This window comes from Zingiber officinale, chromosome 6B, assembly GCF_018446385.1.
Source record: "Zingiber officinale cultivar Zhangliang chromosome 6B, Zo_v1.1, whole genome shotgun sequence".
Lineage (NCBI taxonomy): Eukaryota > Viridiplantae > Streptophyta > Magnoliopsida > Zingiberales > Zingiberaceae > Zingiber > Zingiber officinale.
The window spans coordinates 74553620-74625708 of NC_055996.1; the positions used below are offsets into that span (position 1 = coordinate 74553620).

The 72089-nt window shown below is 37.8% G+C and overlaps 3 protein-coding genes across 6 annotated transcripts; all 3 read right to left on the reverse strand.

The window, feature by feature from the left end:
* Nucleotides 1–14257: 14257 nt before the first annotated feature.
* Nucleotides 14258–49262, reverse strand: LOC121992714. 4 transcript variants are annotated; one of them, XM_042547246.1, is made up of 15 exons: nt 49051–49262; nt 47919–48172; nt 47126–47583; nt 45792–46007; nt 44917–45691; nt 40391–40503; nt 39071–39279; nt 29422–29541; nt 23196–23324; nt 22985–23110; nt 18857–18912; nt 18671–18770; nt 16851–16968; nt 16494–16706; nt 14258–14607 (listed from the first exon to the last, which is right to left on the reverse strand). In XM_042547246.1, the coding sequence occupies exons 4-15, from the start codon at nt 45856–45858 to the stop codon at nt 14273–14275; spliced, it is 2361 nt and encodes a 786-aa protein (XP_042403180.1). In that variant the 5' UTR covers nt 45859–46007; nt 47126–47583; nt 47919–48172; nt 49051–49262; the 3' UTR covers nt 14258–14272. The 4 variants fall into 4 exon arrangements, with proteins under 4 accessions (XP_042403180.1, XP_042403181.1, XP_042403182.1 ...); XM_042547247.1 differs by lacking the exon at nt 47919–48172; XM_042547248.1 differs by lacking the exons at nt 47126–47583; nt 47919–48172 and having other exon boundaries at nt 45792–45961.
* A 662-nt stretch (nt 49263–49924) lies between these two features.
* Nucleotides 49925–52814, reverse strand: LOC121992716 (putative casein kinase II subunit beta-4). Its single transcript, XM_042547249.1, has 6 exons — nt 52687–52814; nt 52363–52600; nt 51991–52209; nt 50992–51101; nt 50750–50915; nt 49925–50270 (listed from the first exon to the last, which is right to left on the reverse strand). The coding sequence occupies exons 1-6, from the start codon at nt 52699–52701 to the stop codon at nt 50140–50142; spliced, it is 879 nt and encodes a 292-aa protein (XP_042403183.1). The 5' UTR covers nt 52702–52814; the 3' UTR covers nt 49925–50139.
* A 376-nt stretch (nt 52815–53190) lies between these two features.
* Nucleotides 53191–59170, reverse strand: LOC121992717 (calcineurin B-like protein 1). Its single transcript, XM_042547251.1, has 9 exons — nt 58979–59170; nt 58757–58908; nt 57345–57427; nt 56057–56116; nt 55101–55209; nt 54975–55027; nt 54041–54121; nt 53852–53964; nt 53191–53518 (listed from the first exon to the last, which is right to left on the reverse strand). Exons 2-9 carry the CDS (start codon nt 58833–58835, stop codon nt 53455–53457), a joined length of 642 nt encoding a protein of 213 aa, XP_042403185.1. The 5' UTR covers nt 58836–58908; nt 58979–59170; the 3' UTR covers nt 53191–53454.
* Nucleotides 59171–72089: the final 12919 nt, after the last annotated feature.

The window sequence follows — 72089 nt, forward strand, 5'->3', positions numbered from 1 at the left end:
TTGCTCCCATGGTTTTCCACGTGCATGTATTTAAACAACTATACTTGCTATCGCAAGTACAGAACATTATTTTTTATTTATTTATTATTATTATTATTTGAAAACCTTTGTTTTATTGCCACAACGTAAATTTGTAGGTGTTTATTGTTGAAACAAACAAACAACTCTTTGCTTCTTAACTTGTTGGTTTTAGCAAGTGTTTTTGGAGTTATGATATCATAATAGGATATTCAGATTGTCATTCAGATATTCACGGTTTGATCTTCAGTTATGATATATTTATAGAAATTTTTTTCCAAGTAAAGGACGCAACTAAAAGATGTTGAACTTCTGGACTGACTGTCGTATGTACTTTTCGATTTATCTTGATGATCGTTAAAATTTTAATAGGACCAGATCGATCATCCTAAGAATAGTTGAGATTATCATTTTTATTTACTCTTCCTTTGCCTCGACGTACATAAGTGGGTGGGAGGGAGGGTGGTTATTTAATAACGTGCACTTAATAGGTAAATTTGATGTGCTATGAGTGTGCCCTACTTGACAATTCGAATGTTAGGAACTAGTGTGCATTTCCTATTAGAATCGATATCCATTTAAGGTTGGAGGAGATTGAGACCGTCCCTAAAATAATTAAGAAATAAGGGTGAAATAAAATACCCTAAAATAGTGTGGCATCTATAGATTATTCATTAAATTTCTAGATTATTCATAATTGTATACCTAATGGATTTATGTTTTAACAAGATGCTTGGCATTCACATTTGAAGCTAAAACTATTACAAAGTTTAATATTACATGTGTAATTTCAAACCTATAATCTCCGAAAAATATGATTAGGTAAAATTAGGGAAACTAACAGACCAAATTTAAATAAATTGGTGGAGCTATACTGAAGAGTATTTGAAAATTTTAAAACTCTAGCGGATATTTTGAAAATGAATCGAACTCTGTAAGGTTAAATGAAAAGCTTTCTTAAATTTATCATCATTCTTTTTAATAAAGAAATAACCTCAGACAATGTTTATGCAAGAATTTATTAAGCTTCACATGATATGTTTCCAGACTTAAATTTTAAAAGTTCTAAACAAGTAAAATATTATATTTACAAGAGGAACGACTTAAATTTTGTTTACAAGAATTCATATGTAATTATACCTACTTTAATTAACTAGAACAGCAAGGACTGTATAACATAAATTTGCCATGCATTATTTCGAGGAACGACTGAGAAGGCAAAGGACAACGCTTATAACCTTCCTGTTCAAGGCCCTTTAATTAATTTCCTATATATATAATACTAATCTTGAGATGGAAAGTTCTATATTCTACCCCCTAAGTGAACCCACGTCAATTTTTATTGTTGGTGTTGGAAGCATCAGATAATCGAACTTGATTTTGATATTAACAATGATTCAAAGTTAAGATTTATTTATGATCTAACGAGCTTGACAAGACATGCAGGAAAGTCTTAATTGAGGCTAGGCAAAGAAGTCTTGATCGAATGGATTGGAAAAAGAAGTCCTGGTCAAGTAGATTGGGCAAAAAAATCTTAGTCAATAGGACTGGGTAAAGAAGTCATAGTCGAGTGGAGTAGACAAGGAAACCCTAGTCGAGTGGATTTGGCAAAAGTCTTGACAAATTGAGGGTGCTGAGTAGAAGTCCTAGGGGTCGAGGACATTAGGCGGAAAGCCCTGGGGGTCGTTGACATCAGGCAAAAGTCTAGACGGGTCAAGAACCATATGTCTAGTGGAAAGTCCCGAAAGTTAAGATCGGATGTTGAACAAAAGTCCAAATAGGTCTGGAGGATCGGATGTTTGGCAAATAAGTAATTTTTCCTGAGAGGAGTAGGTGAGAATGCGTTCCTCATTGAGGGAAAAATAGATATCGGTCCGACCTAGAATTTCAGTGAAATCCAAAGTCATGACCAAACAATCACGAGACTGCCAAATCTCTTAAGTCTTGATTTTATATTATGTTTATTGTGCTAACTCTGTGATATAGGAGTTAAAGCCTGGAATCAGTTGATCCAGATGCTAGGAAGGGATACAGGCACCTGGAATGGACCTAAGCACCCTAAATCTAGCTTGACGGTAGAATAAGGTGGCATCTTCTGATTGGCCGAAGTAGGTCAGCTAGAGAAGGGTAAATAATCTACAATTTAAAATTCAATTCTCTTTCTAACTAACTAGTAAGGACACACGAATATTTCTCAATATTAAAACACATAAAAATAAGGTAAGAGACTAGAGATTACTTGGTTTGTAACTAGATAACAATTAGTCCAAAAACTATATGAAAACTCCAATCAAAACTCCTTCGAGCAAAAGGGGAGCTGCCTCTTACAGAAGATGAAAAAAATGAATTGAGAATACAAATTCTAGAAATGAAATATAGAGTTTGTTGTCCAAACTTAGAGGATAAGACCTCTATTTATAGCCCTATGGTCGAGATAGTCATTTGCTAATATGGCATTTCTCGAGTGTCTAGAAGCAATTCAAGCGCCTAGACTCAGTCGAGTTGATTCACTTGGCAATGAGTTTCTGCCACGATCCTGAGCTTCTTGGGCGCCTGGAGTCTGCTGACATGCATTCCGTGATGATCCGCTTCGGCAACGGGTTTGTTGATGTGGTCGCCCTTCTTGAGTGCCTGGAATGGATCTAGACGCTTGGAATCCGGGCGCCTGAACACGATCCAGGCATTCAGAATGGTCAATCTTCCATTCGCTCGCTTGGGTGATGCTCCAGCCGTCTAGAACTGAGCTCACTTAAATCCAACTTCCACTTTCTCCTTGAGCATACTTTCTTCCTCGCTTTTCGTTCCTCGAATGCACCACATGAGTTCTTCTCGTTCACCGCTTTTCCACAGCTACTTGTCCCTCGAATGCACTAAGTCCATCAACTTCCTTTCCGTGTCATCCTTCTCGTTCATTGTGTCTTCCGCTCGATTTCTTGTGTTTGTAAGTTCCTGCACACTTAAACACAAGACATCAAATCCACAAGACATAGCTTAATTCGGTTGATCATATCAAATAAATCGGGGTACTTACAATATCCGTCTTTTTGATATGCATCAATCTTAGTTGAAAACAATTTAAAAACTATAAATTATGTAATTAAGTACAAGTAAACAATCAATCTCCCCCCTTAAATTAAACCCTATAATTTCTCTCTTTGATGACATAAAAAAAAGGGTAAATTAAAAAAAGACAAAAATTTGAAAATTTTTCGTAGGCATTTTCATCGATCATGCAATGTTGTTATAATTTTCAAAAATTATTTTGTAAATAAAATAATTTTTAAGAAGTAAACTGTATTTTTGATAAAAATAATTTAAAAATTATTTTTAAGTTTCATAAAATTCTTAAAATTTTTGTCAATAGATACATTTGGATCATGATGAAAAATTTCACGAAAAAAACTATTTTTCTTTCTAACAAAATAAATATTTTCCACAGAAATAGTTATTTTTTAAATAAAATGCTTAAAAATATTTTTTTAAAAACTTATTAATTTTTCTAAGCATTCAAAATTTAACCGTTAGTTTTGGAAAATCTAAACATTTTTAAAAAAATTATCGTCGAAAATTTTCAGTATTAAAATCTCATTTTTCTGTAAAAAAAAATACATAAAAAAATTATATAATGGTCGAATTTTACTAAATTTTTTCTAGCAGTGGAAAATATTATTTTTATTAAAAAAATTTAAACCGAATTAAAATCGAAGGTTTACAAAAATTTAATTTTATGAATGTATTTAATAATTCAACTAAACTAATTTTACTATACATATAAAATTAATTTAATAAGTTATAACAGATTTTAGAATTCAAAATAAATTTTTTTTTACTGGATTATTTAAATATTTTCATGAAATAACATTTTTTTACAATTTTTACAATTTGACCCTTATAATTTTTTAAATACCAATTTAATCCTCAACAATATCTAAATTTTGAACCTCGTAAAAAATTTAAATTTCAACATGCTAAATCTTTTTCTAATATTTCTACTACTTTTAAGTTTATATTTTGAACCTTAATTTTATCAAGGTCTACTTGTAAGCATGCATTTTGTTTCTTTATATCATTGTACTTATTCCTCATTTTGCATAGAGATGTACTTAACATTTTTATTACATCATATAATTTGTCATAGGGTAAGAATCATATCTCACTTAGCATCTTGGATTCATAAGTGAATGTTCCCCTTCATTGATATTGATCCTGTCTAAAATCTGAGATAACTGAACTACCGATGTGATGTGGTTGGAATGCTGACCAAGTCGTCATGCCTCGAAGGTGAAGGGTATGATGAACTGTCCTCTATGTTGACCAAGTCATCATAAGGTCTCCGGTCAACACTACCTATAGATAGGACCCGAGTTTCCCCGGTCCCTGATACCCGATGCTCGAGGCAGATCCCACAGATATATAAGGAGTGGGATAATAGTTAAATAATGAAATAAATGAAGAATAAGTAGAGTGGCATACCCTGGCCCAGGGGGCGCCCTCTGGTGGATCGATGAACTGGTCGGGACGCTGCTCGAGCTGTCGTGACCCGGAAGAGTAGATGAACGAGCCGGATGAGAAGCTTGGTCTGATTGTGCGCAGCCGAACGCAGTGGCGAAAGCTGGATGCGACATCGACACGCAGGCTGGGATATAAGGCCAGCACACAGGCCGAGACATAAAGCCGGCACGTAGGCCGGGATACGATATGGGCACATAGGTAGGGATATGATATCGGCATGAAGGCCGAAACACGACGACAGCTCAAGGGCTACAATGCTAGAACACAGCAATGGTGTGATGGCCAGACGGCTCGAATGCCGGAACACAGTGAAGGCGGAGCGCGATCAGTTCGAAACCCGCTACAACGAGGGCCCGGAGGCCTGATCCACATCGAAGACACACGATAGTGCGGACAGTCCAAAGGTGGCCTATGATGAGGCGGTAAGAGAGGCAATGCTACGACGTCTTGGAGGAGACCGTTGGTGGGCGGCTATTAATGCTAGAAAAGAGGGAGATGGAGGAGTGCTTGGCTGCCGGCGGCCCGGAGGGCGGTGGTTGCTGGAAGCAGCAGTGGGCGCCGGTGTGCCAAGGGAGAGGGAGACGAGAGGTGTGGTAGTAGTCAAACCTGCAGTGGGGACTGTAAGGTGGCTTGAGGTAGCAGCCGACGGAGGCCAACGCAATTGAGGCAGCGAAGGAGATGATGGTATCGACGCTCTTGAGGCTATGCAAGGGAGGCGGCTGCGTGATGAAGGTTGTGTCGAGTCCGTCCGATGGCAATGACAGCGTGATGAGGAGAAGGGGAGTGGTGGCCAGCGTCCTCGCGAAGGTGGCGTCGGCATGCCTGGTAGAGGCGTCGGCATGCCTGGTAGAGGCAGCGACTGGAGGCGTCTGCCGACGAGAGGAGAAGGAGAGAGGAGAGGAAGGGAGAAGTGGCTCACCGGAGACACGGGAGAAGGTGACGATGGCGACAGCGTGTGAGAGAGAGAGAGATCTGCATCCCCCCTCTTCTAGTGGCGACCGCACAAAGACACAGAAAAACCCCCTCTCCTCAACCGTGCTTCCTCCCTTCTCTTAAAGTCCTAAACAGTAATTTGACAAAAATACTCTCACCCTTCTCCCTAATTACCTTGGGCCCCCTTAATACATCCGTATCACAAGTCTACCCCTTAAATCTAATCGAATGAGGTGCAAGTTCGACAGACTAGACAGTCCATCGCCAAGGCTGAATCACTCCCGAGTACAGAGTCAGATCACTAGATTAGTCATGTAATGTTAAATTCCATATCTATGACGATGTCGATTGAGCAACAGAAATAATGTCGAGCAAGGTGACAAGAGAAATACCGATCGAACAATGATAGAAATGATGAGAGAGAAATAAAAAATAATACTGCACGAGTGTCGAATGAGCCAAGTGCCATCGAAGAAATGAGTGAGGCAAATGCTGACCAAACGACACGCTCCTGGCTGACTAGCGAGAAAAACAAGTTCCGAACAGATGCCAAGTAAACGATCGGGTGAATACCGAGCGATGTGGAATGGGCGAATACTGAGCAATCAGGCAACTGTCAAGTAGGCGACTGAATGGATGTGGAGAGGATGCAGAGTAAATGATTGGCCCGTCGCCGAGCGCATACAGATCTGGCGAATCGAACGAGCACATAGCTCATGAGATCAAAGGTGTACAAAAGTGAAAGTCGTGATCCGAGCGAGGATAGAACTCGAGAACTGAACGGGAGTGTAGTCTGTGAAATCAAAGGTGCATGAAAGCGAAAGTCATGAACCGATCGGGCGTAGATCTCCTGAGATACTCTGGTTCGAAACCCGTGGAGATAATCTTGTCCGAGACCCGTGGAGATAGCTCGACACCGAACGGGCGAGATAAGGGATCCGATAAACTAGTCCAAGACCAGTGAAGACCGCTTGACCTCGAACGGGGGAGATAAGGAATCTGATAAGTTGGTCCAAGACTAGTGAAGACCGCTCGACCCCGAACGGGAGAGATAAGAGATTCGATAAGCTGGTCTAAGACTAGTGAAGATTGCTCGACCCGAACGGGAGAGATAAGAGATTCAATAAGTTGGTCCAAGACTAGTGAAAACTGCTCGACCCCGAACGGGAGAGATAAGAGATCTAATAAGCTAGTCTAAGACTAGTGAAGATCCCTCGACCTCGAACGGGGGAGATAAGAGATCCGATAAGCTGGTCTAAGACCAGTGAAGATTGCTCAACTTCGGACGAGGGAGATAAGGATCCGATAAGCTGGTCCAAGACCAGTGAAGATCGCTCGACCCCGAATGGGCGACATGGGAGTCTCTAATGCTGAGATCGTAGCTCAAATATAACTCAAACCTGCCCGAGCGGCTCAAGAGTCTCTGGCTCAAGAGTTTATAGTCGCTGCTCGACTTTGATATTGAGCCTGTTGCTCAGATTTAACTTAAACTTGACCATTCGACTCAGGAGTCTATGACTCAAGAGTTTATAGTCAGTGCTCAACTGTTGATTGGCGCAGACAAGGGTTTACAGTCGCTGTTCGACTATTGATTGGCGTAGATAAGGGTTTATAGTCGTCACTCGATTGTTGATTGACGCAGACAAGGGTTTATAGTCACCGCTCGATTGTTGTATGACTTAGTCCCTCGACTCCCGAATGCCCGTGGAGTCGGAGAGATAGATAACATTGATCCCATAACTCCCAAATTTTCACAAAGTCAAGGAAAAAATAAATTGAGTCTCGACCGTCAAAGGGAGTGAAGCCCATAGCAATACTAGAGATTAGAGCCCGTAGCAATAGGAGGAAGCAAAGCTCCCCATGTGAAGGCCCTAGTCCCGGATCAGACACTAAGGTCGCTAGCCTATAATCAAAGATCGAGGTCCCTAGATTCAGATCAGGAAGATGTAGCATGAGTATCCAGTCGAGAAGTCGTGTCCCTAGTATCTGATTAGGGAGTTGTGCCTCTGGTGTCTAATCGGGGAGTTGTGCCTCTAGTGTCTAATCGGGGAGTTGTGCCTCTGGTGCCTAATCAGGGAGGTGTATCCTTAGTGTCTGACCTGGGAGTTATGTCCCTAGTGTTTGACTGGAGAGTTGTGTCCCTAGTGTCTAATCGGGGAGTCGTGCCCTTGGTATCTAATCGGGGAGCTGTGCCCCTGGTCTTTGATCATGGAGCTAGACTCTTGCTCTCTGATCGAGGAGTTGTAGCGGATCCTACAGCCAAAAGGAAAATATAATAAAAAAAAAATTGACATGCTGACCGGTTGAGGATCTGACTCGGTTCCTCGACTCTCGAATACCCGTAGAGTGAGGGAAGAATATAATATACTCGTCGAAATCCATCAGGATCATAATGATGGCAGAGTTTTCTGGCGTCATCCATCTTCATGTTTCAGATCAGGTAGAGTTCCCACAAACGGTGTCAATATGATCCTGTCAAGAATCTGAGATGACGGAACTACTAATGTGATGTGGATGGAATGCTGACCAAGTCGCCATGCCCCGGAGGTGGAGGGTATGATGAGCTGCACTCTATGTTAACCAAGTCATCATAAGGCCTCCGGTCAACACTACCTGTAGACAGGGCCCGGGTTTCCCTGGTCTCTGACACCCCGATGCTCGAGGCAGATCCCACGGATATATAAGGAGTGGGATAATAGTTAAATAATAAAATAAATGAAAAATAAGTACAATGACATACCTTGTCCCAAGGGGCACCCTATGGTGGATCGATGAGTTGGTCGAGATGTTACTTGAGCTATCATGACTCGAAAGAGTAGATGAACGAGCCAGATGACGAGTTGGGTCTGATGGCGCAGAGCAGGATACGGTGGCATGAAGCCAGATGTGACATTGACACGTAAATCGAGATATAAGGTCGGCACATAGGTCGAGACATAAAGCTGGCACGCAGGCCGAGATATGATATGGGCATGTAGGCCGGGATGTGATATCGGCACAAAGGCTAGAACATGACAACGGCTCGAGGGCTACAATGCTAGAACACAGCAACGATGTGAAGGCCAAATGGCTCGAACGCCGGAACACAGTAAAGGCAGAGCACGATCAGATCGAAGCCCACTAACAGCGAGGGCTCGGAGGCTCGATCCACATCGAAGGTGCACGACAGTCTCTCGGATACGCCACGGACGTCCTTCTCGTCCACTGGTGTACTCTTATGTAGCTCCTCATCTTTCGGATGCATTGAGCTCATCAACTCTCTTTCCGTGTCATCTTTCTCACTCGCTATGTCTTCCGTTGAACTTTTTGTATTCCTAAGTCCCTGCACAGTTAGACACAAGACATCAAATCGGCAGGACCTAATTTAACTCGGTTGACCACATCAAAACTAACCCGTGGTACTTACAGGATCAAGATAAGTTTTGATGGATAGAACTTCACCGAGATCACGTCATGTTAGCTTTGATTGAGGTGCCTAGAAGGTATCCAAGCGCCTAGAAAGACCTATAAAAGAAGGGTTTGACCAACACCTCAAAGACATCATCCATTACGACTTTCATACTCACGTGTTGCTCTGAAAACCACTCTATGGCACCAAAACGTTACTCCAATAACAACATCAAAAGTCTTACTCTTTCTTGTCGGTGTAATTATGTTTTTAATTCACTTGTTTATTCTTTTGTAATCATCGAATTTTTAGTGGATTATCTAACGAAAGCGATTAATGATCGCAGACCTTGAACTAGCAGTCGTCGGGTTATGAAATAAGTAAAAAAGAAACAGGTTAGTATTGTTCATTCTTATTTATGTTGCTATCTCTCGAGTTTTATGAAAATTGTGAAAAAGCGACGCATGCTATTCACCCCTCCTCCTCTAGTGCTTCTTTGATCCTATAGTTGCGAGCTAACTAATTTTGGGATGAACGGTTTGGTCTCATATTTCATTCACCAAGTGGATCTAGGAAGCGCAATGACTCCTGACATGACAATCCAGTATCACCAATAATTTAATTGTCATAGATGTGTCGTATGTGAGAATTAAATCATGATTGTTTGAGAATACATCTGGCTTCTTACCACCACACCAAGCCATGGAGAAATAATATGACCTTTATTTATTTATTTATTTATTTTGTAAGTTAGGTATCTATTTTTTCGAATCGACTAATTTTGAAGATGACCAACCCGATTCCTTGGAAATTTTACACTGACTACAAAAATAAATTGAAAAAATACTCATAGAGATTCATTCAATGGATTATTATTCTTAGACCAACTTTTTATGAGAGAGAAAAATCTCCTATCCTATGTCATACAAGATTTAAATCTTAAATCCTTAATTATCCATCGAATAATATCTTTGTGATCGTGAACTTAAACCCCTTACTTATATACACATAACCAAAATAATGCATTTAAATATTACATTAGTAATTTATTTTTTTTTAGAAATATTTATGTAATCTCTTTTTAACTTTTCTACACTAATATAATTATTTTGAGAATGATGATTTTTATGAATAACTAAGATGAATTTTAAATTAATATTTTCAATGTTTAGTAATTTAAGATTATAAATTTATCTTTTTTTAAAAAAAAACAATAAAATAGCGAAAGTGTTTTAAGAAATAAAATACCATACAAATTATTGTACAGATTATTTTTATAATTTTTTTGAATTAAGTAAATGATTAAAATGTATAAATATATTATTATTTTCACACAAGTATTGCATTCCATGAAACTTAAGTTTAAAATATAAAAATGTGAAAGAATTAGATCATTTCTGATCCGGTGGTAAAGTAGGACCCGGATGGTAAAGCAGTCAATGACACGTGAGAGTCAGAGTCAACACGGTCAGCATCCAGTGCCCGACCGGGCAGCCGGCGTACCTGCCCGAGCGACAGCCCAGCTCAACGCTGGGTTTCTGACGCTCAGGGGCTAAGCTGAATCCCCGCTCGGTCGGACGATAGACATTGCTCGACCACGCGCGGCAGGGCGGAAGCAGGATGAAGCATTAGGGGGCGAGCAGGCCTCCCACTCAGATCGGTCACTCCCTCAATAGTATGGGGGCTCGGCCGAGCAAACTCCCCGCTCAGCCTCGCAGACAACAAGAAGAGTAGGAGGGAATATCTTCTTCGGGGAAAGTGTCACCGACAAACGGCATGGTTGGCAGCATGGTCAGACAGAAAATCGTACGGTGGGAGTTTCCACTGTCACGTTAGGGATAGGCCCAGTCTGTTAAGGTATGGCGTTAGACGTGCTTTTCTGACACACTCATTGCAGGTATGCTTTGAGAAGCGTGCACATCTTGGTAAGCGTGTCGCGCCTTCAAGGAGCCCTATATAAGGACCCCCAGACTTCAACGGAGGTATGCACGATTCATCACTGTAGCTACAGTCTCGTCATTCTACTTCGATTCCTTGCTGCCGGAGGCTGACTTGAACGTCGGAGGGTCGTCGCCGGGAACCCCTTCCCGGCTCGGTCTTGTGCTTGCAGATTCTCGCCGAAGGTCTGCGTCACTCACAAGGCTATGCGGAGTCAACGAGAGCACCACGCTTCCAGCGACCGTCGACTCAGCACTCGGACAAGATCAAATTGGCGCCGTCTGTGGGAACGCACCTGAATCCGAGTCAAGAAGATGGAGGAAGCTAGATGCTCACACACCGTGACGCTCTCTCCAGAAGAACTCGACGTGCTCATCCAGGCGCGAGCGGCAAAAATAGTGGAGCAGCAGCAGAGGGCACAAGCCGAGCGGCTTGCGCAGTAGGCCACCTTGGCATCCAGTGGCCGAGCGACGTTGGAAGATCGACCCGAATAATTTTCTACTTGGGTGCAGAATAAAGGGCAGACCGGCACGCCAGGAGATGCACCACTCGCGCCAATTACCTTCCATCAGACCCTATTCTAGAATCCCTCCGAACTCGCGCAGGCCAACCAAGGATCGTCAGCCGATGAAGCGCCCGCGCGGGACGTCAAGAAGGGCAAGGTGCTTCGGACCGATTCTTCTCCCGAGCGGATCAATTGCCAGTTCTCAGAGGCGATTCTACAGGATCCGCTCCCGAGGCACTATGCCCCCCCTGGCGATTAGAGAATACAGTGGTGCGACTGACCCGGACGACCATCTCGGTAAGTTCGATAACGCCGCTACTCTCCATCAATACACTTACGGAGTTAAGTGCCGAGTCTTCCTCACTACCCTGTCCGGCTCGGCGCAACGATGGTTCCGGAGGTTGCCAGACGGATCGATTCGGAGTTTTAAGGACTTCCATATGGCATTCCTCCACCACTTTGCAAGCAGCAGGCGCTGCCAGAAGACTAGCGTCAGCCTGTTCTCTATGAAGCAGGGGCCCAGAGAAACTCTCCGAACCAACATCCAACGATTCAACCAGGAAGCCATGGACATCCCAACGGTTTCATCTGAGACCATGATGCACGCCTTCACCCAAGTGCTGGTCGATGGGGATTTCTTCCGTTCGTTCATCCGAAAGTCGCCTCGCGATTACAACCATATGCTGAAGAAGGCGAGCGAATATATCAACGTGGAGGAAGCACAAGCGGCCAGAAGGAAGGAGGCGCCGTCAGAACCATCCGCGCCGACCGAAAGGAGGCCACCTATGAGCCACCCGCCCCCTAGAGGGCCCCGAGCTGAGGGGGCCCAACAACATTACGAGGGCAAGCCGCACACCGTCCAACACGTGGCTGTCGAACGGCCTAGGCCGAAGGGAAAGATGTGGACGCCCATGTTCTGTACCTTCCACCAATCAGCCACCCACAACACACACGACTGCCGAGGAGTTCCCGCAGTCACTCAGCTGACCCCCAGAGGCAACCACCGTCGATCTCCTTCCCCCGACCGACGGTATAGGTAGTGCCACGCTGGGCGATGAGAGGGGGGCAGACATTCACCCGAGCAACAGTAGCATCAACCAAGAGAGGGCGAACGGGCCCGAGATTAGCTTCGGCCCGAGAGATCTTGAGGGAGTCGAAGTGCCGCACAACGACACCCTCATCATCATAGCGGTAATAGTCAATTACACTATTCACCGCATATTCATTGATACAGAAAGTTCGGTCAACATCATTTTCAAGAAGGCGTTCGATCAACTCCAGATTGACAGAACCGAGCTGTCGCCCATGACAACCCCACTGTACGGGTTTATCGGAAACGAAGTTTTGCCGGTCGGACAGACCAGACTAGCTATATCATTGGGGGAGGAGCCGCTCCGGAGGATGCGGACCACCAACTTTATCGTGGTAGACGCTCCATCTGCTTATAATGTGATCCTGGGGCGCCCCGCCCTCAATAAGTTTCGAGCGGTCGTCTCAACTTTCAGCCAGAAAGTGAAATTCCCCGTTGATGACCAGGTAGGAGAGGTCCGAGGGGACTAGCTAGCAGCTCGGCGTTGCTACGTGGAGATGGTGCGACCCAAATCCAAAGTCGCACGGAAGACCCCCCGGATCGAGGTAAACGCTATAACCGAGAAGCCTCCTACTTTAGTTTATGAAGAAAAAGAGGAGGTGCAGATTCATCCTTGCCGACCGGAGGCCACCACCTTCATAGCATCCAACCTGGAAGTGGAGCAGAAGAAAGAGCTCATCAAATGCCTTCAACAAAACCACGATGTCTTCGCATGGTCGACGCACGAACTGCCTGGCATTTCCCCAAGCGTAGCTCAACACAAGCTCCACGTCCGACCGGACGCCCGACCAGTGAAACAACAGAAGAGAGACTTCAGCACCGAGCAGAACTAGATTATCCGAGCGGAGGTGGAAAAGCTCCTTGAGACCGACCATATACGTTAGGTTCAGTTTCTAAGCTGGCTCGCAAATGTAGTACTCGTCTCCAAATCAAATAACAAATCAAGGGGTTAGGAGAAACAAAATCCTAAATCTACTAAGCATTAGAAACAGAAACAGCAGTTAGAACAGAAAAAACGTGAAAAGGGAGAACAGGATAGAGAAGGAGCGGACCTTGAAGGCGAGGAGGATCGGAAGAAGAGAAAGTAGCGTGCGAACTAATGAAGAAGAATCGGCCGGCGGAATCGCCTTTTGAGTGTTGAACTGAGAATAAATTTATTTATAGTTGGAAGGTTTCTCTTTTATCTTCTTCTTCTTCCTCTTCCGATCGCTTTCGGTTACCCTTTCTCGCCAGTCATTTCCTTAGAACCAATAACAATGTTTTTTTTTTATCAAGGATATAATTACTGTATCTCTATCTTCCTACTCATCATCCCACTCTTTCCATCAAAAAGTACTACTTAGTTTAATGAGTTTTCAATCATTAGGTGTGTGTTTTGACAAATAGTTAAGGAGAATCATGCTTCTTTTCTTTGCTGTTAAAATAAAAAGGAGAAGCGTCCTTAGAGTTCAATCACTTAATTATCTGAGGTCGTAGTCAAGTTTATGAAAATTGATTTTGAACTAATATTACCTCTATAGTTGACCTGTGAATTTATAATACAAGGTGTTCTGAATTTTGTTACTCCACAAAAACATTTTATGCATTTGTTAAACACTCCATGCAAAGATCAAGGTGATCCGAACCACTGGTCAAAGTCCCTAGGATACTCATAAACTTCATTGTCTCCCCAGTCTCTTAGAAGATAGAAAATTGAAGCAATGAATAGATAAAATAATCTTCTTGCAACAAAGAAGGCTACAATAAAAATCTATTACATCAACATAAATAGATCGAGAAACAGGTAATTTAATATCATATTAAAACAGTAATTCGTAGGCTAAGAATTTGAGCTGCAGTATGAGGAACATCATATAAGATTATAACTTCATCAGAAGCATTATATGAACTAGTCATACCTTGACATAATGGAGCCATTCACCGAAGCAACTTGAACATATTCTTCTCCAGTAGCAATATTTGACCAATCAAAATGAATTCTTCCACCACCCCCACCCCCACCACCAGCAGGTCCACCATTCCCACCAGCTACTGATAATGATGAATTTTCCTCCAGAATAAAAGCTTGCAGAAAGAGAAGTATTGTACCACCAGAACCACCACCAACGCCACCCATCATTGTTGCATTATAGTTCATTGATGATTCTCGATGGCTTTGACCATTCACTTGTAAAGAACCATGTATCTCTAATCTAAAAAGCGGCCAGTTGATGGAGCCCATAACTAAAATAAATAAAATGTATTAAAGACAAAAGCATTAAGAATAAAAATCTGATTAGTATGTATATGGATAATGAACACCAAGAGATCATTTCTTTATGTCTCAAAATCTGGGAACACTGAGGAACAATTAGTTCCAATTAGGTACTAAAACTAAGAACTACAATGCAGAAAATCCAGCAACATCCCATTTGTGTGAATGTAGAGGTGCTTGTTTAGCCATTTATTTTTTCATTAGGGAAAAATATATTACATGACAGGATAAGAAAATATGTATAATGGCTTTGAATTTGCATTTTAACAAAGGTATGAAATCTTGACCTAAACTAGGGATTCAGTCTGCAACTGGCTCAAGATGTGCCACCTATACTGAGTGTCGGAGTTGGAGAGTGTATGAAACACCAAAAGAGGAGAAGAGGTGGAGAGAAAGAAGAAGATTAGGTGCATTGTTGGTGATGAAGTGCGTGACGAACACAAAAGGAGAAGGGGGAAGGAGACAAGGAAGAACATTCGGTGCATCACCGAGTGTCCAAGGGTGTGTTGAGGGCCTAGAGATGAAGTTGCTAGTGAGGTTTGATGGAGGTCGCACCACCCACAAATGACTCACATAGACCTTGCGATGCTCTCAAAAGTCTCATGACTTCCCCTTTGATGCATAGTCATCATAAAAGGGTCAACTACCTAAATATTCCTTTCCCTTATCTTGCGTCTCTGGCATAAGACTTGCACCGACCTTGCAATGCTCAAGGAAGATTCACATGACGTTGTGGTGCTTGCAGCCAATTTGTGTGCCTCGGGGATCCCCTCGGGTGTGCTATCATCATGGAAGGTCACTACCTAAATATTTCGCCCATGTTGACCAACACACAATGATATTTGATACCATGATTTTAACTTGCAAACAATTTACTAGTTCATAATTATCCGAATTTGGTCTTGCAATCCCTAATAGAACATCACAGTAAGTCAATTGGAGAAAAGAGAAAACAGAAAAATGAAGTCCTTCATTTGCAAAGAAAGCAAAACATGAAAATTTAAGATCTATCCTACTATTATGCATGAAAAAAAATATATAACATGCAACAAATCGCTGTCTAATGATTCTCGTGTCTTCCTTGTGACCTATAATTCATGAAATGATCCTCGCTTATTGTGCAAGTGATTGCAATAACCAAGGATGCACTAAATAAGATAATTCAGAACCTACATTGCCAGAAATGAAATTATGGGATATCTAGACAATTGCTGTTATGTAACAGGGTATTGCGAAGGGTTGAGGTCTTGGTGTTAACCCGTCTAAGATGAAGACGAGATCAAAATCAGAGCCAACGCATCTATTTCATGCCAGCAGATGATTAAGTTCAGGCAATCTCAGCCAGGGGGCGTACATGAAGTCTGCATGTGTTCCCAATAGCATGGAAGGGTGGTCAACTGATTTGCGAAATCCTAAAAGGCAGCCATTGTGGAAGCCTTAGAAGATAGGAACAACAGGTATTTTTTTACTTAACATTCCTTTCCCTTATCTCAATATTCCTCCATCCACCAAGTCACCGTCAAAATGGCACCACATCATACCAATACATGGTGCATCTAGAACCAAATTGATCTCAATTCAACAAGTAGCCAAAATTGACACTAGAATGACACCAAAAACCTTAATTGTGACACTACCACAACATGGTCCTAGTGTCCCCATCGAGCCCTTTTGCTGACTAGTGACCATAGGAAGAGAACTAAATAGTTTATAGCTAGTAGCTTTAATAGTTCTTGCATGAATGTTTTAAAAACATATCAACAAGAGTCATTTGGCAAGGCAAACTTTGACAATAACATTGCACCAACACCAACAGAACACAAAGCTAAAAAATAATGTAATAAATAGAAGATACCTATCATTCCTCCTCCAGCCACATTTACTAGAGACTCACTCGATCCACTGCTTCCGCTTCCTAACTCACAAGGAAGATCTGCATCACCATATTTCCGCCCACCATCAATTAGCAAGCCATTATAAAATCCAGATCCACCCTTCCCTCCATGTCCAGCGCCACCTCCAGCTCCATATTTTAAGAACTTTCCCTTTCCAATTCCCTCTTTGCAACCTGGAGAAGAATTTAATGACAGAATGATATTAGAAAAAGAACAAACAGAAGAATTTAATTAGAGTGCGCTGGGAAGAAAAACAGCTAGGCAAAGTATTATAAATGTTTTTGGTAACACCTCCAAATATAAAAAGGTTACATCACCTAACTCTGAAGCGCTAATAATGCCTTCTGTATCAATTGTGACAGTCCTTGCTCGGTGAATATGAATGATACTACCACGAATAATGCCACTGACAGTAAGATCATCAACACGGCAGATCTAGAAAACAAAATAAACTGTAAATCACTAAATGAAAGGTATCCAAGCAATAGCATTACTTTCAATAAACTGCAATTTAACATAACGAGCAAAGTCTGGGGCAGATTATTGACCAACTACAATCATTAATAATAATTTAACATTCAAAGGTCCCGAAAGTTGCTTGATAATCATTTGCCTTCGGCAAGACCACTCACTACATATGCGATAAAACATATGCACTTTGTGGGAACCATGGAGAGACTGCTGCAGGTATTCCAGCAGCACTATAGAGGCGACGGCGCATCATGAAAGTGTGATACCTTGTTGTTTCATGTATGATTTATCTTTGTGGGAATGTCACAATAGATATCATTTTGAGAGTGATGTACCTGATGTTGATAGGAAGTTCCACAAACTACATACACATGTCTACGGATTTGTGGATCTCCATTGATTGTATGTCTGATTGTTTGTCATTTTGACATCAATATATATTTACCTTTCCCCAAAAGATAAAACATATGCACTTATCCTAAAGTGTGAATAACAAATACATGCAACTATGCCTATATTATTAGTACAAAAAAGAATCTTGTACAAGATTTTAGATATCTCTAGACCACTGGAAATGCCTTGCCAATTACACCACATCTACAGTATCACTTTGTATCTTGGCACTAATTAACAAATGTATCCATCATTCCAAGGCATATGGAATGCATGTTATATTCTTCTATTTTTTTAGTTTTATTTTGCTATCATAATGATCCAGTTCTTCACTTTTTGTCACTTTTACTAAACATATTCAATCCTCAGTTACTCTCAAGTCTGGGATTTCTAGGTCATGCTATTCTGGCTTTAGCCGACCCCACCTAGTAGGATAAAACTTTTGTTATTGTTGGTATTTTGGCCTATCACTACAATTTAACTAATTAGATTTTTATTGTGCATTTAATGTCTTCATCTTTTTGTTTTGTACTTTCAATTTAGATGAGGCATAAATTTGAAAAGTCCATGAATGTCCGAGATCCAAACAATTAGACACCTAAAATTGTAGGAACTTGTGCCAAATTATCCTACAGACAACCTATGCAGTTGGGGATCTCTGAGATGGAGAGGTGGAGGAGTTATATTGGCGCACTAACGATAATTTTAGGCTGATGCACAGGGAACACCTATGTCGAGCATGTAAGAACAATGGCCAAACACCAGATGATATCTACTTGGGGCTTTATATGGTAATTATTGAATTTTATATTCTTGGTTACAATGTGAAATACAAAAATTATGTCGTTATTACGTGTTTAATGTTTATTTATCAATAATGACTTGTTAATTTGCTTAATTTAATTTTCTTCTCTTTCATATTTTAATATTATTTAAATATTGATTGGCCTAGGCACCCGCCTCCTGCCTAGGTAGTAGGCTGACCGCATACTGCCTACCACCTGGAACTGCCTCTAATATCTTGATTTTTAATACCAATAACATAGCAATTCTCACTGCCACAAAAGAGATAGACAACCTTGTGTTTTCACCATAATCATGTAGAAAGTGTGTAACAGAATGCACAAAACATCTCTAGGCTTTTACCAACTTGGATAAAAAAAAGAATAATACTCTCAACTAACTCTAGTTTCTCTAGAAGGATTGTAATTTGCATTCTACAGCAAAAGACACAAGTAGTCAAACAATCACATGCCAAGTTTCAATATCTTACTTGCAAAGTCAAAGATAGAGAATCATTCACATGGCAATCATCAGGAGGCATGAGTAGTTCTTTTGGGCATGTTTGACTCTCACATAGTGACTGAGTAACCCTGGCAAAACAAAAACAAATTAGAAAATTGATTGCTAACTTTTCCAAGTCTGTAATGTATAGATGATAATCAACATTTAAGCTTACAAACTGCTTTCCACATTTTCATCTAATGGTGCCTGTAATAATGAACCTGACCCAACCTGCTCAGAAAAGAAATAGATGATGAATATGGAATGCTGGATTAGAAATGCTAAGCAGTTAGTAGCAGCTACAGGATTAAAGGAAATGTCAAACATGATGAAGACAGAAGGCCAAAACATGTCCCAGATTTACCATGTCCACTCCTAAAACATTTCAGGCAACTTAGATGGCCAAACAAAGCAAATGAAATGAGCTCTGAATGAATTCCAAATATCAAACAAATTCTTCTGTAGTTCTGTGAAGCATCAACATACAGGATATGGGACTGGTAGAATATGGATGCATCAAGGTGGTATATTTCAATAATTCCAAAGATTTGTATAATCCCAACTATTTAGTGTCAGTCTCATAAGGTTGCATATGACTCTTCAAGAACAATAACATTCTTCAATTTTTCATGGATGCATCTAACCCTTCTCATCTCTTTCCACAAATAGCTAAAAGTTTTTTTATTAAAAAAGAATGAAAATCCACAAACTAGCAGATGTACATCTTCAATTTACTATTTAATGCCCAATTTTCCTATGATTTTCTCTAAACTTGTGGAAGATAAACCATGATCCATTCCAAAAAAACTAAAGATCATCAAAGTAAAAAAATTCAAAACACCACCATTGTCATCTTCGACACCAAGACACATTAAGCTCTATTCAAGGCTATATCAAAAATAATATTACACCAACACAAGATTGTATCCCTTATAATATTCAAATTAATTAAACCACTTTTATTGAATTGACTAATATTTTCTCTTGCATCTATCTACCCCTTGCCCTTTTCACTCCAATAAATTCAACACTCCTAACTATGGAACCTATCTATTTTTCATCTAAAAACATATTAGCATCCTATCCATATCAACTAAAAATACTTCCTCCCATTTTATCATCCTGAAGTTCCATCCAATTGCTCTTATATATTTTTATTCTATTTGAATAACTCATTCATCAATCTTAGCATTTTACCATATCAATTTTTTGTATGAGCTGCTTCCATACAGCCTTACTCATAATCTACAAACCATAGCAGATTATACAACAATCTTATAAAATTACATGACAGAAATTGAAATTATACTTCAATATATGAAATCCTATATGGATCCTAACCTTTATTATAGATTGATAACATAATTTATTCTTCATAAAATATAATCTTACTTTTCTAATAAAACCTCTAATTATCCTAATAAAAGCTCTAACAAACTTTTTTAAATGGAATGCATTTTCCTAGTGTTTCATTGAGATACAGTAATATCTGTGAGCTATTTGCATATTATCTTGCCTATTTTTTTAAGGAGACATATACATATTTATGTTGGGAGATAAAATGTCTTATAGTCAGTCACCTCAATCCCAAGAAAGTATTTCAAACTTCCTAATACTTGATTTCAAACTCCTTTGCCAAACTTAACTTAGAGGTTCTCTCCTTATTATCATTTCCTACCACTATTATATCCATGATTTGAAATCTCGTATCATGCCAAACTAAATGGTCGAAACATATCATTCTAGTAAATCACCAAAACTTGATACCACTTGGCACCAAAGTTCAAAATTTCAAGTCATGTTGTAGGTACAAGCTTTGACCAGAAAGATCAATGAGGCACGAAAGCCATACAATATGAGTGATGTCAAAGTTGATGTCGATCCAACACTTTAACTTCGATCGAACGCTCGATGTCGTTGATTTGGAGGAATGAGGGGCTCTAGTTAGGTGGCGAGGCAGTGGCTCCACAGCAGCAAAGAAATAATAGAGGACATACAACGGTAGAGACGGATGATGCCAAAGGCACCAAGGATCTCAAAGAAGGGAAGTGGTTGTATTGCCGTTGGAAGAACAAAGCTGAAGGAGGAATTAAAGAGATACTATGGAGGAAATAGCATGTTGTTCGAGCAAAAAGAAAAGAAAGATTTTGTTGGGATAGAGAGAAGAAGAAATTATGAAGAGAGGAATTTAATAGTATCTTTAAGATGATGGGAGTGATGCAGGAAAGTTAATCAAGAAATTTAATAAGATTAAGTGATTTAGTAACAGTGGATAAAGGTATATGGGTGACACAGAATACAAATTAAGATTTGAAGGATTTAGAATATAATTGCACAAGGAGCAAAAAAAAAGATGGTAGAGATAAATTAAAACAACAAGAAGAGATCAAAGAACTATGAACTCATCATCAAGTCCCATACCATGATGGGAAGTGAAAATTGTATTAACTCAAAATTTTCTCCAATACATGGATCCTAACCACTTTTTATAAATTGATAAAACTTATTCTTCAAAAAATAAGATATTTTTCTAAAAAAACTCAATTATCCTAATAACTTTTCTTAAAAACTAACCAATCTTTTATGAACTAGTTATGCTATCAAATGGAATATTTTCAACCTACTTTTTAGGGATATACATGGTTACAAAATCATATTTTCCCACACTACACATCATGATAACTTTCAACTATGAATTAAATACTTGGATATGATAGTAACCATCGCCCATTTAGTTGATGATGACATAAATTCATGACCATACTTATAATCATTTATCTTATCATCACAACTTCACAGCAAGAAGGAACTAATTCATTTAACTAGATATGAACGAGAGTAAGAAATCAAAATGATCAAGTTCCAAAAGTTAACAGATGACGACAAGATGAGAAAAAGGATTGTAAATTACAAGTCATTGAAGTAAGGTAATAAAGGCACCAAGGTTTAAAATTTCGACCCGTGCTGAGGTTTCGGTCCGAGACCGGAACGATACGGTTTCGGTATCGTATCGTGCCGTGCCGATTTCGGTAATTTTATTTAAACATTAAATCAGTAAAAAATATAAAATAATTAAAATATATATATAAGAATATAAATTTGATTTAATAGAATTTTTTAAAAAAAAATATTTTTTTTTTAGAATTTTTAAAAATTTTAAAATAGTAAAAATAATTTCAGAATATTATTTAATAAAATTGATTATTTTTTAAAAAATTTAAATATATTTTTTATATTTTATTGGGATAATTTAATTAGGATTTAAAAAGCCCCTTTAAAATATCACAATTAAATGGGAATTGTTTAATTTATTTAAATTATAATTTTGCACAGTGCTTCCCTGCCCTGCGACCCAGCGCCCACGCCCGCGCCTCGCCCGCGACGCCACCGACACCCCGTGGACGCCTCTGTCGGCGTCGGAGGCGTCCGACGACACCTCCGGCGGCACCGGAGGACTCCGGCGACGCTTCCGGCAGCGCCAGAAGCGTCCATGACATTTTCGGCGTCGCTAGCAACGTCGCGTTGCGACTCCTCCGACGCCCGCGACGCGCTTCAGGCGCTGCGAAGCTTTCGGCGACGATTTCTAGTGCGCGCGCGACTCCTCCTGGCGCGTGACGCACGACGCGACGAAATTGTCGCTCGTTCGGTGCCGGTTTCGGTGCGCGGGCGGAACGGTAAGTTTTGCCCGTTCCGCCCGGCACGAAACGAAATTTTATTCACTGAAAGGCACATACGCTGAAATTTGTATTACTGTAAACCTAGAGTTTTCCAGTGAAAGCTGCGAAAGGAGGGAGGGGTTACCACAGTCGCAATGTAGTGAAACAAACCCTAAACTCCATAGCTCACATGTGTAAGAGATCCTATACTCTGAACTATCTTAACAGGAACATCAAATATTTAACTGAGTTAAGGGTCTCTCCTAATTAGTGAAAACACAGTTGAGACAAAGCAGCAGACACACACACTAACAAAAATGAGGTTATCTAGCTACTATTGGTGACACCATAGACAACTTTTAACAATTCATTCAAATCTAAAGATTTCCATCATTATTCCATTTATGAAGAAACACTATGAATAGCCACAACTAGAAAGGCTTTTTAGGAAAAGTACTGTCTGCTAATTTAGTCATACAGCAAAACAAACCTCTCTAGGATGCATATCATATAATTCCATTATTCATAGAGCATACAACATTTTGACAGACTAGAAACTAATGAAGCGTCATAAGAAAATAAATCATTGTTCAATGACGTAAGTTGCCAATACGAATAAAAAACATAAATTAAAAAAAAAAACTTACTTCAATGTTATAAAACAATGACAGAAAAAGTCTCTGTGCTTTGATTTCATCACCACGCCCAGATAATTTGAGAAGCCCTTGACCGTAAACGCCCAAGTTGGCATTTGAGGAGATGACAGAATTGTGCTGACAGAGATCCATTTCTTGGTAGGGAAGAATGAAGCAGAATGCTAAATTATACTGAATAAATAAATGTGTTAAAAAAACTTACCCTGAGGACTACTAAATTTCTAGCTTCAAGCAAAGATGTAGAAACTTCACTGTTGCCCCCACCATCTATCTGGATTCTTGAGTCCCACATAAGAAGCATTTTTACATACATTCTAAATGCACCATAAACCTTAAGGAAAAAGAAGAAAGATGTTTTACTTAGAAAACCGACATATCCTAATCAAAAATTACATTTTATATACAAATCAGATGTGTCGCTATAAAGAAATATTAAATAAAATCATGCAACTGAAGTCAGAGACATAAAGTAATAGTTGTCACAACTGTCAGAATTCTTTGGTCTCTTAAACTGATTATTCCTCGAAGGGGAATCACAATATCTTTCAGAAAATTGGATATGTGAATGGAAAACTTATTTGAAATGTAGACTAAATCCTGAGTTTTTTAGTGGATAGGTTCAAGCAAAGTTTAAAATCTTGACCCGTGCCAAGGTTTTGGTCCCGGACTAGAACGATACAGTTTCGGTATCGTATCAGGTCGTGCCGATGTAGTTTCAATAATTTTTAAATATAAATATAAATGTATATTAATATTTGATTATTAAATATGTTTTACATTTTGAGATGCTAAATTTATATTTTAATATTTTCTCATAAGATAATGCCTATTAAATTTTTATAAAAATATTTTAAAACATAAGTAATTCTTAAAATTCAAAACTAAATTTTAAATTATAAAAAGAATTACAAAATTATTTGAAAATTTAAAAAAAAATAATGTATTTGTAAATTTTTAATTTTAAAAAATTTATTTGAAATGTTTAAGAATTATGTTTTTTTATAATTTTTTAGACTATTTTAAATTTCTGTTTAATTTTAAAATTATTTTTTAAAAAATGATTCTTTTATAAATATTTATTAAAATTTAAAATTATTTAAAATTTTGAAATAATTTGTAATATTTTATAATTATTATTAATAATAGTTTATTTATAAAAAATAGATATTTAAAAATAAAAAATTAACTAAATAAAAAAAAAAATGGCCAGCCCGGTGCACGAAGCTCCCGCCATGCAAGGTCCCGAGGAAGGATCCATTATACGCAGCTTTACCCTGCTTTTTGCAAGAGGTTATTTCTAGGATTCGAACCCGTGACCTTTTGGTCATATAGCAACAACTTTACCCTTGCGTCAAGGCTCCCCTTCAATTAACTAAATAAAAAAAAATTAACTAAATAAAAAAAAATTTAAAAATCATAGTCGCGATAATCCGCGGAGACCATCGTTGCACCGCTATCCTTGAGAGGATTTTAGGAATATATAATATTTTATTAGAATTTTAAATTAATTTTCATATATTTTTGGGATAATTTAATTAGGATTTTAAAAATATATTTGATTATTTATTTAAATTAGAGATAATTAGATCATTAAAAAATAATAACATAACTAAAAAAATAAATAGATAAAATTTTTATTATATATTTTTAAAATTAAAATAAATAAAATATTTAATTAATTAAATAATTTTATTAGAGTGTAAGCCTCTTTGAATTATCCCCATTTATTCTGGGAATTGTTTTAATTGAAAATATATTTAATTAAAAAAATCGACAGCGGCCATGGGCTCGTGCGGCCCCGGAGGGGCTGCATGGGTCGCACAACTCCTTTGGTGCTGCTACGAGGGTCGCGCGACCTCTTCCACACGGTTGTGGGGGTCACATGGCCCCTTCCACGCGACCGCGGGGTCGCGTGGCCTCTCGAGTGTGACCGTGCGAGTCATGCGACCCTCCTACACGGCCCTGGGCGTCGAGCGGCCCCTCCTGTGCGGTCGTGGGCATCGCGACGCCCCTCTTGCACGGCCATGGTTGTCACAACTCCTCCACAGCTGCCGCTTGGAAGCGTGCCAAGTTCGTGCCGTGCCAGTCGGAACGAAATTGTCTGCCCGTTTCAACCAGCTCAACACGATCTCAATCCATGGGTTCAAGTATCTAAACATTGAAGAAATAATGGCATTAGTTCTAAACTGAAGGCATTTTTTCATAAAGTTTCTTATTTATATTTGAGTTGTAAGACAAAAAAATGTTGTGGTGAATAACCTCCAGTGGACTTTTCACAAGATCATCTATTCATGTAGAATATCAACCACAGAAAGGCAGATCAATATTTCAGCAATTAACACAGTGCTCACTAATCCTTGAATAGATATGACTGATACACTGATCACTTAAGAATTGAAATATCTTTGAGATAAAATGATACCAAAAACATTCAGAGATATTAAAGATTAGGTGTCTTTTTCAGATGTGCCTGAGATACTTCTGAGAAGTTCTAGTAAAAAGTAGGTAAGAAAATACCAATAACTAAAACCAACAATTTTCTCAGAAGCATGTATCCATTTACTACATCAACTACATAGTAAAGTTAGAGATCCATATTTGAGCGACAAAGATAATCCTCACCATAGTTTGAAATTCTGTTCTATTTGGGTTGAATGGGTGAAATTAACATTTTGCAAATGACCCAAAATTGAAACTAATTGACATGAGAAAATTACCTGTTGTACTTGTGTTGCCAACATATGTCACCCATATAAAACTATATAAACCTTTGTTTAAGCTGATACCATGCCAGAGAAAACTAAACCCTATGAACCAAATTTATGTCATTTAAACTCAAATTATACCTAGTTTAAGTCCATTTTCAAATAATTACATTTATGTCATTTAAACTCAAATACCTAGTTTAAGTCCATTTATAAATAATTACTCAGTTACATATGCGCACATTATCAAAGACACGGATGTAGCAAAAACTATATACTGCAAACATGGATCTATATAGGAAAATCTAATGTCTATTATCAATAAATCCATGAGATACTATCTGAAACCCACAACCGAGGTTCATCATACTTATATTATTCCTACCAGTTCACTATTATGGTCATGATACTTCACATGGTTGAAAATCATATTAGAACTTTAGATCTTGTATCCATTTCCTGTGCCTATAATTTATTTTCAAATGCATCAATCCAACTTCTAACAAACATGATGTATTGGATGACATGAATTAACCAATTCCAATTGTCTGGGAAGCAATATTTCCTCAGTGATAAGAAATTGTACAAATAATCTCAGATGGATGGAAGTAGCAATAATCCATCCATTTGGCAAAATACTCATTCTGGAATTAGTAACGATACACTATGATACACTAAGAGAGAAATTCTTATCGTAAGGCATGTTACAACTTAAGATGTTTGCTTTTTTCTGTATTTTCTAAAAAATTTAATTTAATTGACTACGAAATTACTGTAGTCTTGATTATGCATGTAAAGGGAATCAAATGGAAGGGATCAAAAGGTTGGAACAAGCCTAAAAACATGTAAGCATAATCCAATTCATCTCGGGCTAATATTGATCGAGGCATGAATCAGCACCAAAATGATACCATTCCAGACTGATATCAAAATTTTAAGCCTTGGCATTCAATACTTATTGATGATTGGATAAGATGCTGACCAAGATGGTGATCACTTTAGATACCATCCATAAGAAAATATGATTGAAAAACATTCATAGAGATCAATGATTAGTTCACTTAATCAGATATCCAGAAGATACTTTTGAGAGTTGTCTAATAAAGTAGGTATGCAAAACTCATCATAGATATCACCATTAACAAGTTTACTAAAGGAGAATTGTAGTAGTATACATGAAAATCAAACATAATACTTTAGCATGCAATTGACTCAGCTGTAAATAAGCCCACTATTAAAAAACTTTGGCATCATAGGTTGCTTAGGTTTCTATTTCTAATAGAAATTTAACATTTTGATTTTTGTCCGGATTTGATAACTTGCCAGAATACTATTGTTCCAGTATATGAGCTATTCCAGCACTCCGTATCTTTAACACCAATTGGACCATGCCGACCTAGTTCTCGATGAACACTGAACCTACCTGATTTCAATTATAGCCTCATTAGATCTTCAATGGGTGATATTAAGATTAAATCAAGGCTCGATCTATGTTCACTTTCAAGCAAACAGATGTGAAGATCACACCATAGTGGGTTATTTTATAAGATATGATACAAGCTGAATAGAGCAGTCATATAATATAATACCTATTAATTAACACATGATAGATTAGCAACCTTTGAACTCCTCACCTGTTCTACTTTGCATGATCATAGATTCCTGCCCTTTGCCACAGAACTTACAAATTGGTTGCAAGAGGAAATTGGTGGAGGCTACAAGGTTCAATAAATGATGGTCAGATTGAAGGGGCTACAATCAAACGTAGGATGGTGTCAGTTGAGAAGGTTAGGGCATCTGCTTGAGTTAGCATAGCAAAGGAGGGCATTAAGATAAGGGACTTTGTTGGGAACATTGCAATGGGTGGGATAGACAGTAGCCACCCTAACCAAAGGTATTAAATTGAATGGATTAAACCTGGATTTGGAAAAATTCACAAAATCCAGTCACTGTACCTGGTTTGATCTGGTTCAAGCTCAAATAGACCAGTTTGAAGTCATCTCTGATTTGAATATGGTTCAAGATTAACTCAAATCCTAGCTAACCTATTTATGAGCAGTACCTGTGTATTACTTAAAATTGAGGCATACAAATATCACCAATCTAGTTATATGCAGTTGTTACATATATTTGGGTCAATTTATGATAATTTTGGCAACAGAAAAAGGGAAAGGCAACATTGCAAAGAATGGCATCACAGTACCTCACTCTTAGAAAGGTAATAAATCAAATGGATTAAACCTGGAGAGAAAAAGCTCCAACAAAAACCTACCCCTACCTGGTTTGATTTGGTTCAAGCTCAACTAGACCAGTTAGAACTCATCTCTGATTTGGATATGCTTCAATCTCAATTCAAATTGTAGCTAGCCTATTCATGAGCAGTACATATGTATTGCTTATACCAGAGACATAAAATATTGCTAATTTAGTAATACACAGTTGTTATATGTACTTGAGTCAATGTATGACGATTAATCAAACTACACGTCCTGTATGTGTAGTGTAGTCAAAAACTTGCTTAAGAAGCCTTTTTACTTCTCCTCAATGTAGGGATTCGCCAATGGTTTCACATGCACAAGTCACAACCTTACTAAATAATCATGGTAGGCTATCATGTTGTTTGAGTTAAGATTGAGTACTTGCGTTAGGAGAGGTTGCAGTTGGCAAATGCAGTGGCATGCATAGATGTGACATACTCAGAAATGAGTAAAGAGATGCATTTGGGTAATACTTCACATATTTTATATTTCTGTTACTACTAGTACTCCCTTAAAAGCTAAGCAACCTTCCTTGCTTCTTGTTTGTTCTGCACATATTCGATTGTGAGTACTAGATACCAATATCCTTGGTGCAGCATGCATAACAACCTCTGCGGAGTGATTTTGCCAGAAATGTCTTTATTATTTCCCAATTTCAGTACATTTTATCTATACGTTACTGCCAAATATTTTATGAGTAGGTCCTTATTTATGGGTTTGGCAACATGTAACAAAGTGATTGTTAATTTCACTGTGGTTACCAGTTTTAGACTGGTCTTATGTCAGTGAGGTTATAGTGAAAATTGTGTTCATGCTGCATTTCTACTACCTCGTTTTTGCAGATTTATTATGAATTTTCTGATCAAAGTTATTTAATGAATAACTTACTAGTGATAGTAAATTTGATGAAAATGCCCTTGTTGACTAGCAACATTTTGAGAAAGTATCTGCAACTGTATTCTTTTGTTTGCCAGTCTTAAAGGGGTTTGAGATTTATGGAGATAATTGTGGTATTTCATTTTATGTACATCAATTGACATTGTATTTATTATGAGGATTAAAAAAGCTTAAGCTAGATGAAGATAGAAACTCATCAGGATGTGAAAACAAAAGAAGATACAATAAGAGAAAACAAGTTAGGACAGTAGTTTGTGTAGTTTAAAGACAACCAATAAATTCTAAGACAAACTGCGTCAAATAGAGTTGGACTAATCAAAATAAATCAATTATAATATAGAAGATTCGGATGTAACTGATGATGCAGCTTAGCATGGAATTCAGTGGCAGGACAAAATAATTGTTACGTATCCCAAATAATTAGTGGGATGAGCTCCAGTTATAGTGGTCGTTCAAATGCACAAAAGGAAGTCAATTAATAGCAAAAAAAGATGAGGAAAGCAATAAATATGTATTGAGCTCAAGTCATGCTACTACTACTGAAAAGGTTTATAATGAAATCACATACCTTTATTACAGAATCACTTAAGAGAAGCTCCTCCGCAACAAGCTCGAATTCTGAAACTGGGTAATCCATCAACCCAAAACAAATGCTGCCGCCATCTATCAGTTTAATTTGGCCTCTTACCTTTTTCAACAAATGAAAAAAAAACAAAAAAAATAGCAATATACTCTGAGGAAATAACAACCGGAAAATTCATTCATTGATCCAATCTCTAATTTATGAATGAAAATGTAGAGAGAAAAATACTTTTCATTCAAAGTATGCCTCACAACACTAATATGTACAGCAAATCATCTGTCGATAAATGATTTATGGATAAAACATCTCTTCAAGATCCATGGATCCTGTAGGCCAGTTAATCTTTCGCAAATGATTTATGGGTAAAAACACCTCTTCCAAGATCCATCCATGGATCCTGAATGCTGTTAAACTATTGTATTTGCCAACTCTGACAAAAACATTCACATCAGAACATATGACTAGATATAACTAAATATTCTTATTTTTATACATTTTAGTAATTGGATGAACCAGTACTATATGGCTGGCCACTAAATTTCCAGTATGGTTTGGTACATAACTAAAAATAGGCACCAAAAGGCCCTATAAGTCACAAAACCAAAAGTATACAATCAAGAAATAATGGAAGCTACCTACTTAAAGTATTTTTTTTCTTTTAGTTTGGTGTTTATGTAAACAAATTTGAGATTTCATAGAAAGGCTAATGTTGAATTTAATTGACTCAATAAGCATTTAAGCAAAACAATAATAGAGTTAACTGACTCAATAAAGTTGAATTTAATTGGCTAATTTAGCATAAATCTAGACCAAATTAGACACAATATACCATCCTACCCTTCTCATTTTCTTAGCAGGGACAAATCATGGAGACGGTGGTACTCAAGAAAATCTTTTAGCAGAGATTATAAGGGGTCTAACCAAGAAGCAATCATCAACTTCAGTATCTACAACATGGTAATATGAGTCACATAGATGGCAGAGTCTATGGTTAGGGACAACATTGGTTAATCAATAATAATCAATAGCAATGATTCCAGGTAAATTGTATATTCAGCAAAATAGGCTTTGGGTTGAACGGATCCATAATATCCTATCTTATTCTTTCTCATTAGTAGTGACCGATCATGGAGATGTTGATCCTGAAGACAATCTCTCAGATGAGGTGGTGAAGGGTCCAGGAAAGCAACAATCAATAAGATGTGCCTAAAACCTAGCAATCTAAGTCATGTGAATGGTCGGAGTTTTTGATTGGGTGAACATTGGTTAATTAACCATGACCAATACTGATAATCTAAAGGTGGTAGTGACACTCAATGATCCTTGTGTTGACTTGCAATTATAGACCCATGATTTTGGGATTAGACTGAATGTGCATTGAATAATAGTTTATCATGATTTTCTTTATCTCTAAAGATCCTTCGTCATAGAAGTAGGAATTGAATCAGAGTATGCAAAGGTGTATAATTTACCAGCTAGAGATTCATAGCCAGTTGTCATTATAAATAATTAACATTAATTGGAAATAGTAGATATTCCTTGGGGCAATAATTGGGGGTGTCTTGATGGCTGTAACTTTACTCTCACAAGAATTGGAATGTAGAATGATTAATTTGAGGATTGAGTCAATATCAATATGGTAATAATGATTTAAATTATGCTATAAAGTGAAGCGATAATAATGTAACCGATATGATTCTAATTCCCATTTTTCATGAGCAGTGGTGAATCATTGAGAAGGTGGAATTAAAGGCTATTCCATATGAGAGGTCATGAGGGTCAAGGCAAGCAACAAACAACAAGTAACTACAATCTAGCAATCTAAGTCACAAATGGCAGTCAGGCGTAGAGGCCAACAATGGTCAATAAAGGTGATCTGAAGATCTATGTGACACTTGACAATTATATCAACCTGTCATTATAGTTCCATTAATTCAGAATTAGATTAAAGAGCGCATCGCCAATAATACTTTATCTTGATTTTCTTCAACTATAGAGATCCTTCATCATAGAAGTAGGGTCACTATCATTGTATTCACTGAATCGGAGTTGACAAAGGTCCATGATTTCCAAACTAGTCATTCGTAGTGGGTGTCCTCGTGGATCACATATTGGGTGGAGCAATTTAGAGGGCACCAAGTTCTGGGTATTTTGATATCAAAGTCAGAAACAGGTTGGTCGAGAAAATTGAGTTGAGCTTGATGTTGTCTAAGTGTGGTAGATTATCAGAGTTATTTTTATATTGATTAAAAAAATGGTGTATCAGAGTTGATGGTCCATAAGGAACAGATACAGTGTCGATACGGCTACATTGTGTGAATTATGAAGCATTGTGAGCTTTAATGTGTGTGAGAGATAGGGTGATGAAATGTACAGACTATTACTCTTTTGAGAACCCAAGTAAATAAGAAAGGTGATTCGAGTGTGAAAATAGAGGTTGTAAGTTGTATATCCACTCGTATTAACGATGCCGATATAGTAATAATGATTCAAAATACACTAGACCTGAAGGAATCATATGTTGGTGCAGGGAGCACCATACGATCAAACCTAAGTTTTGATTATGACAAAGGATTCAAAGTTAAGGTTACTTGTTATCTAACAAGTATAAATGAGCTTGCAAGAAAGTCCTAAGTATTCTTAAACAAAAGTGCCAGTGAATTCTAGGCAGGTGGAAAACCCTAGGGAGAGGTAACCCTAAGTCCTAGAGGGTGGTAACCCTAGGTTATAGAAAACCCTAGGGGGATGTAAACCCTAGATCCTAGGGGGTGGTAACCCTAGGTTAGCGAAGTCTTGGCGGGTCGAGCACTTTGGGGAAAATCCTAGAGTCAGGACTCTAGGTTAAAATCCTGATGGTCACGGTTAAAGCCTAGACGGGTTGTGAGCGGAAGTTCAGCATGAAGACCTAAAGTCTCGGGCACTGAGCAAAAGTCTAGTCAATCTGGAGGACCGGTCTGGCAAAGGTAACTCTCCTTAGAGAAGTAGGTGAGGACGCATTCCTCGAAGAGGGAACAATAGGCGTCGGTTGAACCTAGGGTTTCAAGAGGAAATCCAAAAGTAAGACCCGGACAGTCCAAAGACTGTCAAAAGTTATATTGCTTTATTATTTGCTATTTTTGCAGGGAAACTAACATTTTATGAAGTTTCGGCCGATCAACGACGAGTCAAACCTGATCCTGAGATAAGTGAATCTAGATCAAGTCTAGCTTGGCTATTTAAGGAGGGCTCGACCAATTGCTTCAACAACAATTCCAATATCAAGAATGAATAATTGCTGCTCTGTCCTACGATACTCCGACAATCAACGAACGACTTTTATTTCTAGTATTGTCGGTAACTTTATTATATTGCAATTGTACTTAATATCTGTACTTATTTCCGAATCTATAGTGATTGTCCAACGAAAGTGATCAACGATCGCGGGCCTTGGAGTAGGAGTTATCACAGGCTTCGAACCAAGTAAAAGAAACCTTGTTAGCATTGCTTTTGTTTTACTTGTTCTTTATTCCATTGCGTTATTCTGTGTTTTCCGAAATAAGTGAAAAAGTCACAAATGCTATTCACACCCCCCCTCTCTTAGCACGCAATGATCCTACATCATATTGATCCTATCTTACTCGTTATTATGAGAAGAAACCAATCATAAAGTAGAGTGGTGCTGGATAGAAGTCGTGAGAGGTCAAGAAGTAACAAAAAGCAAATACCTTCAACCTTGCAATCTAAGTCATATAGATCTTAGTAAGTGGTTCAGCCCAGTAGTGCTTAATAAACAATGGTTGCTAGCAGAGCTCTAGATGTGGTTGTAACACTCAATGATCCTCATGCCAATCTGCAATCATAGACCCGTGATCTTGGAGTTAGATTGAGCAAATATTCACCTCCAAAAAATTGTGTTTTTCTTTAGCTCATAAGATCCTACATTTTAGAAGTAGGATCTGTTAGGATCCGTTTGCCGGCTAGAAGGGGGGTTGAATAGCCTCTTTACAGCAATAAAAGCTCAGAAAAGAAGAAGTTAAATGAAAACTAGAATGTGTACAAGTGTTGTTGCAAGAATGTTTGTTGTTCTATAGCTTCTGGACCAAGGCTATATTTATAGATTTGGTCGGGGCGCTTGAAAGGGTTCTAGGTGCTTGGAGGGGGATAGAATTCTATCCCCGGCACGTCGGTCAAAGTTCACGTCGAATATGATAATATTTGAGTTTTAGGCGTCCGGACCCACAAAGTCAACCTGGTTGACTTTTCGATCCAGGCTCTCTGCTCCGGTTCTGCTCGTCTCGGTCTAGGTCTTCCGCTCCGGCTCCGCTCACTTAGGTGATTTTGGCCATCCGGAATAGAGTTGCCCGAGCCCAACTTCCGACCTTCTCGAGCAACCTTCCTCTCCGGCTTTTCATCCCTCGAAAACGTCGCGCACCTCCTTCTCGTCCGCCCGCGTACTCTTCCGCAGCACCTCGTCCCTCAGACGCATCGAGCCCGTCGGCTTTCTCCCGTGTCGTCCTTCTCACTAGTTGCATCTTTTGCTCGACTTCCTATGCTCCTAAGCTCCTGCACACTTAGACACGGGGTTAAACATAATAGGACCTAACTTAACTTGTTTGATTACATCAAAACAACCTTGGGGTACCAACAAGATCACTCACTAGTATCCTGAATATTGAATCAGGGATGCATGATTTTCCATCAAGAGGTTCATCATGGGTATCCATATTAATTCAGTAGCATTAATCAGAAAATGTAGATATTACGCACGTAAGGAGAGAGTGCTGAAAAAATAGGCAGTTTTACGCGCATGCGTACCAAAATGTGGGAGAGATGGTTGGAGTGTTAAAATAGTAGTAATAGTATACCAATCTGATCAATTTGAGAGTTGAATCAATATCCGTAATGTAATCATGATTTAGATTATGCTTTGGCATGACGGACCATATTGTGATTTAAATGAACCAACTAACTCTTTTTCATGAGTGGTTGATCATTGAGAGGGTGGTAATGAAGGCAAACTCCCAAAAGTGGTTGTGAGGGGTCAAGGCAAGCAACAATGAGGAAATTAAATACTTACAACTTGGCAATCTAAGTCACATGGATGGCAGATGGTGATTGGTGCCAACATTGATTAATGAGCAGCAGCCAATAGCAGTGATCTCAATCTGATTGTGGACGCTCAACAATCATTGTGTTGACTTGAAATTACCCGTGATTAGAAATTAGAGTAAGGTAGAAACACACATCCAAAAGTGTGATGTCGTCAAAGTGTGATGGGTTAGTATGAACAGTATAACACTGTCAAGGTCCAAAGTTATTCTTATATCACTTGATAAAGATTATTCCATTAGAGTTGATGGTTGAAAAGGATCATGATTTGGTATCCATAGGACTACATCGTTGGAAGAAATGTGAACTTTTTATATATGATCCATATGCGCAAAATATCTATGCACAATAAGGGCCTTGAAATATATACAAGTTTCCTCTCGTGAGAGTTTGAATGTATGTGTTAGAGACAATTTATCAGAACGAAAACAAGAATGTATTTCACTAATATCATGTAGAGTTCTCACTATATATTTGTCCTTATGGAATGGACAACCCTCATAATATTGAAATAAACAACAATTTTCAAAGACAATCTACTTATTAGTCTTAAGTTCTATATATAGATGTAAATAGGTGGTAATTATGGAAGTTACAACCATCTTCCTTATTTGTAAATAAGTGGTAGTTATCAATGGAAGTTATAACCATCTTCATTATTTTATGCATTGCATGCCTATGCTTTCTTGTTTCTTCTAGAATATGTATAAATGATGTTCTTCTTATGTGGCACCATAGGTTGATGATGTGGCATCATAGGCTAATGATGTGGCATCATAGAAAAATGATGTGGCATGGAGATCGTATCAATACCCCCTCCTTCGAAAGAAGCTTGTCCTCAAGGCGGAATGATGAAAATTGTGCAGTGAGTAAATCATAATTCTCCCGACTAGCTTCTTCAACAAGTCTATATTGCCATTGAATTAAGAGTTCCAAAGATGGAAGTCCGTCTTCATTTATCGAGCGATGATTCTGGACCGTGGCAAGTGTCAACTCCCAATTGGAATTAATAGGAAACAACGGTGCAAGTTGTGCCTTGGCCAGATCATGGAATGTTGCGTCTAAAGAAGATGGTGTTGATACCCCCTTAAGTTTGTATTGTTTTCCATTTACATGGAAAATCAAAAACATCTCATTCCAAGTTGCTTGCACCGTATTTAAAGATGCTAACCATTTTATTCCCAATACAAGATCTGCGCTTTAATAATCGTGGATAACTCCTCGACAAATTTTGCTGCAACGTATGATTTCACCATTACCTACCTGCACACCAAATGTAGTCGTTGAATGTACCTGCAATCGAAGTTCGTCAACCAACTTAGCAGATGTGCAATTGTGTGTGGAATTGCTGTTAATGAGGATGAGCACTTGACAGACATGACTAGTTCCTTGTACTTTCATTGTAGTGCCCAATGAACTCCCAAGAATAGCATGAAAAAAGATTGTTGCCATGTCTTCCTCTCTTCCTTTTATTTCTGTTTCATCTATTTCTCCTAACTAGACATCCCCATCATTGGCATTATCCACTTCTAAAAATGAGAATGTTGATGGTCCACAGCAAATGTCCCGGACTGAATTTTTCATTACAACGAAAATAAAGGCCCATGTCTAGTCATGCTGGTTTTTCGGCATCCCAGAATTTTGCTGGTGTAGTGGTGTTGGAAAGATTAGCCGATTGAAAAGACCGACTAACATCGAAGTTGGAATTCTGGTGATTGTCGCGAGAGATATAATTGGTGTTGTTTCGACCTTGCACAGCCATTGTAACACCCTTGAAACTTGTATCCAGTTTTGACTTTGTTCCATATTCCAAGGCTAGACTCATGGCTTTATAAACGCTCCATGGTTTGTGGATTCAAACATCAGTTTTTATTTCTTCCTTTAATCCATTCAAGAAAACCCCGAGGAGGCAATGCTCTGGCCATTGTGTTTACACGAGCAGCCCTTTTGGCAAATTCCTGGCAATATTCCTAAACACTGAGTTTGCACAATAATGCAAATATGTTCATCAGGATTCTAAAATTTTTGTTGAACCAAAATTATCTTGTAAGGCTTTAACTAATTCTTCCCAATAGACTAACGTCCACTCGCTATTGATCTAGGTGAATAGATCTAATGCATCACCCACCAAAGTCCAAAGACATGGCAGTCAAATCTACTTTCAATTCCTCATTTGTTTGGTAATAACGAAAATATTTTTCAGCTTTTAGAATCCGCCACTTTGGAAAATCCATTTTGGTGGGATGTCGACATGGAAAATTATGCTCCCAGGAAGCTAATTCAACCTCAAACTTGTCAGCATGGAGTGAATGTTGTCACCCATCATTCTTGCGGCTCGTATCTCCCATCGTAGGAATATGGGATTGTGATTGCCGAAAGTTGTTGTATGATGGCTTCTGGTATGGGCGGAGGAGAAGAGTGTACAAGTTCGTTGGCAAATAGAGTTGCACGAGTATTCATCATTGTAGCACTATGTGGATGTGGGTAAGGACTTTATGGCTTTGATACCAAAATGTTAGAGAATTTATCGGAAGGAAAACAAAAATATATTTCACTAAATTCATGTAGAGTTCTCATAATATATTTGTCCTTATGGAGTGGACAACCCTCCTAATATTGAAATAAACAACAATTTTCAATGACAATCTCCTTATTAGTCCTAAGTTCTATATATATATATATATAGTAGTTATGGAAGTTATAACCATCTTCCTTATTTGTAAATAGGTGGTAGTTATCAATGGAAGTTATAACCATCTTCTTTATTTTATGCATTATTGAACATATGATGTTCTTCTTATGTGGCCCCATAGGCTGATGATGTGGAATCATAGGCTAATGATGTGGCATGGAGATTGTATCAGTATGATAGAGATGGTTTGATTGTGAAAATAAAGGTTGTGAGTGACATTTCAAATCGGATTGATTTGGGAGTAAGTCAATATCAATATATTAATAATGATTAGATTATACCTTAACCAAAAGGGATCGGATATTGATCCATATGATCCTATGTTAGTGTTTTCTGAGCAACAACCAATCATGGAAACGGTGACACTATAGATAATCTCTGAGGAGAGGTTGTGAGGCAAGCAACATTTAGCAAGTATCTACTACTTGGCGATAAGTCACAAATGATAGAGCCTGTGGTGGTGGGGGGTCAATAATGATTAATCAACAACCGTTAGCAGTGGAAAACTGAAGATGGAGTGACACTAAAGGATCCCTGTGTTGACCTGAAACAATGGCCCATGATTTTGGAGTTGGAATGAGGTAGATGTGCACCTCCATTAACATTTTACATGATTCTTCAGCTCTGGAGATCGTTCGTTATACAAGTAGGAGCAATAGTATCTTAGTTATTGAATCATGTATCCAAAGTTGCATGATTTGTAATCAAGAGATTCATCATGCACCTCAGGCTCCAATACAGTCTTCTAAACACTCATGGTTCAATTCTCAGCTACGGCATACTAGGCATATTCCTTCGGTGAGATGATAAATTTGAGATGTTGGATTAATGGGTCGTCCATTGCAAGCACTTCCGAATTTATCCTGATGACCAATGAGAAACTTCTGTAAAGTCGGGCCGATTATCCCCAAGATTAGTCAGCCCAAAAGGCTAGATACCTAGTGCTAGCTTTAAAAAAAAATAGTGTCCTCATGAATCAATGGACCTTAATAAAAAAAAGTGGATATTAGGTGGGGGCAACAAATGGTATATTTAGTGTGAGATTCCCTTGACTCCGAATATCTTGTTTACTAATTGGCTAAGGCCGAAGTGATTAGTTTGTTGCTTTTATCGAGAGTGCCAACAAGATGAATATTGCTGTATCTACTTGCAAGTATTTCAATATCAAAGTCACAAATATATTGATCAATTGAGCTCAGTTAGGTAACACCATGAAAGTGTGGTGGGTAATCATCCAAGCATGGCCAGTGTAACAATGTTTTCTAGATATGGCATAAACTTGGACAAAAGCAAGTAACGGAGCAAAGTGATAGCTATCTGATGTTTACCTCACAGCGGTAAGAAAAATTAAACTCTAGTACAAAATAAATAACTAAAAAAGTTCTACTGGGGTAAAACTCCTGCTAGGATGCTCAAGATTCTCAGTAAATAATTTACAACAACCTCAAAAGTTAATGCTTGCACCATACTCCTGTCACATATCAAAAGGGATTTGGTTACAAAACATAATCTAATAACAAATACCTTAAAGACTAAGAGAAAAGGAACTCAGACTCATTTAAAAACTCGAAGCAATACTATATAATTTAGAAAGTATGGTAACAACAGCAATGGATTAGCATGATTACTAGATATGGCATAAACCTAGACAAAGGCATGTGACAGTGATTGCTGAAAGTGTATCAAATGTTACTAGCTCATCATCAACAACTAGCCGATAATAAGGCGACTAAATATATTCAAGTAAAGACGCTTTGATCTAAGACCAAGACAACAAAACAAGACTATTAACAGAAAAGCATAAGACACTAAGCAAATTTGCAAAAGAATAGATGCAGGATAAAAAGAGGGAACCTGCACTCTTGTCCAAAGTAACGGAACTAAAGCTTTGGCCTTGGACTCCACAAAAACATTGGACCAAAGTGTAGACACAGGAAAATCAAGAAGCGGAGTTTCAGTTTTTGTTGTGAAGTTGTCATTGCTGACCCTAAGACTTTCTAGGGCCTTATCAAAAACTGTGCCAGCTGCACCAGCATTTTCAGGACAGCCATTACTGAAACCACCTGAAAAAATAAAGTAATTGCAAGAGATGAAACAGAAAAATAACTATGCAACAAAAAGAAAAAGATTATGACTGAAACAATTTAAGCAAAGTAACAAATCAAGAACTATGCAATTTTTAACTCTTACAATCAGGAAGAAAAACAAATCCAATACAAGGGATCTATGCCCAATCTATCTCCCAAATGTCAGAAGCAAGTAAGAACAGTACTATGCCTGACAATTTTTTATTGAGGCACATCAACATAAACTTGTTCATGTTATTGTAGCAAAGAGGTATAAAAACGACAAACCTTTGCACTTAAGCAAACACAAATTTTATTCATGGAGTAACTAAGCAGCATAAAAAGATATACTCTTTAACAAACTCGAAAGGATAATACTACTATATGAGGATAATATGAGAAAATAAGGCAAAGTTAAATACTATGAATATATTTTTCAAAGTGGACAACAAGCCAAAGACTTTGTCAAGCACTACTAACACACAAAAGATACCCTTGAAAGAGCTCAAAGAGAAAAGGATAGTAAAAGTGGTTCCTGATGAGAATATAACATACAAGAATATATATCGAGAATAAAAATTATTGGATTTAAAAAAATTATTAAACAATGTCCATAAAAGCATCAAAAATTGATTTCAGATTGAGTGGTATCAGAATTTTGTCTCAAGTATCATTTTCACTAATAAAATTTAACATTCAATCTGATTTTTGCAATTAGAATTTAGGAAAACAAAGAAAAAGTTAGGAAACTTTGCAGCTTACTAGTTAGAGAATGCACGATAACAGATGAAGAAATAAACATGAGATAGGCATAATTTAACCAAATTAGACATTCATGCAAGCTTAAAGTTACAGTCAGTATATCAACCCAAACAGCTAGAGGAGTGCTTGGGAGAAACATGCTGAGTTGTAGAACCAATTAAGAGGTTAAATATCAACCAGCAGTTCACCTTCAGCAAATCCCACATAAAAGTAGTTCAACAATAACCTGTCTAAACAGAAGTGAGAGTTGAAAATTGAAAGATAAAGATTTTTATACCAAATATGCATATTAATTATATATCATGGAAAGATATCCTTTGAATTTAATACATCAAGTAGTACACACCATGAGCTGTGATCTTAACGTCTTGTATGCTGTAACACTCTAGAGAGATTCGTCCACCGCCACCTCCACCCCATCCACTTCCACCAGCGGCACTAATAATACCAGTTCCCTTCCTAAGCATTGAGGTTGGAAGTGGATGAGTGTGCAATTATAGAACTCAAAAAGACACAGTATGATTTGCAAGAATGTAATGTACAACTACAACAATAGAAAGACTATAGCGTAAATGTAATTCTACAGCAAAAAATAAGTGACATGAATGGAGTTAAGAGTAAAAGATGTGGAAATGCTACTTTTTTTAGAAAAGCCATTCCATGTGTCATTCTTATGAGCCTATTTAGACACCATTTTTAACATTATTAAAGCCATAGCTGGAGCATACCCTCAATGGGTGGATGTTTTACAAGAATGAAACAAGCATAATTTTTGTGAACCTAACTAGGCTTATCCAGCTGTCTTCCACTGACTACACAGCATCCTTAATCATGGAAGTAATAAAAAAACTTGAATCCACCTGTTTTCCCTTCAACTTATGAGACCTTAATTTTTAACGACAAACTTTTCAAGTGCTACATTTTTTGATTGCATGATTTGGATACATACTAGTGTTAGAATGAATTAGCTTCCATAATCTTTCATTTCTTTTTAGTCCTTCCTAAAGATAATAGCAGTATTTTTACTTGACATTATCCAAAAGCTTTGGGTTTTTACAGCAAGAAGGGTTGGCCAGTGTAGTAGCCCAATGAGGTGGCAAGAAGCCTACTTTTGCTCGCATATTATATACACTTGATATCTTTTCTCCATGGAGTAGACTAAGACTGATCCACCTTGTATTGTTTTTGTTATTTCATTGTGCATTTGTTTTTTTTCTACCGCAGGAGAGAGATTCAACCGCACTGATTCACAATACTGGAGATTATACCTTATAGAAGAATTGGATTTCCATATAGAGTGGGTCATTTGAAGGCATGACTTCCAGTATCTTCTTTTATAGAAAGTAACTTTACCAATGCTCTTTTGTTAGTATTGATTTTGACAAGCAATCCTAGTGCAGCATTCGACACAATAAGTGGTATTAGAATATTTGTGATGTACAAGTGGTATCAAAGTGTAGATTGCCAAATTCTTAGAGTAATGCATGTAGGTCTTTGTAGAGGGTGGAGCAATTAGCATAAGAGATAGACAAAGTGTTCATCCGATGGTAGAGACTTCAACAGAAATATGAGGGATCTCTATTAGGATGTTTGATTGAAGTATAAACTTTTCTTTGTTGTGACTATATATGTCCCCAGGAGTTTGATGGGTACTCTACTTGGCAAGCAAAAGCACATACCATCAGACATCACAGAAAGCAATTAAGAGATGATGAGATTAGAAGTAATCAATAGCATCAGATTTTGTCATGCATAATGTGGCAAAAGGCGAATACGCTCGCCCCCAACGCCCCCTCCAATCCGCCCCATAATGTGGCAAAAGGCGAATACACTCGCCCCCAACGCCCCCGCCAATCCGCCCCATAATGTGGCAAAAGGCAAATACGCTCGCCCCCAACGCCCCCTCCAATCCGCCTCATAATGTGGCAAAAGGCGAATACGCTCGCCCCCCAACGTCCCCGCCAATCCGCCCCATAATGTGACAAAAGGCGAATACGCTCGCCCCCAACGCCCCCGCCAATCCACCCCAGGACCAACACGGAGGAGGTAAATCATGGTGATTGAGAAGGCAAATGGTAGGTGGGGTGAGTTTTACACGGGTTGTAGGGATTTACGCCCCACCAGCCCCGAGAATCGACCCCTAGACCTTATGTGCCATCAACCCTATCACTTACCATCTCAGCTAACCCATGGGGGCGATTTTGTCATGCATAATGTCATTATATATGGTGGTCAGTGATATCACATCATAAGGTGTGATGCAAAGAATAAATAATTCTAATGTAGCCACATCATCAGATGTCAAGTGTCATCAGCATAGTTCAATATGCAATTTGAAAGTTTTATTCTGGCATTCTCTAAGGTGTACATATACTAACAGTTTGGAACTGAATAGTAGATATCATTCATGCTTAGCTAGTCAAAATAGGAAAAATATTCTAAATAAGATGAGAAGCTTGGTGAAGGTATTACTAATTCATTAGTTTCCTTAGTATCTCTTAATCTTAATACCCCAAGGATTGGAGTAAGCAAATATGAAAAAAAAAAAAATTCTAATGTATTTTAAATATAGAGACGAAAAATAGGTCAAACATCAAATATGAAGAAGCAAAAGAGGGTAGAAGCGAGTGAAAGAAAAAAAATTGGCATGTACTCCATTAGAAGAGCAACTAGGAAACATGTAGTAAGAGAGAAGATGATGGAAGAGAGAGGTTATGATGTTGAATGAGAAAGAGAGAGAAACTAACCTCTCTTTAATGGTATAATTAATTGAATAAAGACATGAGAGAGGCATTTGGTGATGGAATTAAGGACAGTAATTCATGTTCGAAAGGAATCAGGAACACATTAGAACACAACATTAGAGAGAAGATGGTTACCATCAACACGTAGAGCCACAGGTGACAATGATCCAAACAATCAAAGTTGATGCATGAAAGGCAAATGTCAGACTTGAAAGCAATGATCACTGATTCTATGCTCGAGGTACCACTGACTACAATTGTTACTGATTGATCTGTGTGCACTTCGATAAACTGAGAAGAACAAAGATAACAGCAAAAAAAAATGGAAAATGTAAACGCTTTGATATGCCAAGATGATGCGCCTGGACTGTCAATTGAATGATGATCAGCAATTGAAACTCTTGTTGAGGGTGAACAAGAATCTTGTTGTGAATATGCAACTGGTGACTGGGAACAAATGCTTTGTGTGGATCCCTTATATGCTCAAGAGAAAAGCAATTGATCCTGAAGATCCCTTGAAGGCAGAACCCAAGGTGAAGGTCAGTTATTCCGAGAATGGGCAAACAATGCAACAGCATCCTTGAAATACACACTTTCATACGTAGCTTTGTTTCTTATATCTACTTTTTGTGACAAGAAGCATGCAACTAGCATGATGCACATTTAAGATCTAGTAGAAAAGAGTTGATCAAGGGCTGGGATGAAAGGAGTCTTACATAACGCTTAACCCATATAAATTTATAGATTTTTCATTTATTCAGATCTTATGGTAGTTTTTGTTATTGAACAGAATACAGGAAAAAGATCACAAGGCTGGACTCTTGCTTTGGTCATTGCTCTGAGCTCGATAAGCATCACATCTTAAAGTAGTGCAGAACACTACTAGAACATGGAGTGTCTTCCCTAATTACGAGACAATGTCAAACATGATAACTAGCTTTCCTGAAAATATAAGAGAAGAGTAATGGCTGCATGACTCTTTACAAAGAATTTCCAAGGTAAGTTCTCAAGATAGAAAACAACTCTGAAATTGTACATAAATATGAACAAGAAATGAAGATGTGAAACTGTGTTGCTTAAAAATGCAACAATTTCAAAGAACACAAAATGCAATCAACTTTAAAAATAAAAAAATCCGATCTCTTTAATCATTAGGACAGTCACCATCCTCAGAACTCTACAGGGAGAGGATGAATCATATTAGAATAAACAGATGCAGATGGACTAACTAGAAAGAATCCAATAATGTTTCAAAAGTGTTTCATGCAACTGCATATGCACCAAATGTGTACCCAGTGCTTCACGGCACCAGAAATACCAGCATAAACATATAGTCAATCACATTCAAATTTTATTGCTAATATTAAGCTAGTTTATTAATTAAGTCAAACTTTACACAACTTGAAATAGATTAGATAGACTAGAAGGGAAAAAAAGGCAAACAAACCAACTGGATCAAACAAATTCATATTCAATTTAATAAAGAACTGAGGCATTTATAAGGGAAAAGATCCACTGCTATAAAGAGAATAGTTTAGAAAAAACAAGTTTTACAGATAAGCTTTAGAAACTTGAATATGATTTCTATTTTGTTATAATAAATTATTCATATAATTTTTTATTTTGAGAAACTTCTTACCAATTATGAAAATTACGTTTTCCCAAATGCAATTAATACTAAAATATTTTTCTTAATTGAATGCAATTCATCTGCAAATGCTTTAGTATAACATATGCATCAAGAAGTGTAAACGCAACCACACGCTTCCTATCTATAATGCACTTTCCAATAGCTTGCATCTAATGTTGAAACAAGATTAATGCAATGGCAAAAAACAATTCAACAATGATTGTAAATACATCTGCATCCATAAAAGACATGAACTATGCACTAGCCCGACAACATGTTGACTGCATATACTTTCTAAAAGCCTGCAACTAATGTCAAACAAAGATGAATAGCGCTACTAAACATATCATATTATTGACAAGAAACTAAAATCTTACAATATCAAATTCACAAGCATATGGATTCCAATAGAGGCAACTATCAAAATTCACAAGTAAACCTAGAAGGATAACAGAAAGCAAATAGAAAGTGTTTGTATAGAGCAGCAGGGATTCTCACAGCTTGAATGCATGGACAATGATGCTTCCTCCAGATCCACCTCCTCCTTTGAGACCTCCTTGTCCGCCTTCTGCAGTAACTGATCCATCCAATTGCAATGTATCATTAATGTTGAAGAGAATGCAGCCCCCACCATCACCTCCATATTGGTTTTCAGCAGATATGCTACCTCCCTTGCTCCCATAACTCCTTGGCCTAAATAACGTTGACCATGCATAAACATCCCCGCCCCAGTTAGTCTTGTTACTTTTTACACAAGAAGCACCACGACCCCCATGGCCTCCACCAGCACCATCGTAACCAATAGGGGTGCCACTTGTCTGGGAAGGTGGTGATCCACCCAAGGATGTCGTGTTTATTGTAGCATGGTGATCCAAAGCAAGATTTTTAGCAACTAACCTAACAGAGCCTGCTACTATGTTTGCATGTTCACTAATTTTAATGCTTCCAGACATGTGAAAGATAACAGAGCATCCTTTAATAAGGCATGTGATGGAAACGTGAGGGGAAATCTCAATGCTACCTGACCCATATACACAGAGATCTCCATCTAAATACAAACTTGAGTTTAGTAGGCAAGTTGTATTGAAAGTTCCAAATCCTTTTAATTCCTGACAAGAGACAGAATTATCCTCATATGATAAACAGAACGGATCTTCATCGTCATACACTAGGTGTTCACTGTATGCTCCAACGAAATCCGGAAACAGGGTTCCAGAACTTATACCCTTAGAATGCTCAAGTCCAAGTAAAAGTATAAAAATACAAAATTTTCCTGCATGATACCACCACAAACACCCAAATTTTAGAGTGGAATACAGGAAAAAAAATTAAACAAGCATACTGCATACTTAGCAAACTGATTGCCTTCGTACCATAAACACTGAAATTCAGACTTTGCTTATTTGTTTGGAGATTCTTCTTCTCTAGTGCTTCAGGCATGAGATAGCTTTGAAAAGCTAGGTGCTCTCAACGGTGATGCGTCCTCTGTACAAACAGGGAACTTCAGATGCTCATGCATCCTCTGCTCACTAGCAGACTCGGCCTATCAATTGTTCATTTCCATAGATGGGGAATTGATAGAAATGTTTCTGAGCAATATATAGACAAGTAAATATAACTACAAAATGGATGACACTATTCGAATGAAAAATTTAGAGTTTTCAAAAAGCATCAATAAATTATTTAGTAGTTCAAAATCAAAATGTTCGATCATCTAAATAAAGCATGTCTCCTAAGCAAAGTTAGAACAGTGAAGATGTTTCACACTCAGACCACAAGATTGAAAATCTAAGCAAGCTTTTGTTTCTCATAAGGAATACAGCTAGGACTCATATTCAGCAGGTCTATTCCTTATCAAGAACTGCTATCCCTACGTGGAATGGTGAGAAGTTTGGACCTGGGGCAATTTGTTGAAGCTAGTTGGAGGTGTTTGGTAGGAAATTTTTCTATTTTCTGACCATATCAGTTCTTGATGCATAGGGGAGCTTGGAGGATCCCTGGAACAAGGTGATCTGGTTTTCCAACTCTGCAATTAAGGTTAAAGTTTTTGTATGGTAGATTAAATACTAAGGGCATACTCAGAAGAAAGGGAGTAACACTTGGGGAATTCTTGTGCTGTGCACTAGGCAGATTGAGGAATATCAGGTATCACATTTTCTTTACTGTCCATGTGTTCAAGCAGGATGGCGCTATGTGCTCTGCTCTTTCTTTTCTGATGAATGAGCTGAACATCGACTAGAGCATGGGTGGATGCTGCCCGGCATCTGGGCAAAGAAACGAAACGTGGTCAACTCTATTCAAGCAAGGCTTCATAGCATCTAGCACTTTCGATGCTTGATGGTGTTCAGTTCTGATATGCCAGAGTTTATGCAGATTTGGTCCAAATTGCTCTTGGCTCTGAAGAGGTTGGGTCCAAGTTGCTTGATGGTGTTCATGACACATCTAAAGATTATCCAAGTTATGTGAGCTCCCACATTGCTGAGTAGTGCTCACAACTTCTCTGATACTGCATGACAACTATTGTAATAACTTAGCAGATTTGTTTCAGGACTGCTTAAAACTCTTGGTGTCTTTGTAAATACTACTTGTAACTAATTGAAAACTGAGTAGGTGAATGCTTAGTTCCCTCAAAATCCTTTTTCAGATATATATATATATATATATATATATAGAGAGAGAGAGAGAGAGAGAGAGAGATTTTACATACTAAAGCACTGAAAAAACTTCATCAAAGTCATATTCAAAACACTGGGAACTAGTCATATTTAGATTGATTCTGTTGATCCCCATGACTGCCCAGTTCTTTGATTTGCTTAAGTAGATCCCGCCTGTTGTGGCTGCAAAGAACCAAATCTGCTCAAAAAGATATTCATGCAATCTTGAAGGGTGATGAACTCCATAACTTCCTGTTGAACCAGGTTCTTGTCAATGTTATTTGTAGAGGCGTCAACGCCAACCTCCAACCTGGGAGAAGATCCTTCTCTATTGTCCTCTTGTTGTGAGTTAATGAAGGGGAAAGACAAACTTCCTAGATTCTGCACTTGTCTCTGGCAACAGCATCTCTCCAACCTAGGCCATCACCAGCTACTTTTCTTGGTTGTGTTTTGACTAAACCGGCAAGCCAGTCATCCTCCAGTTACAGCTTCCCAAAGCATATCACAAGATCTGCACATATTTAAATGCATTGGAGATCATCATAGCAAGGGCATACTGTGTGCTACTAAGCCACCAACTTTTACTTGCATGTTTTTGACATCTATGTGACCACATCATCAATGGGTTCTTATGCATATAATGGCAGATGATGAACTACAGTATTAATAGGTAGTTGATGAAAAGGAGGCAAATCGAAAGCAACCTTGGTTAGAAGGAAAATTATGGTTGATGGAACCAGAGCAAATGAAAATAAACTATTAAGAAAAAGGAAGTTATTTGGAGTCATAATCTCAATCTCTCGGTTTGATAAGTTCAGGTAATTTGGTCCAGCTGTCACTTTTTACCTATCTTTTCACAGCGTATGGCATTCATTACTCCATCTTCATCAGTGTTTCCCAAATTGATTTGTGTCTTCACGGTTGTCTTTCATCAGCAAATTTAAACATCAACCATGCCGTCATTGGCTATCTCATGACTATCTTCAGAGATTAGGCACATTGAACTGAAGATCAGAATCTTCCACTGTCAATGCACCTCTCGATCCGATGAATCACATTATCAATCACTTCATCAGACGATTCTTAGTTATTCAACAATGCTGCAAAAACATGCAGATAAACGATTGGAGAAAAACAAGTAATTCAAAAGTGCTGCATTAGTGTAGCAATTATCCCATAATCCTGTGAAAATGCTCAGACAGGCATTAATAGGCCAAGAGAGCTTTTTGATCTAGTGGGGGCAGTAAATCGGAAGTACTGGTACAGTAGTTATCGTGTAATCCTGTGAAAAGGTGTAGTTCGTTCATCCAGGCCAAGTGGATTGTTCAATCTGACATTGTGCATTGATTTAAATCTTTAATTGGTTGAGAATTCGCAAGCATCCTGTAATCTTGAAGGTTTTCGATAGATCATCTTTCATCTTTCAGGCCAAACATCTACTTCATGCGTCTAAAATAACTTCATGTGTTGAATCATGAATGCAAACTGAAGATGCTAGTTGCAGCACCTTCAGTTTGAGAGGGAGAATAGAATATAGTCTCCACTCATCGCTTGAATTCTGGCCTTATTCGCTAGTTGAACATGATCGCACACCAAACAGTGAGATGACACAAGACTTCGATCAACGCTAAAACTATTTTATGGAACTAAAACTACACTCGGAGAGTAAAATTCTGGTCCTATTTTCTTCTTATGATCTTATCCTTTCCCAATAAACAGCAAACTTTTTAGGAAATCCAAAAGCTACACTACGAAGTACCGAATACACAGTTCGTAAACCATACGAAGGGAGCGAGAGAGAATATCGAAAGGGTGAATCCGACAAGCGTGCGATTAAAAGACCTAGCGAACATCAGAAAAAAATTGAAGAAGGAAAATGAACGAGCGATCCCAAAAAAAATGCGACGCCGAATGGCATCGCCCCGACAACCACCTCCTCAAAAAAATAGAAGCGATCGGCGAGGATGAACAAGCTCACCTCGTCCGCTTCCGATTCAAGAAAACAAAATCACGCGACCGATGCGAACCCTAGATTGGCGCGGCTCTCCTTCCCGCTCTGGACGTCAGTCCTCCAGCCGGCTGTGCCCCGTCTTCGCCGCCCCCGTCTTATAGAAGGGCATTCGCGGAAGCCTCTCTCTCTCTCTCTCCCCACTCCTCCCCTGGTCTCGGCGTTAGTCCAACTGAGAGCTGGCTTTCCTTCGCATATACTTGTCATACGTTGCTGGGATTTGCACGTGTATTACACGTGGACGTGCAGATCTTCTACACGCTGTGGCTTATCTACTGTGACGTCGTCCGATTTGGACGTCAGAATATAGACTTTACGTTCAGAACAATAACTAAGTTGCTACTCTGCATTGGACGATGTATAAATTTTGATTAGTTCACAAAGATAAAATTTTATTTAATCGGGACTTTGGGCCATAGTAGAAATAGAGACAAAAAAATGTGGTCAGCTCAGTTACTCTCCTAACCCCGCTGCTCCTTCCCATTTATCCTTAATTAACGCTTCTCTTGGGTTTCATTATCAATCGTTTAACTTTAACGTCCTTAATTCAATTGCTCTATTCCATTTTGTTAATTCCCAATTAATGTGGTCAGCTTTATTTCCTAGTATTCAAATAAATCATTTTTATGTATTTGTGTCACCTTGTCTATCTATGAGTAGGAGACGCGATGGAGTAACTAAATCATTTTGTTCATTCTTGTGCATCACTCGGACCATTTTGAAACCAAACTAAGCGGAAGGGAAGAAAGTAAAGCCATACTTCTGATGATGAAGCCATACCCTATCTTTGGGTGTTATTTGAACTATCGGTTTGTGTGGAAAGTAACTAATAAGACTTAGGACGAGATCTAAAATACGAATATATATGGCAAACCATAGAATAAATAAACCATACGATGTTATAGTCGTTCGGTAGCTTTAACAGGACTAAGATGCAAGCGGAATGATGCTGTGATAGGGCAACTCAACAAAGTAAATACCCTAAATCATGGAGAGAATAGTTGATGCTGGTTGAAGTCTGGAGTTTACTATATTTCATCTTGCTGCCTGACTTGTTCCTCATGGCCTGTGAAGTTTGAAGCCAAAAACCCTTGGAACGTACCGTTGAGATGGCTTTTGCGGCTTGAGGTGCCCGTATGTCATCAGAAACAAGTGAGGGAACGTTGTCCCAAAGTGAGCTCCATCAATATCTGTGCAAGCGAGGTCAAGGAAACTTTCATAGGGCAGCTTAGCAGTGGGATAACTTCGTACCACTTCATCTTGAGTTTTTTAAATCATCAAAATACAACAGAATAATGGCATGGGTTGCATACCCATTACCCACATATATGCCTCATCACTTTCCGTCAAGTAAAATAACAGTATTAACGATTAGAGGTGAAATAGCAAGAGTTTGAAAATACAGGAGGATATTTGATGATTCTGAAACTCTTAAGAGGCAAAATACTTTCTCAGATATTCACATATGCGTTACTGCTAAATTTATACTCTGCTATAAGAACATATGGACCATTTTACTCTTAACATCAATATAGGACAAGAACCATAAATAAATTATTATGCATTGAAATTTAGAAGGTTAAATATTGTACTAGGGAAACAGTTGGTTTCAACACTTATCATAGACGAACATAACTGAAAATTAAGTAATTAGTTGGAGAAAGGATACTGCCTTGGTACTTCGATCTTGGATAGTATACGTCTTCACATTTAGGACAATAAATTTTCACAGTGCTTGATCGAGGAATGTCTGATTGCCCAACAGGAAGACAGGGTTGACCACTACAGTAAACTCGAGGGCATCTTCCAAAATCATAGTTCTTGTATTTCTCTAGCTAGGTTGCCACTAATTATGTCATCACAATTGAACAATTAAATAATGATAAAACATTGACAGCATCAAGATCTTACCATGGCAACCATCCCTTTACTAGTTAATATATATCGAACATGTATCAAGCCATAGAGCATCTCTGCTGCTGATTCAACTAACTCATTTTGTTCCTCAGTAAACATGTCTCCTGGTCAGTTTGAAATCCAGGGATAGATTTATCCACAAATATATGCACATAAAAGCTTATATGAAATTGACACATATATGACATTCTCAAACATAAAAGGGCAGCCCGGTGCACGAAGCTCCCGCCAATGCACGTTACGCAATCTTATCCTATTTTGCAAGAGGTTGTTTCTAAGACTCAAACCCGTGACCTCTAGGTCACATTAACTTTTGCATCAAGGCTCCCCTTCCTCAAACATCTACAAACAAAAAAAGTATGTGGGCCGTGCAATTAATCTATCATGCTACGTATCTGGGCCATGCACTTAATCTATCATACTACTATTCTTCATTACTATGCTTTTAGATGTCATGCATACAAATGTTATGTATGCAAAATCTATTGGTTGTTCGACACAACATTAAGAATTTGAAATGTTCAAGCAACAATTTTCACTACTCATGACAAGGAAAGCAATTCTCTAGTCAGTAAATGCTTTAGTCTCTCTAGAGAGCATCGTTGACCAGTGTGCTTTCATAAAACTTAGAGAATATATATTTGTTAAGCTTGTAATAGTGGCAAAGCTAGTAAAGTATACAGAACATGTGTCCAGCAATTTATGTTCTCTGCTCACAGTGGTTGATGAAACTTTTGGGAACCAAAACATACATGAAAAAAATAAGAATAAATAACAGATAAAGGATGGATGTCTTCAAAACATGAATATAAGGAAGAATGATTATCCACTCATTGTATTTCGCCAAATATGGAATGAAGGGCTAAAAAGAACAAAAAAAAAAATATTGATAAAATTGAAAAGGTAGATATCTACAATTTACCTATTTTTAAATTCAGATAGGAAAAATAGTGTTCATTCATGAAATTATGTAGACGCATTAGTGAAGCTTACCATGAGAAGACTCGATATCCAAGATCAGATCAAGAGCAAAATCATAATAAGGAACTTGACTACTTATTCCACATAGGTTGAAATCATCTTGAATGTATTCTTCATCAACTTCACAGAAAAATTCATTCCCCCTTAGATTACAGAACCATGAAATCCAAGATGTGTCTTCCCCGTCAGAACCACTGATATCAGATTCTTCACTATCTGTTTCTGACTCTTCTGCGATAACATATGCAAAATAAATTTATGCAAAGCACAGACAAAACACTACCAATATCTAGATTGACTACTCATTGATTCTAGCTTAATGTCCCAAAATAAGGTTCCAAATCAACTTTTTCAAAAATAGACCTCTCAAGGAAGAACCTTTACCGTCGGAACCCTTGTTTTTTGGGACGGAAAGGTGTTCCGGCTGCTTCCCGGAGGCTGAAGAGGCTAGTGGGAGCCTGTCTTTATCCTTGCCAATCAAGCCTCTTGAGGCCGACGGCGAGGATTTCTCTAGGTGCTTGTCGAGCGCATCATTGATCCGCTTCCGATCCAAGGATCCAGCCTCCACCTTGGATCCGTTCCCGCTCCTGTACATATCTCCCACTGGCCGATCAGCCCAGCCCTAATCCCAAACCACAGCTCAAAATTGATTCAAAGCGCCATTACGCAATGAAAACGATCGAAACCATTATGGTGTGAAGAAATCACCATAACTGGTGCCATGGAACCATTGATTTGTAGGAACGGGAGAAGGAATTCGAGGCAGAAGAAGCGGATATTGGTACAAATCTCCGGCTCTTTCTCACGGAAGAGAAACGGGGGAGGGGACGAAGTTTGATGAACGAGCGGTAGCGATCTAATAACGAGTACGGCTGTACGTGGAATTTTGCGATTCATGGCCCGGCCCATTACGTAGTCATGTCATTTTAGCCCGTGTATTTTTTTAGTTTCCCTCAAGTCCAAGTTGGGCAAAATCCGAGAGTAGAATTTTCTTCCCAATAAATATATAATATATTGATTACCTACTGTGAATTTCTCATTAGATTTAATCTTTCTTTATTATGAATTTCACGTAATTGTATATTATTCTAAGCACATCTCGAAGAATTACGTAAAATGGTACTAAATTGAGAATAAAAAAAAACAAAATGAAAAACAAAGAAAAAGGTCACATGCGCTCTTCAGAATTAAAATTCAAATTCAAAGAACAAATTCAGAAACAAAAAATTTGTATAACCTCGTTGAAGAAACTTAAACAACACTATCAATCCAAAGCACTCAGTTCATTCCAAATGGATAATAGAAATATTGGAAGCTTGTGCGTATCTAATAATACACAAATGTATCATGAAGCTTTTGGCTGGAAAACTTTTGCAGAATGGCGATCATTTTCATTGCTAGTTTGCTCCTTTTCTTCATGGGATAGCAGCTGCCTATTGTCTTATAAACTCCTAGTCTACGCTAACACAATATTCTTCAGGTAGCAATGTCCTCGACCTCAGAATGGAACACAAAACTTGGAAACGTTGTAGTTATGTCCCTGCACATTTATCGCACATCGAGTTAAGAGTGAAGTGCTTTTGCACAAAGCACATGTATTAATAATCCAAATCGAATATTGACTATTCCAAATGTAGGATAATTTTCAGCTAATTTTGAACATGAACAAGAAACGGTTTATGAATATGGAAGAAACATCAACAGAATTCTTCTGTGATAATTAAAGGCGATCAGCAGATTCTTCGATTTAATTATCATTTTGATAATTTTGGTATTTGTGCAGAACCACGAAAGGCATAGAAAGGAACACATCAATCATTGAACAAAGAATCCTCAGCTATACAGTTTACTTCCTAACAGCAGAATCACTTGCCTGAGATATGGAAGGGTCATGATCTTCATCAACGATGGATTGTGAGAGACAAAATTTTCCCATTCTGTTTTATCTATTTTTCCGTCTTGATTAGCATCAGCTTCTTGAAATGTCTGTTCAAGAAAATGTACAAATTGTTAGAGGTTTTGCTAACTTCTTGCAATTGTGAAATCAGTTGTGGCAACAAACCTTATCTAAAATTGACTCCACAACTTCATCAGCCAATCTCATCTCTGATTCAGACAGCAGAGCAATCAGCATCTGCTTCACCTGCCAACCAGATTAAATGGCAAGGCCCATGTTGGAATATATCATAAATAAAACAGAAGATTAATGCATTAATCAATAAGATTAATCATAAATGCATGAGCTTAATTAGTGCTTCATTCGGGAAACTTAGCATTTGCCGTGCATTTTGCATGTTATGATCCAGCAGGAGTTACAGAATATAGAAATTGAAAAGAAGAAGGAAAGAAATAGATATGAGGATTGAGTTCATAAGTTTCCATCTTAATCTTGATATACGACTGCTGGGAGTGTTCTTAAATACTTCCATAGCAAGTAACGCATAGCCATTTCCTTTGGACTAATTTTTTCAACCTATATGCAGTTGTTGATACAAAATCTGGCAAGAAACAGCCAACCAGAATATTTTAGAAAGAACAGGCTTATTAAGTGGGAGATCTAGTCTACCAAACCATAGTAAGGGTTCTGCAGCCAATGTTTATCCTCACCAATTCTATTACATGGTAAAAGTTGATAATTTGCTCTTATATTACTGTCTTCGAACTATATATTTACAACTTCAGTAAAATGTACTGATCTGGTTCTTTTCTCAAATAGTTTCCTCTTATCTTACCAATTCTTCGCTCAGGATAATCAGAATGTGTCGCTCCTATGCGATAGAACATAAAGCATTACAAAAACATTAAAGCATATTACAAGGAGTAATTGCTTGTCTCAGACCTATAGAAAAACTAGATCAATAAACCTAGACATAAAACAAATTTGAAATTCAAATGTCAGAGTTCAATTTATAAAGTCCTCTATACAGATGTATCTAGCATCTACCAACTGTCCATAATCCATGTGTTAATCAACAATTAACCATTCATCAAGATACCTCTTTCCTTTCAATGAAGCCGGTACCATCAAGATCATAAAGCTTGAAGCAAACTGTAGATTAAAATGGAGTTTGCAATAAGATTCCTAGTGATTCAAATATTCCATAAAACCCATACATACTTACAATCAACTTTGTCTTCATGTGGAGCATTTGGATGAAAAACATTCAGCGCTCGAACAAAGTCCCCAAAATCAATAACACCTTTTTGCTTTACATCAAATAGATTGAAGATCTGCAAACAAAATTTCTAAGTAATAACTAGCAAAAGAGTATAGAAAATGTAAGAACAGTTCTAATTTACCCAATTTATGGCATCTTTTATTAATTAAATGACAAAAGCAAGAAGAGAAGAATGATATATATAGTGTCATTTTGAGAATCTTGTGACAAATTAACAGGATACACTCTGTCATCAGCCTCTACAATATAGTAGCATATTGCCAGAAAATGTAAGTGATAACTAGCAAAAGAGTATAGAAAATATAAGAACAGCTCTAATTTACCCAATTTATGGCATCTTTTATTAATTAAATGACAAAAGCAAGAAGAGAAGAAAGATATATATAGTGTCATTTTGAGAATCTTGTGACAAATTAACAGGATACACTCTGTCATCAGCCTCTACAATATAGTAGCATATTGTCAGAATCCACAACGTAGTGGCATGCCCCCAAAAAGATGGTTATATTTGGAAAAATTAAGGTCTGGTTTAATATGCTTCCCAGCAGAATAAGGCATAATCATTTTTGCAATTCATATTCTTAATCTGACCAAAAATAAATAGATTTCATTAGCATGTTGATATCTCACAATTATGTAGACAATCTTTCTCTAGCTTTTCACAAACCTAAATATCCTCAAATCATGGCAACAAACAAGAAAAGCTTGAAGAGGAAGCAGTTTGTGTTAGTGATCACAATATGATACTAGATTACATGCAATTCACAATTGACAAGAAATTTGCATACCATTTAATGAAACAATGTTGATAAAAATTCCTATTCACATTAAAACAGATCTTGATAACTTTGGATAGTAATGTGGACAATATGAACTAGGAGCTCTTTATAACATAGTACCCTGTTTGCAAAAAGATTTTCCTTCTTTCCAGTTTTAAATAACGCAAGTTGGAACTCCTCCTGCATAAAAGGCATGTAATCAAGACACTCTAAATAGTAAATAATTTGTTACTTTACAAGGGAAACCTCAACAGATCAGCATTACATAATCAGCATATACAAAGCAACTAGCAAGAAGGGCATACACTAACTAGCTATACAAGGTATGCAGAACATGAGCCCTACTGAAAATATAAATATACAGCAAGTTTACATGAAATAACAGGGAAAAAACAACAAAGAGGAAAAATGTAATTATTGATAAGACAAACGTCACCAACCAACCTAAGAAATGTTTAAGTATGGCCATTTGGCATCACTAACTGAGATAAACTTATGGATATCTCATCTTCAACTCACTTTGATAAAGCAACAAGCAAATTGCTGATGCTGTGAGTGTTGGTTTAGCTTGCTGAAATTTCATCGAATGAGTGAAAGATTGGTTACGTTCATGGTGGCAAAAGGCGACAACGTTCGCCCCCAGCGCCCCCGCCAACACGGAGGAGGTAAATCACAGGTGGCTACTAGCCTTTGGAATAATGACCGGCACATGAGAGAGGCATTTACCTCAGCTATGCCGAGATTCAAACTCCAAACCTCATGGTGGCAGTACCTCATGCGCTAGCCACTAGACCGTCTCGAGGGGACTAAAATTGGTTACGTTCATTGAAATACAGGATAGTGTCAACTGATAACATTGTCATTTTTGGTAGCTGTATATCAAATATAAATTATCTGCAAAGTAATTATATTAGTAACTAACTGCTCAAATATTGATACACAGAATCTCATCTGGGGATGTCAGAAATCTTTACAAAGCCAGTAAACTATGAAAGACATGAGTCTTTAGTCACATTGATTGCTGTGGTCCTTGTGGATGAAAAAATGCCAGCTGCAACTGGTTAATCTTCAGAAAGATTACATTCACATAGCATTTCAAGTAGTTGCAAGGAGTATATGAATGGCCTGTACACTCCCAGCGTCATGATGTCATCTTTGATCAGCTTAATTTAAGAAGCACCAACATTGAGCATTATGTTTTAAGAGGGGAAAACTTGGTAATTATGGCAATGAAAACGGGAAACCATAATCCTATCTAGTCATTCAAGAGAACATGAAATGATAAAATTAGTTATAAAAGTCAGTAATCCAGAATATTTATGAAAATAACAATTCATCAATGAAAATAACGCTCAGGAACATAACCATAATGGAAGAAAGCAGGAACAGATGGCAGAATCTTGTTTACCTTGTTGATTAATCCATCATCTATTACAGAACTGCTAATGCTCTTGAAAAGTTCAAACAATGCCTCAACTTCACTGACGGTGACTGTAACAGTAGAACATACATGAATACTCCAGCTTATGTTCCATCAGAAGAATACTAAGAGAACTGGATTTCAGTAAAATGGCATCTAGCAATCTCCATGTGCATTATTGTCACACGAACAAATCAAAGCAGTAAGAAGAATAGCAGTTTAGATTACAATACGCTTGACCCATAAATGTGGTGCATGAGGATCTTAACTTATACCACACTGACTAGGCTGTAGTATTTCTACTGCAATAATACAATACATAAGCAGTTTGATACAATGGTGTGACCTCCCCCTTCCCCACCACCCTAAATCCTAATTCTCTTAATCCTCTTTCTCCCCCCTCTGTGCGAGCTCCATCCCTTCCACTAGTATAGACAATAGAAAAGACATCGATCAGATAATCTAGGCTAGTGGCATGAGAGGAATCCACTTAACATGGTAATTTTGACTCACTATAACCTATTTTGAGTCCTACCCAATTACCAGCTCTGGCGCACAATGAAAATCGTGAAATAATTTACACAATATGATACCATCCAAACCATGACCACATATTAAAAAGAAAGCTAAAGTTTATAATTCAAACCATGACCACATATATTAGTAACAGGGAACTATTTTTGGTTGGCTACATAATTTTGTTACTCGTTGAAACACATCAAGCATGAGATCTAGAAAATAGAATAATTTTATTAAGCATGAGAATAGATGTTATGTGCTTCTTTCTCATTTCAGCAACCAATTCAACTATGGATGAGTTGCTTGAACAAAACTTCAGTTCTAAATCAACAAGAGCAGGATAATTGTCAGGATAAGTCACATTGTCACATTTCTAATTGGTTCTTTTAGGGCGTTGGTTCACCATGGGCCAAGTATTTAGGAATGAGTTTATCTTGAGTGAGACCAAGTTTATAGGAGTAGGGAAAAGTGTAATGTGTTTACAGTAATACTCAAGGCAAGTTTAATCTCAAACATTAACTTCTCCTTCATCTATCAACAAAATTTGAATTTTCTTCTCAATTAATCCAAGGAGGACTTGTGTTCTCTCTACACTACAAATGAAAGATAGTAATTTTCACTAATGGAACCCCATCCCAGTGTCGCTAATAGAAGATAACACCTAGATCAAAAACATGTGATCACTTCAATATGCCTAAAATTCTGCAGCAGTCAATCTGGAAAAAACAAAGTTCAATTTTTTTTTAATCAAAAACTAAGATAAAACTCAGGGTTGAAAGCTAAAACTATCGTTCATAAATCTGAAGATGAATTTTCCAACGATAAGGAAACCAAGAATGAATTTTCCAACGATAAGGAAACCAAGAATAAATTTTAATTACATGCTGTCTGAGAAGCCAGAAAAACGGGGTCCTCGTATCCTGGGAATTGCCTTCGACCCTTTGATTGAAAACAGCCCATTTAGAACAGCTATAAACTGCCCTAGACCTTGAATTCACAGCACGCAGCCTTCTCGATGATCCAGCCAAGTCATCTAAAAGTACCCAAAAAAAAAAATAAGAAAAAATTACATTCATCAAATTTAACAGAAAAAAAGATCAAACCAAATATCTTCTAGATCTCCACAACTACTATAAACCCTAGATTAAAAAAAGCAGAAGCCTTTTTCAGGGACCAAAAAGAAGAATCGAAGGCGAACAATAGATCAAGCTAAAGCTTTATGCTCAAAAACGACCAAATGCCAACTAAAACATTAAAAAATTAAAAAAAAAATAAAAACCACAGGAAAACAACCTACTTTCTCAATCATCTAACCGTACAAGGTTAAAAAAAAATACCAATAAGGGACAAAACAAAGATTAAAAAAACCTAATGACAGTCTTGATACTCGAAAGGGAGTGCAAAAAAAAACAAGGATACAATCAGAACGGAAAGGAAAAAAATTTTAAACCTCCCTAGAATGATCTCTATCGAGTGCCGACCTGACGGGCTTCCATGATGACTTCGCCGAAGGGAGCGACGAGACAAACGCAACCAGACAGACAAGGCCACAGAGACAGAGAGAAAGAGAGGAGGAAAGCGAAACGTAGCAATATTTGCGCCTTTTTCCCTTCTACGAGAGTGCCCTAGCTTGGTTGGAATTTGGATCCTCTCGACCGGAACGGCGGTCCCCCAACACCCAGGAATGGTCGACGAGAGAGCGACGCACACCGGGGCCGGACGAGCGCCGATGGCCAATTGGTGGGTGGGTATAAACAGCGTTGGCGAACCATCCGCTCTTCGTGCCGAGCTTGGAACTTTGCAGAGTCGCGACTGGATTCGTTGCACGTGGGTTGGTGGATTTCGTCCCTTCAACAACTTACCTCTGTCATTAAAGATGGGTCCCAACAAAGATATCAATAACAAAGCGGGTTGTGTTTCTGGGTAAGATTTCCAATGTGAGCATCTCAATAAAACTTTACTTGACAGTCGACTCTACGAGAATATTCCTTATCATATTGAACGATTCTAATTGGGACAAAAGTAAAAAAAACATAGTAACTTCCTTTTAAGAATTATTAAAATAATACTTTATTTGTAATAACGTGTGATAGTTATTACAATACATAACAGTTAGTGTAGTATTACAATACTTAATACCATATTATTTTAGTATTGTATAGTTTACGTAGCTATTATAATTATTTTAGAGTGGTTTTAATCCATTTATAATAATTTTTATTAAGTTAGTAAATACCTTCGTATAATAATATTTAATGTTTAAAGTTATAAGAATTTGAATTTATAGTAAATCATCATGCAAATCTAGACATTTATATTTTAGTATCTGTGTAAGACTTTTTTTTTTTTCTTTCAATACATGATCAAATGAATTGATTTGTTTCAACTCTCTAACCCATATAAAATTATACTTATCTTCGTATTAAATTAAAATTTTCAAATATTACTTATTTTTCTCTTAATTGTTGACACACTCCCTCCCCTTACTTTGAGCCTCCGTGACTTCAAGCCATCGACGACGCAATTCCCAACTTCTCCTTCAAACCATTGGCGATGTCCTAACCTCCCCTTACTCCGACCCTAAAGTATCTCCACCATCATTGAAGGTAGAAATCGGAGAACCGTCAAAACCCTACTTTCACCTTCAACCCAAAAATCATCGGTAAGTTATAATTTTTTGCCTTAGATTTTGACTAATTTATTATTATTATGTGAAAAATAGAAGTTTTAGGTCATGGGTGTTTTAATTCATGGATGTTTTCGATTTTGTGAAGTTGAGATTGAATAAAATTCGATTTCTGTTTTGAAATTGTAAATTTATAAATGAGTTTGTATTGTATCTTCCTCAATTCAAGGAAAGAATTAGATATGTGGATAGTTATTATCAATAAACAGAGTATTGTACCTAATTCAAGCAGTATGATGCTCAAAATTTATATGGTTGAATAAAACTAGATTTGTGAATAAGATAAGATTTGGAGTTTAGTTTTCTGATTGGGTTTGTGTTATTCAAAGATGAATTGATAGCAAATTTTTATTGTTTAGTTCTTGAATAGAAAATTTTTTAAATCATTAGGAAATCTTTGGGGGAAAAATTAAATTGTATATGAATAAGTTTTGATCTTCGATTTTTATATGATTGAATCGAATGTTAGTTTTTGTGGATTAGGTTAAAATGAATTCTGGAAGTGGATCTTAAAACCTTACATTTTTGGATAGTTGAAAGTGTAAGAACCAGTTTATTTGTGATTTCAATTTTCAGTGGTTGTAGTTTTATATATATATATATATATATATATATATCCGGTGATGAGGAGGGGCCCGCTCAGCAGAGAGGTCAATGACACGGTGGAGGTCAAAGTCCAGGCGGTCAACGGCCCGTACCGCTGGCCGATCGAATGACCCACTCGCCCGACCGGCTTGAAGGACAGTTGAGCTGATATCAACCCAATGATTACCATAGCTCGGTCGCATACCGAGCTTCTGACGCTCGGAACAAGATACACGCCGAGTGACCAGCCCGCTCAGACTCGCATTGAGCCTCAGAACCGACGTTCACTCTCAGACATAGCTCGGGACTGTTGGTGTGGTTAGCACTAACGGTCTAACCCAGGTTTTGATGAATGACAAAATAGGTTAAGTTAGTTTTGTTGTTAATCTAACACTCTGGCCGAGTGTGCAGGGGAAGCCCAAACAGGTCGACGGGCTGACCGGATGTCTGGCACGAAGCCCAGCTAGGTCAACAGGCCGACCGGATAGTTGGCACGAAGTCCAAACGGGTCGACGGGCTGACCGAACGTTTGGCACGAAGTCCAGCTAGGTCGACGGGCTAACTGGATAGCTGGCGCGAAGTCCAGACGGGTCGAAGGGCTGACCGGACGTCTGACAGGTAAGTAAAGGTAAGTCACTGGAGTGACTAGGTCAACAGACCGACCGGATAGCTGGCACGAAGTCCAAACGGGTCGACGGGCTGACCGGACGTTTGGCACGAAGTCCAGCTAGGTCGACGGGCTAACCGGATAGCTGGCGCGAAGTCTAGACGGGTCGAAGGGCTGACCAGACGTCTGGCAGGTAAGTAAAGGTAAGTCACTAGAGAGGAGTGACTATGAGGACGCGTTCCCGGGAGGGGAACTTAGGCGTTGATCCAACTTAGATCCATTTCGAAAATCTAAGTTGAGATCGTGACTAGATTCCAGTCTCAGAAAGAAGGAATCTAAGTCATACTCATTTCTATTAAACAATGAATTGTGCTAATAATCTGTTTTGCAGGGTATAATTACTTCGGACTAACGTATTTCTTGCAGGAAGGAGTCTGTTGGAAAACTTGGGTCCGGGCGCCCGGGAGGTACCCAGGCGCCTAGAGGTACGGGCGCCCAGGAGGTACCCGAGCGCCCGAAGGCAAGGTTTTATCCCCTTCGCGTCAACGCCACATGGAGGCTCCTGGTTAGGTCAGCTACGTCACACCGGGGCACCCTGAAGGTTTCAGGCGCCCCCAAACCTCCTATATAAGGAGGGTCAAGGCTGAAGCTCCAACACAACTCAGAATTCGCTCTCCTGTGCTCCTGCGACGCTACGAAGCTCTCCGACAACGCGCTTTTCTTTTCAGTTCTTACTTTATGTCGGTATTCTCTTTTTTAATAATTCCTGTACTCAATTCTTGTAATCACTTTCCGAATTATTAGTGAATTGTCCATCGAAAACACCCTTGTATGCGGGCCTTGGAGTAGGAGTCGTCAAAGGCTCCGAACCAAGTAAATCAATTGTGTTAGCTGTGTTCTCTCTTTTACTTTTCCGCTGCTTAACTCGCTTCGAAATTTTTATTATCGATATTCACCCCCCCCCCTCTATCGACTTTCACGATCCAACAAGTGGTATTAGAGCAGATACCGCTCTAACTTGGTGCAACCACCAGTCAGACAAGGGGGTGACATTTCTTTCCAATTTTTTTCTCTTCCGGATTTTCAGTTTTTTCGTATAATTCCAAACTGGTATTATTACCTTTTTGGAAAGTTTTTTTCGCTGCAATTAAATCTAAATTGGTGCAACACCAATTTGGTTCTTTTTATTCTTAATTCTTCCCGCACTACTAATCCAAGACCAAGTCTTGGGATTGTGTTTGTTGCTGCTTTATTGTGTGCAGGGTCATCATGTCTCAGATTGAAGGTTTCAGTACGGTGCATCCTCCCCTATTCAACGGGAACGATTTTCCGTACTGGAAGAAAATGATGGAGGTCTGCCTAAAGACAGACTTCGACCAATGGCTCAACGTCACAAAAGCCTACAAACCGCCAATTGACAACTTCGGAAATCTTCTTGATCCAGAACAATGGACGTCAGACATAAAGAAGAAAGCGTCAACGGTGAACAAGGCGATCAACATGTTACAATGCAGATTGACAAGGGAAGAGCTGAACCGGGTAGGACCGCACCAGAACACTAAAGAGCTATGGGACAAGTTGATCGAGCTGCACGAAGGGACCAGTGACGCAAAGGTAACGAAATGAGATTTACTATTAAATAGAATATTTAATATAAAAATGTAGGAAGGAGAAAACGGCGAGTCAGCTTCACGCAAGGATCAAGGACATCCTCAACGGGCTCCACGCGATAGGCCACCAGATGGATAACAGATACCTGATAAGGTATGCATTAAACGCATTTCCACGCAATAGTTTGTGGGCATCCATCGTGGATGCCTACAAGATTTCTAAAAACCTATCTAAACTAAAATTAGATGAACTTTTTTGTGAATTAGAACTACACGAACAAACTAATGCTAGATCTGAGAAAGGTATAGCTTTGTTTGCAGGTTCCTCCAAGGAAAAGAAGAACAAGCCTGAACCTGAAGAAGATTTTGACCAGAACTCCGAAGATGAAGAGCACCTGGTGAACCTGGTAAGGAAGATGTTCACCAGGAAGAAAAGGAGCTTCAGCAAGAAGGATCTTCAGAAGATCAACACTCCAACCGAATCGAGGAACGTGACGTGCTTCGGATGCAACAAAAAGGGGCACTACAAGAATGAGTGTCCGAGATCGAAGAACGACAAAACGAAGTCGACCAAAAAGAAGACCCTCAAAGTAACATGGGACGACTCGTCTTCGGAAGAATCGGAGGACAAAGATCAGAAGAACCATAGTTACCTCACTCTGATGGCCCGCGAAGCAGAGTCGGAGGATGAATCGGAAGACGGGTCTGAACCCGAATCGAGCCACGAGTCCGTACTCATTTCCGAAGGTTCCGAAAAGGTATACTTTAATTTGAACAAAAAGTTTTTAAAATTATTTCATGTTTAAATAATAAATTAATGAAAATTGAAAAAGAAAATAAATTGCTCCTTGAAGAAAATCAAAACCTCAAGGAACAAATCACAAATAACAAACCAACTCAAGATCTAACACTTGAGGAGGAGAATTCATCATTAAAATTAGAAATTAATAATTTAAAAGGTATGTTAGAAAAATTTACTACAAGATCAAAAAATTTAGACTTAATCTTAAATAATCAAAAAGCAAGTTACAACAAAACCGGACTTGGCTATAAGTCAAGTTCAAATAAAACATTTAATTCATTAATAACTCAACACAAACCAACAAGAAAAGCTTGGGTTCCGAAAGCGTGCTTAACCACGCAAGTAGGACTTAACCAATATTATATACCTAAAAATAAAATATATTACGTAAAGTCAAATAAACCAATTCAAAAACCAGAATACAAACCTAGACCAAAAAACTCAAAATCTAAATATTCTAAAACTCACCAAAACTTAGACTATCATCAAGAAAATTATAACTATAAAAGAAATGACATAAACCTAGAACGAAAAATTAAATTAAAGGCCAATAATTCAGGGGGAGGCTCCAGAATAGCTTTCACCTCCAAAACTAACGTACCCGGAAAGGTAACCCAAACTAATCTACCCGGCAGGGTACTTAGGACCAATTAGGAAGGGGACTTAAGTTTAACTTGAAAAATGGTACTGGTGAAGTTTTGAATGATAGTACGTTAGGGAAGCTTAGTCTATGCATGTCTAGGAAGATATGGCTTCGACTTGGTACATTTGGTTAAGTGGAACTGACCGAAGCTACCCTTTATGGATCCTGACCAGCTAGACCAAAGTTTTGTACTAAGTCCAGTGGATAGGACTATTTGGAAAACCTCAAAGGCATGGTTACTCTAATGATGTCCAAGTGACTCACCATAGCCCAGAAATTTATCCAGAGAATGTCTATCTGTTGAACCCAAAGCTAAACTTGAATCTAACACAAGTTAAAAAACAGAACCCTAAAATTGAACCTAATTCATCTCACAAAATTATAGGATTCCCTGATTGAAAACGTAGATCATGTGAGATGACTAGGGACCCAATTAAAATTAAATTAAATTAAATTGAGTCAGAGATAATTAAATTAAAGTAAACTTAATCTTATTTTTATACTTAAAAATTTATTTTAAAATTAAACTTAAACTCTTTTAACTTAAAATTTTATTTTAAAATTAAACTTAATTTCTTTTAACTTAAAAATTTATTTTAAAATTAAACTTAATTTTTTTAACTTAAAAATTTTAAAATTAAACTTAAAACTTCTAACTAAAAAATTTATCTTAAAATTAAACTTTAATTCTGTTTGTTTGAAAATTAACTCAAATTTTCACATAATGTGACCAACCTTAAAAATAATCTCAAAAGAATAAAATTAGACTAACTTTAACTCCTACCTATTGTAGAAAATCAGGTGAATTTTGGACAGTGGTTGCTCCAAGCATATGACTGGAGATCACACCAAGTTCACCCAACTTACTTACAAGAGTCTAGGAACAGTTGCCTTTGGAAACAATGACAAACTCAAGGTAATTGGTATAGGTAATATTGAATTAAAAATAGATTTTATTATTACAAATATTTTACTTGTTGAAAACTTTAAATATAATCTCCTAAGTATAAGTCAATTGTGTGACACTAGGTATAAGGTTAAATTCTTATCTACAGAATGTTTAATCAAACATCTAGATAATCCTACTATAAGTCTAAAAGGCTTTAAAAAAGACAACATCTTTGCAATTAACTTAACCACTTCTTCAGTTAAGTGTTATTTAACACAAAAAGAAAAAACTTGGTTATGGCATAGAAGGATGTCACACACAAATTTTAGAAATATAAGCAAATTAAATGGATTAGTTAGAGGCTTATCAAAGTTACCTAACTTAGACTCAACCATATGTAATGCTTGTCAACAAGGTAAACAGACAAAATCTACTCACAAACCAACTAATCAATCACAAACCAACTCAATATTAGAACTTCTACACCTAGATCTATTTGACTCCCATGGAGTCAAATCAATAAATGGAAATTTATATTGTCTAGTCATAATAGATGACTACTCAAGGTTCACTTGGGTCAAATTCTTAAAAAATAAAGATGAAACTTTTGAAATATTTACAAACTTTTGCAAACAAGTTGAAAATAAAAAGGACCTTAAAATCAAAAGAATTAGAAGTGACAATGAGAGGAATTTAAAAATCATAACTTTAATAAATTTTGTCTCGAAAATGACTATCATCACGAATTCTCGTGTCCCAAAACTCCCCAACAAAACGGAATTGTAGAAAGGAAAAATAGAACCTTACTTGAAGCATCTAGAACAATGCTAAACGAATACAACCAACCTAAATAATTTTGGGCTGAAGCTGTTAGTACAGCCTGCTACGTACAAAATAGAACAACACTAAACAAAACACATAATAACACCTACTTTGAAATCTATTATAATAAACAACCCAATATAAAATACTTTAAAGTATTTGGGTGCCCAGCCTTCATTTTAAATACAAGAGAACACTTAGGAAAATTCACATCTAAAGTAGAAAATGGAATCTTTGTAGGATACTCCCTAAACAGTAGAGGTTACAGAGTTTATAATAAGGTTACATTAAGAATTGAAGAAACTACTAATGTAAAATTTGAAGAATCTAAACAATACCAAGAACAAACTCAACTTCAACCAATTGAATTTGTTCAAGAAAATACCAGTTCTGAAGGAACCAATCAATCTCTAAATCACGAAGAGGAAGAAGAACCTCAAGAGAGTCAACCTCCTAGAACTATTAGAGTCAATCCAAATCATCCAACTAGCCAAATAATTGGTGATCCAGAACTAAGGGTTCAGACTAGGTCATCCTTTAGAAACCTAAGTTAAATTTCATTAATTTCAAAAATTGAACCTAAAACAGTGGCTGAGTCGCAACTTGACCCAGACTGGGTAATTGCTATGCAAGAAGAACTAGCTCAATTTGAAAGAAATGAAGTTTGGGATTTAGTTCCACCACCAAAAAATAAAAAGATAATAGAAACAAAATGGGTATTTAGAAATAAATTAAGTGAAACTGTGGAAATCACAAGAAATAAAGCTAGACTAGTTGCTAAAAGATTCAGTCAAGTAAAAGGACTTGACTACGATGAAACTTATGCCCCAGTGGCTAGACTAGAGTTCATTAGAATGTTACTTTGTTATGCAATCCACAATGGGTTTAGACTATACCAAATGGACGTTAAGTCAGCTTTCCTAAATGGACTGATAAAAGAAGAAGTCTATGTAGGATAACCACCTGGCTTTGAAAATCTATAACACCCTAATTATGTCTTTAGATTAAAGAAGGCTTTATATGGATTTAAGCAAGCCCCTAGAGCATGGTATGAAAGACTCACTTCGTACCTAATTTCTAAAGGATTCAACCAAGGTCAAATTGACCCAACCCTTTTCGTTAAGTTAATACAAAAGGATATTTTCATAGCCCAAATCTATGTAGATGATATCATCTTTGGGTCAACAAATTCAGAATTTTTAGATGAATTCACAAGTCTAATGGAACAAGAATTTGAAATGAGTTTAGTAGGAAAACTAACTTATTTCTTAGGATTACAAATCAAACAAACAAATAAAGGAAACTATATTTATCAACAAAAATACACCAAAGAATTACTTAAAATATTCGGAATGGAAAATACTAAAGAAATAAAAATGCCTATGGCGGTGAATACAATTCTAGATAATGACCCAAATGGAAAACCTGTTGACTTAGAATATTATAGGAGTGCTATAGATAGCCTATTGTACTTAACTGCAAGTCGACCCGATATTTTATTTGCAGTTAGTATGTGTGCTAGATATCAAACATGCGCTAAGGAATCACATTTAACTCAGGTTAAAAGAATCTTTAGATACCTTAAAGGAACAACAAATGTAGGTATTTGGTACCATAGAACTAATAATTTTGAATTAATAGGGTATTCTGACTCAAATTATGCTGGGTGTAAATTAGACCGCAAAAGCACAAGTGGTGGTTGTCAACTTCCAGGTCCATCACTTGTTAGCTGGTTTAGTAGAAAGCAACACTGTGGTGCGCTATCTACAATTGAGTCAGAATATATAGCCATAGGAGAATGTGTTGCACAATTATTATGGATGATGCACACTTTAAAAGATTTTAACTTAAACCTTACAAATGTAAAAGTATTAATTAACAATATTAGTTCAATTAATTTAACAAAAAATCCAGCATATCATTCCAGAACCAAACACATTGAAATTAGGCATCACTTTATCAGGGATCATGTCACTAAAGGAGACATTGAACTCAAGTACATTGAGTCAAAGTCTAATTTAGCTGACATATTCACTAAACCCCCCCTGAAAATGAATTTAGCAATCTACGTAGAAAATTAGGGATGTGCTTAATAGATTAGGAATTTTAAAATTGTCCTCAAAAATAAGAATTTTCAAATTCTAAGGTAAAAATGATTTTATGATTCCAAAACCTCCCATTTTTTTAGAATTTCTAAAAGATTTTAGCCTTAGACTAGAATAATTCCTTAGAAATCATGTTCCCCTCGGACCAGTATTTGAGCATCTCACCAACACCCTAGGATTCCCTTGTTTGTGATTGCCAAACATAGAAAGGGGTGAGATGCATAGGCAGATTGTCTGGACTTAAGATGCTTATTTCAGTGCATCGACATAAGTCTGGGCGTTAAATACCAAACAGATATTAATCAAATTAAGTCATTCAGTGTAGTCAAACACTAACTGATACTAAGACTTAACTTGACTAACCAAGTGAAAGTTGTTATCCTCTGAATAGTCAATAAATAACTAACTGGTTAGACAGATTTTGTATATCAGGTTCAAGGAGAGAAATCATTTTTTTAAAATTTTCTTAAAAACATTTTGAAACTAACTTTTACAAAACTTAGCTCGTTTTTTTTAATCTTAAAAGTTTTTTTGGTTTTAAAAATTAAACTTGAAAATTGGATCTACCTTAGTTAAATTTTGTGTTGAAAATTAAATTTTACGAACTAAGTTTTTGGAAATTGAAATTTAGAGATTACTTTTAACTTAGTGTTTCAAAATTGGAATTGAAAATAGAGTTTACTTAATATTGAAAATTTGATTTAAAAGCTAAAATTTTACAAAAAAAAATCTTTTAAAAAAATTATTAGATTTTTTCAAAACCTAATTTTACTTAGTTGGATTTTGTAAACTTGAGTTTAAATTTACAAACTAAGTTTCCCTTAAAACTAGAATCGTGTCAACCTACAAAATTATTTTCAAAATTAATCTCTATAAAACTCATGTTTTAAAGGTTTTGAAAATTTGGTTACCTTTTTAAATGTTATCTTTAAATATATATATATATATATATATATATATATATATATATATATATATATATATATATATATATATATATATATATATATATATATAAATATATATATTTCTATATATATATATATATATATAAATATATATATATATATATATATATATATATATATATATATATATATATATATTATAAAAAGTTACTAAAATTATTTTGTTAACTTAACCATTTTTTTTCAAATCTAGCTATTTTGAAAAACTTGTAAAAAATTACTCTTTCAAAGCTATCTTTCTAACTTAGCTATTTTCGAAAAGGTTAAGAGATACTTTTAGAGTAATATATTTAATTAAACTCCCCTGAGTCAATCTAATTTGTGTTTGCATTCTTTTTGCGAAATTTTTTGCATTTATGTTTATTTGATCCTTATTTGCATTTGATGAATGTCAAAGGGGGAGGGTTAGGTGGTTAAGTTAGCTAAAACAAATTGAAAATGAAAACTAGCTTAAAAACCTGTTAATGCTTGTTTTAACTTGCGTTTTACACTAACTTAACCAAGTTGTCATTCCATCAAAAAGGGAGAGATTGTTGGTGTGGTTAGTACTAACAGTCTAACCCAGGTTTTGATGAATGACAAAATAGGTTAAGTTAGTTTTGTTGTTAATCTAACACTCTAACCGAGTGTGCAGGAGAAGCCCAGACAAGTCGACGGGCTGACCGGATGTCTGGCACGAAGCCCAGCTAGGTCAACGAGCCGACCGGATAGCTTGCACGAAGTCCAAATGGGTCGACGTGCTGACCGGACGTTTAGCACGAAGTCCAACTAAGTCGACGGGCTAACCGGATAGCTGGCGCGAAGTCCAGACGGGTCAAAGGGCTAACCGGACGTCTTGCAGGTAAGTAAAGGTAAGTCACTAGAGAGGAGTGACTATGAGGACGCGTTCCCGGGAAGGGAACTTAGGCGTCGATCCAACTTAGATCAATTTCAGAAATCTAAGTTGAGATCGTGACTAGATTTCGGTCTCGGAAAGACGGAATCTAAGTCATACTCATTTCTGTTAAACAATGAATTGTGCTAATAATATGTTTTGCAGGGTATAATTGCTTCGGACTAACGTGTTTCTTGTAGGAAGGAGTCTGTTAGAAAACTTGGGTCCGGGCGCCCGAGAAGTACCCGGGCGCCCGGAGGCAAGGTTTTATCCCCTTCGCGTCAACGCCACATGAAGGCTCCTGGTTGGGTCAGCTACGTCACACCGGGGCGCCCTGAAGGTTTCAGGCGCCCCCAAACCTCCTATATAAGGAGGGTCAAGGCTGAAGCTCCAACACAACTCAGAATTCGCTCTCCTGTGCTCCCGCGATGCTACGAAGCTCTCCGACGACGCGCTTTTCTTTTCAGTTCTTACTTTCTGTCGGTATTCTCTTTTTTAATAATTCCTGTACTCAATTCTTGTAATCATTTTCTGAATTATTAGTGAATTTCCCATCGAAAGGACCCTTGTGTGCGGGCCTTGGAGTAGGAGTCGTCAAAGGCTCTGAACCAAGTAAATCGATTGTGTTAGCTGTGTTCTCTCTTTTACTCTTCTGCTGCTTAACTCGCTTCGAAATTTTTGTTATCGAAATTCACCCCCCCCCCCTCTATCGACTTTCACGATCCAACAGGGACAATTGAGCGTTGACCGAGCTGCCAAAGGGTTGGACCCGTCGAACGACCAAGGGCTAGCTGAACGGTCATCCCGCTCGGTCCATGAACAGACAAAAGGAGGATCAGCCGATATCCTCGTGGGGACTCGCACCACTGACAGATGATATGGTTGGCGGCATGGACAGGCAGAAGATCGTACGACGAAAGCTTCCACTATCATGTCAGGAATATGCCCGGGTCATTGAGGTATGGTGTCAGGGACGCTTTCCTGACATATCTTTTTAGGGGAAGCTTTGAGAAGCGTGCCTACCTCGAGGATCGTGCACGCACTTTCCCGGAGCCCTATATAAAGGACTCCAAGCTTCTACGGAGGTATGCATAATCTCTACTGTAGCTACAGTTACCCTGCCATTTTGCTTCCTCGTTCCTTCTACAACGTCGGTGGTTGACTTGAGAGTCGGAGGGTCATCGCCGGGGAACCCCTCCCTGGCTCGGCGCTGACGTTGTTTTGGTTGCAAGTTTCACTAACGAGAAGTCCAACGGTCAACGGGAGTGCCACGTCCCTAGCATCCATCACCTCGACTCTCGGACAGGATTAAATTTGGCACCGTCTGTGGGAATGCACCTATATCCGAGCCGAGAAGATGGAGGACGTTGAACGACTTCACACCATGACGCTCACTCAAGAGGAGCTCGACACACTAATACAAGCACGAGCGACAAAGATAGTCGAGCAACAACAGCAAAAGGCACTAGCCGACCGACTGGCGCAACACGCAACGTCGGCCTCTGAGGGTCAAGCGGCTCACGACGATCGACCGGAGCAGTATTCCATTTTGGGAAAAAATAGACTGCCGACCGACACGCATGGAGAAGCTCCACCCGCGCCTATTCCATTCCATCGAGCTCT

Excerpts from the sequence above, each read along its gene's own strand:
- LOC121992714 (XM_042547248.1), bottom strand. The coding sequence starts at position 45,858 with ATGCCTGAAGCACTAGAGAAGAAGAATCTCCAAACAAATAAGCAAAGT. Across the intron at positions 45,692-45,791 it reads TCTGAATTTCAGTGTTTATG|GAAAATTTTGTATTTTTATA; the intron begins GTACGAAGGCAA and ends GGTATCATGCAG. Across the intron at positions 40,504-44,916 it reads ATTGTCCATGCATTCAAGCT|GAAGGGAACTGGTATTATTA; the intron begins GTGAGAATCCCT and ends CTCAATGCTTAG.
- LOC121992716 (XM_042547249.1), bottom strand. Across the intron at positions 52,210-52,362 it reads AAAAAACAAGGGTTCCGACG|AAGAGTCAGAAACAGATAGT; the intron begins GTAAAGGTTCTT and ends ATGTTATCGCAG. Across the intron at positions 50,916-50,991 it reads GTAAAGGGATGGTTGCCATG|CTAGAGAAATACAAGAACTA; the intron begins GTAAGATCTTGA and ends GTGGCAACCTAG.
- LOC121992717 (XM_042547251.1), bottom strand. The coding sequence starts at position 58,835 with ATGGGCTGTTTTCAATCAAAGGGTCGAAGGCAATTCCCAGGATACGAG. Across the intron at positions 55,028-55,100 it reads ACATGAAGACAAAGTTGATT|TTTGCTTCAAGCTTTATGAT; the intron begins GTAAGTATGTAT and ends TTTAATCTACAG. Across the intron at positions 53,965-54,040 it reads TGGAGTCAATTTTAGATAAG|ACATTTCAAGAAGCTGATGC; the intron begins GTTTGTTGCCAC and ends TTTCTTGAACAG.